The sequence below is a fragment of the Triticum dicoccoides genome, chromosome 4A (genome assembly GCF_002162155.2).
Source record: "Triticum dicoccoides isolate Atlit2015 ecotype Zavitan chromosome 4A, WEW_v2.0, whole genome shotgun sequence".
Classification (NCBI taxonomy): Eukaryota; Viridiplantae; Streptophyta; class Magnoliopsida; order Poales; family Poaceae; genus Triticum; species Triticum dicoccoides.
Window position 1 is genome coordinate 94,503,461 of NC_041386.1, and position 72,089 is coordinate 94,575,549.

Here is a 72,089-nt window from a genome sequence, read left to right on the forward strand (position 1 = left end):
TGAAAAATTTAGCGAAACAACAAAAAAGTAAAGCGGTGCACTTCGATATATGATGTGGTTCACTTGCCCTAGTCTCAGCGGGCCACTCTCATTCATAAAAAAAGTTAAAAAAAACAACAAAACTCCTATGAGAAAAATAACGCCCGACAAAAAAAAATATGCAGCTCGCTTGCCCGTCCGATGCAGTGCGGTTTTCATTCTGAAGCAGTGCGGTCGGACGTGTGATGTTGTTCATCCCGTAAGTGCAAAAAATTATTACGGACGCGGAAAAAAGTAATGCGGTTCACTTCTTGATAATGTTGTGGTTCATTTACACCCGATGTGAAGTGCACTCTACTTTCTCGTCCTTGAAAAAAATTATGTTTGAATAAAAGAAACCATGCACTTCTCTTACCCATCGGATGCAGTGCGGCTTTTCGTCCGATGCAGTGCGGTTTTCAGCCAGATGAAGTACCCACGTCGATTTGGGTGTCGCGAAAAACAGTGTCCGCATTTCGGTAAATTTAAAACTGCTCTCAAACCGTAAGGAATTAGAGAGAGTGTTCTACATGAAAAAGTTGTGTCTCGTCGATATCTTTCCAACAACATATCACTTGAATCATTTCGACAACCGGTTTGTAAAAATTTCCTGAAAAACGGCCGCTGCCACTCGTTGTCCGCCGCACGATTTTCAAAATTAACTTAAAACCGTAAGGAATCTCAAAACCATTTCAACATAACAAAGTTGCGCCTCGTCCATAGCTTTTCAACGGCGTATCATATGTCTCGTTTCGACAAACGGTTAGAAAACTGGAGCAAAAACAGTACCGAAAATTTCAAACATTTTGAAAAACAGAGTTCCGTGATTTAGTAAATTTGAAACTGCTCTTAAACCGTAATGAATTAGAGAAATATTTATATATGAAAAAGATGCGCCTCGATGATATCTATCCAACGGCGTATCATTTGCTTCATTCCAACAAGCGGTTTAGAAAAAAACACGAAAAAACACTCGCTGCCACTCGTCATCCGCCGCACTATTTTCAAAACTGCTCTTAAACCGTGTGGAATCTCGAAAATTGTTCAACATGTCAAAGTTGCGCATAATCCATAGCTTTTCAATGGTATATTACACGCCTCATTCCGATAAATGCTTAAAAAATTAGAGCGAAAACAGTACCGAAAAAATAACGCGTGCAGTTTTTTCCGACGAGAAGTTCAGTATATATATATATATATATATAAGAATAATGCAAAAAATAGATAAAAGCTATGCACTGTTTATTAAAGAGGGCTGCGATCAAAGCAGAACGATACAAATAATGCGATAAGCAAAAGGTTGGACTATGTAACATGTCTGTTCCAGGGGCAAGCTGCGGAATAGTATGCGAAACAGGTATACTGCTTGTGATAGAGACCACCTGGGAGTTCCGTAATGCGGCGTGGCTTGTCTGCTTCCCTGGTTCTTCCATCGTTTGTGCGGCAATTGAACTGCCGAACAGGCTTTCTGAAGAGTGGAGTCCTGAAATTAAAAAAAAAAGTTAAAAAATCGGCAACCCCTGGTGCGGTTTAAGCCGTGTTTCGGGCATGCCGTGATGGTGCCCCTCCCCCTGTACCCATGGTATTTCTAGAGCGTAGTTATGTACGCGAAGTACTGGTGTCACATTTTTATGAGGGCTGGGGTTGGGGCCGCATTGCTACGCCTGCTCGGATCGTGCCAGGCGGTCTTGTTGTAGGTTACTCCGGGCGCGCTTGATGGTGTCCGGTCGTTTAATGGCCGGACTGGAGAACTGCCTGGAGAGGCTGCTTTGTACTTCCACTGCAAGGGCCGCCGTGTGCTCCTCCGTTCGGAGGGAGCGTTCGGTGTTTCCATTGACCGTAATTACTCCTTGAGGTCCTAACATCTTGATCTTAAGGTATGCGTAGTGCGGTACCGCATTGAACTTGGCGAATGCGGTTCGCCCGAGCAGTGCGTGATAGCCACTGCGGAATGGGACTATGTCGAAGATTAACTCACTTCGGAAATTATCCGGAGATTCGAAGACCACTTCAAGTGTGACTGAGCCTGTACAGTTGGCCTCTACACCTGGTATTACACCTTTAAAGGTCGTTTTGGTGGGCTTAATCCTCGAGGGATCTATGCCCATTTTCCGCACTGTATCCTGGTAAAGCAGGTTCAGGCTGCTGCTGCCGTCCATAAGGACTCTAGTGAGATGAAATCCGTCAATAATTGGGTCTAGAACCAATGCGGCGAATCCGCCATGACGGATGCTAGTGGGATGGTCCCTTCGATCAAAGGTGATCGGGCAGGAGGACCATGGGTTGAACTTTGGGGCGACTAGCTCTCCCGCGTATACATCCCTTAACGCGCGCTTCCGCTCCCTTTTGGGGACGTGGGTTGCGTATATCATGTTCAACGTTCGCACTTGTGGGGGGAAACCCTTCTGTCCACTGTTGTTCGGCGGCTGGGGCTCCTCGTCGTCATCGCTATGCAGCCCCTTGTCTTCATTTTTAGCGTTTAACTTGCCTGCCTGCTTGAACACCCAACAATCCCTGTTGGTGTGATTGGCCGGCTTTTCGGGGGTGCCATGTATCTGGCACAAGTGGTCGAGTATTCGGTCCAAACTGGACGGGCCCCTAGGATTCCTTTTGAATGGCTTTTTCTGATGACCGGATTTAGAGCCTCTGAATTCGGCATTAACTGCCGTATCCTCAGCATTGTCGCCGTTAATGCGACGCTTCTGCTTGTTGCGACGCGACCTGCCACTACTGTCCCTGGTATCCGAATTACCAGGGTTCTTGGTCATATTGTTGCTACGAGCAAGCCATCTGTCTTCTCCCGCGCAAAAGCAGGTCATGAGTATCGTGAGTGCTACCATAGACTTCGGCTTTTCCTATCCAAGGTGCCGGGCAAGCCACTCGTCATGGATATTGTGCTTGAAGGCTGCTAGGGCCTCAGCGTCCGGACAATCGACTATTTGATTTTTCTTTGTTAGGAACCGTGTCCAGAATTTCCTGGCCGATTCCTCTGGCTGCTGAATTACGTGACTTAGGTCATCGGCATCTGGGGGTCGCACATAAGTGCCCTGGAAATTGTCCAGGAATGCGCCTTCCAGGTCCTCCCAACAACTGATTGATCCTATTGGCAAGCTGTTAAGCCAATGCCGAGTTGGTCCTTTAAGCTTGAGTGGGAGGTATTTGATGGCGTGGAAATCATCGCCGCGGGCCATGTGGATATGAAGGAGATAATCCTCGATCCATACCGCAGGATCTGTTGTGCCATCACATGATTCGATATTTACGGGTTTGAAACCCTCGGGGATTTGATGATCGATTATTTCGTCTGTGAAGCATAGTGGATGTGCGGCGCCTCTGTACTGGGCTATATCATGACATAGCTCCAATGAGCTTTGTCTACTGTGTTCGGCCCTGCCGAATTTGTGGCCGGCGTGACGGTTACCGTCTCGAGCCGTGGGGCGCCCACGCGATCCGTAGATCGATCTTGTTTGCCTTGCCTTGTCCTCCAACATATCTCGTAAGTCCGGCGCATATTCCCGTGCCTTGGTATGGGGTGCGGCTTGAGTGGAGGGCCGAGAGGCCTCTCTGTCGCGGCCACGAGGTGGCCGGTCGGCAGCATCAAGTGCTTCCTCCTCTAATCGGGGTAGCAACCTGTGCTTTGGGTAGCTCTTGGAGGGGCGTTCGAGTTTATACTCTTCGGCCGCAAGGACTTCAGTCCATCTGTCGACTAGCAAATCTTGATCAGCTCTAAGCTGTTGCTGTTTTTTCTTGAGGCTTCTTGCCGTCGCCATAAGCCTGCGTTGAAAATGCTCTTGCTCGACGGGATCCTCTGGCACGACGAATTCGTCGTCGTCGAGGCTTGCCTCGTCTTCGGAGGGAGGCATATAATTATCGTCCTCGACCTCTTTGTCTGCCGCTCTCTCATGAGGGCTGGTTTCTCCATCCTTCTGTGCTAAATCTTGCTGGAGGGGGTTTTCTTCGGCACTTTCCGGAGTATTATTATCTCCCGTGCTAGAATCACCGTATTTGTTTTGGCGGGATTTTGAGCGGCGCCGCTGACGCCGGCGTTTAGGCTGTTTCTTGGAGGGGTCATCCTCCACTGTTCCATCGTCATCTCCTTCTTTTGGGGTGTCCACCATGTATATGTCATATGACGAGGTGGCTTTCCAGGGCCTGATAGGCGCTGGTTCTTCATCGTCTCCTTCATCGGCGTCCATACCGTTGATGTCTTCGGAGTCGAAGTCGAGCATGTCGGTTAAGTCGTCGACAGTGGCTACAAAGTGGGTGGTGGGTGGGCTTTGAATTTCTTCATCATCCGAATGCCAACCTTGCTGACCGTAGTCCGGCCTGGGCTCTTCAGAATATCGCGAAAGGCGAGTGCTGAAAGATGTCCGCGGTAGTAAACTCCATAATCGGCGCCCAATCGGATTCGATTGGCAGGGGCGTGGAGGGTTCGGAGTCCGGAGAGGAGTCTGGCTCCTTGGAGTCAAGAGTCTCGTAGAGTGCGGGGCTGGTGTTCGGCTCGATCGCCGTTGGGATCGCAGCCCCCGAGGCGGCGTCCAACCACCCATCCTCGATCGGCGCAGTTGGCTCCGAATTAAGGGTGAAGCCGATGCGGGTGCGGCCTCCAGGGCACTGTTCGGCGGCAGAGCTAGATCATGCTCGTCGTGACAGTGCGGCGCGCTCGGCAGTGGCTCGAGTCCATCGAAGATCAAGTCCCCGCGGATGTCAGCCATGTAGTTTAAACTTCCAAATCTGACCTGACGGCCAGGGGCGTAGCTTTCGATCTGCTCCAGATGGCCAAGTGAATTGGCCCGCAGTGCGAAGCCGCCGAAGACGAAGATCTGTCCGGGGAGGAAGGTCTCACCCTGGACTGCATCACCATTGATGGTCGTAGGAGCCATCAAGCCTAACGGCGACGACACAGAGGAACTCTCAATGAAAACACCAATGTCGGTGTCAAAACCGGCGGATCTCGGGTAGGGGGTCCCGAACTGTGCGTCTAGGCCGGATGGTAACAGGAGGCAAGGGACACGAAGTTTTACCCAGGTTCGGGCCCTCTCGATGGAGGTAAAACCCTACGTCCTGCTTGATTAATATTGATGATATGGGTAGTACAAGAGTAGATCTACCACGAGATCGGAGAGGCTAAACCCTAGAAGCTAGCCTATGGTATGATTGTTGTTCTGTATCTTGTCCTACGGACTAAAACCCTCCGGTTTATATAGACACCGGAGAGGGTTAGGGTTACACAAAGTCGGTTACAATGGTAGGAGATCTGCATATCCGTATCGCCAAGCTTGCCTTCCACGCCAAGGAAAGTCCCTTCCGGACACGGGACGAAGTCTTCAATCTTGTATCTTCATAGTCCAGGAGTCCGGCTGAAGGTATAGTCTGGCTATCCGGACACCCCCTAATCCAGCACTCCCTCAACCTCAATACCCAAGAAAAAGTGCAGATCTCCCAAGTCCTTGAGAGAAAACTCAGAGCCTAAATCCTTAAGCAATGTTGTCACGGCTCCATCAGAAGAGCCAGTGACAATTATGTCATCAACATATATTAAAACAAATATGGATGTTTTGTGCTTGTTATAGATGAACAAGGATGTATCAGATTTTGATGGAACAAAGCCAAGTGACTGAAGTTTCATACTTAACCGTGAATACCATGCCCTGGGTGCCTGCTTCAAACCGTACAGGGCCTTATCAAGCTTGCAGACATAGGATGGTGCATCTTTATCTTCAAACCCAAGAGGTTGTTTCATGTACACTTCCTCTTCCAGAACACCATGAAGAAATGTGTTCTGGACATCTAGCTACCTCAGACTCCATCCCCTGGACACAACTATTGACAGCACAAGACGGATTGTTGCAGCTTTAACACCAGGACTAAATGTGTCCTCATAATCTATTCCATACCTTTGCTTGAAGCCCTTGGCTACAAGTCTTGCCTTGTATCTGTCTATGGTACCGTCGGACTTCTTCTTGATTGGGTAGACCCACTTACAATCAATTAGATTTCTGCCTGGTTGAGGAGGCACTAGGTGCCATGTTTTATTTTTACGCAACGCCATGATTTCATCTTCCATGGCCGCCTTCCACCTAGGATCACCAAGTGCTGTCATTAAACTATTAGGTTCACCAGTTGTGCAGGACATACCAACTTTGGAGAAATTTTTCTAATTTAAACGAGTAGTGACTCCCTTCTGTAGCCTTATGCGCGGCGCCACAGGAGAGGCCACAGGAGGCGAAGCCGCAGGGGATCCGTCAGCCGCATCAGCCTCAGGTGCTGGCGCCTCAGATCCTGAGGAGGATTTTGTCACGCCTGTGGGCGAACGCCTCCGAGGCGAGGTGGCGGGCCCGGTCGAGTCTGGTGCATGCAGCCCAGTCGGAGTGGCGGGCCCTGGTGAAGCCGACGCGGGCCAACCAGGCGAGCTGGGCTCAGGCGCACGGATATCTGTCTGCCACGCGTCGTCAGCAGGTTGGCGCGGAGCGAAGATGTCACTGTCCTGATCACACGCCCGCTCGAGGCGCTCAGGCCCCGATGCGCGACCAGGTGTTGTGCACCCGGATCCCGGAGGGGATGTTGGGTCCGGCTGTAGGGATCCCGAGGCAGATCCTCCTCGATTTGCGTCCGTGTCGCCGGTCAGGGGGCACATGAAATCACGTCTGTTTGGACTGCGATTTTCTTCTCCATCTGAATTTAAATCTGCAGCAGTAATCTCAGGCATAATATGATGATTAGAGGCAAGTTGGTCAGTACTATTATTCTCTCCCCCATGATCAATGACGGTTAAGGTGGAGGGCAAAAGAAGAATTTCTTTGCGAAGTAATGCATCGACATTTGGGTGGAGTTTGGCAAAGGGAAACACTGTTTCATCAAAGACGACATCTCTGGAGATATACACACGTCCCGTGGCTACATCAGGACACTTGACACCTTTATGCTGTGCACTATAGCCTATAAAGACACATTGTGTGGATCGAAACATAAGTTTTCTATTATTATAGGGACAAAGATTGGGCCAACATGCGCAACCAAACACACGAAGATGGGAGTATTCGGGTTTGATTAGTAGACGTTCAGTGGGTGTCTCGTGATTAATGACACGACTAGGTAAAATATTTATGAGGTGCACCGCGGTGAGGAATGCCTCATCCCAGAATTTTAGTGGCATGGATGCTCCGGCAAGGAGGGAAAGACCAACGTCAACAATGTGCCTATGCTTGCGCTCCGCTGAACCGTTTTGTTGGTGAGCGTGAGGGCGAGAAACATGATGAGAAATCCCTATCCGCTGGAAAAAGGAGTTAAGTTTCTCGTATTCCCCTCCCAATCCGACTGCATGGCAAGTATTTTGCAATCAAATTGTCGTTCGACAAGAGCTTGAAAGTTAAGAAAGACTTGGAAAACGTCAGAGCATTTCTTAAGAAGATATATCCAGGTATACTTGCTAAAATCATCAATGAAACTCACGTAATAGGTGTGCCGACCAACAGAGGAAGGGGGCGGTCCCCATACATCTCAAAACACAAGCTGCAAGGGTTTTGTTGAAACACTATTGGAAATAGGATATGGTAACTGGTGGCTTTTTGCTCTTTGGCAAGAGTCACAAATAGTTTCATGATCATGCTCGTCAACAAATGCGAGCTTATTTTTGCTAAGAATTTGATAAACAACGGAAAAAGATGGGTGGCCTAAACGATTATGCCATCGTTCTGAAGACACCTTGAAGACTCCGTAGGCTTGCTTATTGAACTTGGAAATTGTGAGAATCAACGGATAGAGGCCTTGCACACATCTACCGCGATAAAGCACCCTCCTCGTGACCTGATCCTTGATCAAAAAGAAGAAGGGATGAAACTCTATGAAAACACCATTGTCATGAGTAATACGATGAACTGACAGAAGATTTTTTTGATGCATTGGGAATGTGCAGAACGTCATCTACATGAATATCACGATGTGGGGTTTGAATAATAGACTTGCCAACATGACTTATCATCATACCTGGACCGTTTTCAGCGATGTGGACTTGATCTTGGCCTTGGTACTTCTCGTGCATGGTCATCTTCTCAAGTTCAGAGGTGATGTTCTCATTCGAGCCAGAGTCAAGATACCAGTTGGAGTCAACTCTGTATGAGGCATCTGCCGCAGCTGCAACACGCCTCTTTCGACAATTGTCCTCTGCATAACGCCACTTGCACTCTTTCGCAATATGGTTAGTTTTCTTACAGATTTGGCATTTGTTTTCATACTCCTCGTACCCCGTGAAGCGAACGCCTTAATTGTTGTTGTAGTAGTGGCGAGGGGGCCGTTGTTGCTGTAGTAGCCCCCGCCGCCGCCACGATGGCCACCACCTTGACCACCGTTGTTGCCGTGGTTGTTGTAGACGCTGCCACCATGGTTGTAGGCGCCGCCACCCGCACCAGGGTAGCTGCTGCTAGGGTTTTGACCGCCACCGCCAGGGTAGCCGCCGCCGTGACCGCCGTTCTTCTGGTTTCGGTAGCCGCCTTTGCCACCGCCCAAGCGACCTCTGGAGGCCGCGTTTGCCGATGACTTGAAGCCACCAGTGCCATTGAACATCTCAATGCGCTAATCAAAGTTTGCTACCATCGAGAAGAGCGCGTCGATGGTGATGGGCTCGGTGCGGACGTCGAGTGCAGAGATGATCGGTTGATATTCCATATCAAGCCCGGCTACGATGAAGGAGATGAGCTCTTCCTCCCCGAGTGGTTTGCCCACCGCCGCAAGCTCGTCAGAGAGGGCGCGCATCTGCCCGAAGTAGGTGGAGGTGGATTGAGATCCTTTCTGGCGTTGGTGAGGGCAGATCTGATGTTGTTCACGTGAGACAAGGAGACTGCAGAGAACATATTTGCTAATGCAGTCCAGATCGGATGTGATGATTCAAGCGAAGCCACTTGAACAAGCACCTCCTTGGACAGATTACGAAGGAGATATGCCATGATTTGCTAATCTTGAACTAACCAGGGATTATAGTCAGGATTGGGAACTACCTGCTCCTTACCATCTTTGTCTTTGCTAGTGATTGTTTTGGAAGGCTTCTCTATGGTTTGATCTATGTAGCCAAACAAGCCAGCGCCCAGAATCTGGGATCGCTCTTGGGCTCGCCAGAGAATGTAGTTCGTCCAGCTGAGGGGTTCTGATGTGTTGTAGTTGAGGCCGGAGCAGATGATTGCGGTGGAGGAGGACATGGCTGAGGGGTGATGGATTGAAGATGAAGAGGATGGAGAAAGATGAGCTAGATGCTATGGAAGAGGCCTGCTCTGTATACCATGTGGGAATTGTAGAAGCGTCTCAACTCCCATAATATGGGAGCCCGCATGATATATATTGATTCAGGGCGAGGCCGGCTCTCGCAGAGGCATACCATATGAGGTTGTTCAACAACTAGAGAGATACATGGAGATAGAGGAGAATAAACAGATAAAAGATAACTATGCTAACAACCAGAAAATACATCTCCTAACTACTCTACGGAGCCGAGTCGTGTCATATGTTTAATACTATTCAACAAAATTTTATGCACGCGAATAGTCCAAAATCAATACGAGGTTGCGGGTGATGATAATTTTAGTCACTAGTCCGTGCAACTGAAGTAGAGGAAGAAGAGTTGGTGTAGCGCGATGATTCCTGCGGCTAGGTTATACATACCATTCAGAAGAATTTCTTCAAATGATCCGTCGATCTAGAGTCGAAGTAGACAACTCCTCCAATGTATCCACGCGTCTCGGTATAGGGGTTCGGTAGCCCTTTTGGAGGGAGAAACAACCTAGCGACGTGCCTGTCTAGATAAAACTAGATGTGTGTGTGTGTGTGAGAGAGAGAGAGAGAGAGACGGGCACCTGGGCAATGGGGGACAACCTCCAAAGGTTTTGGTGTGTTCTAGGGGTTGCCACCTCCTGCATATACGTATGAGCGAAAGTCGGTGTGTGAAACTTGGGGAGAGGGTCTCCCCAAAGTTGGCCAAAGCCAAAAGGAGTAGTCCTCCTTTTACTCCACTTGCAATTCCCATAGCCGTGGTGTTTTCGAAAACATTAGAAGTCATTGCATTGCGGCTCCCCCCCCCAACCCCAAGGCAACCCTTGGTGCACCGACCTAACGTCTTGTGAGCCTTGCCACTTGCTCTACCAAGGCATCCACGCACCAGGGACCCTTTGAATTTATCCAAAAGTTTCTCGAACCTTCAAAGACATTCTCAGTATCACAGGGACACTCCCGGAACCTTTTGGAACACTTTCGATGCTCATTCTCTTTCATCTCCTACTTCTCCTATGAACCACTAGCCATAAAGTGTGTGGCCCTATAGGTTCTACTGTTGCGGAATGCAGTATTTCACTTTCCTACGATCACGGATGATCTATCTAGGAGATGCATAGCAACAAGAGGGGAGAGTGTGTCTACGTATCCTCATAGACCGAGAGCGGAAGCGTTTAGCAACGCGGTTGATGTAGTCGAATGTCTTCGTGATCCAACCGATCCTAGCACTGAACATACGGCATCTCCGTGTTCAGCACATGTTCAGAACGATGACGTCCCTCGTGCTCTTGATCCAGTTGAGGACGAGGGAGAGTTCCCTCAGCATGACAGCGTGTTGACGGTGATGATGAAGTTACCGGCGCAGGGCTTCGCCAAAGCACTACGACGACATGACCGAGGTGTGTAATGATACGTCTCCAACGTATCTATAATTTTTTATTGTTCCATGCTGTTATATTATCGATCTTGGATGTTTTATAATCATTTTATATCATTTTTTGGTACTAACCTATTGACATAGTGTCAAGTGTCAGTTCCTGTTTTTTCCGTGTTTTTTACATCGCAGAAAATCAATATCAGACGGAGTCCAAATGCCCCAAAACTTTAGGGAGAATTTTTATGGGCCAGAAGGAACACAACGGGCCCAGACTGCGCCTGGGGGGTGCCCCGAGGGGGGCACAACCCACCAGGGCGCGTCAGGAAGCCCAGGCGCGCCCTGGTGGGTTGTGCCCACCTCGGGTGCCCCCGGACTGCCTCTTTGCTCTATAAATACCCCAATATTTCTAGAACCCTAGGAGAGTCGACGAAATATTCATCCAGCCGCCGCAGAGTCCAGAACCACCAGATCCAATCTAGACACCATCTCAGATGGGGTTCACCACCTCCATTGGTGCCTCTCCGATGATGCGTGAGTAGTTCTTTGTAGACCTTCGGGTCCGTAGTTAGTAGCTAGATGGCTTCATCTCTCTCTCTCTCTCCTGATTCTCAATACAATGGTCTCTTGGATATCCATATGATGTAACTTTTTTTGTGGTGTGTTTGTTGGGATCTGATGAACTTTGAGTTTATGATCAGTCATATCTTTTTATATCCATGAAAATTATTTGAGTTTCTTTGATCTCTTATATGCATGATTGCTTATAGACTCATATTTCTTCTCTGATATTTGGGTTTTGTTTGGCCAACTTGATCTATTTGTCTTGCAATGGGAAGAGGTGCTTTGTAGTGGGTTCGATCTTACGGTGCTTGATCCCAGTGACAGAAAGGAAAATGACATGTATGTATCGTTGCTACTAAGGATAAAATGATGGAGTCTATCTCTACATAGATAGATCTTGTCTACATCATATCATCGTTCTTATTGCATTACTCCATTATCCATGAAATTAATACACTAGATGCATGCTAGATAGCGGTCGATGTGTGCAGTAATAGTAGTAGATGCAGGCAGGAGTCGGTCTACTAATATTGGACGTGATGCCTATATAATGATCATTGCCTGGATATCATCATGAGTATTTGAAGTTCTATCAATTGCCCAACAGTAATTTGTTTACACACCATTTGCTATTTTTCTCGAGAGAAGCCACTAGTGAAACCTACGACCCCTGGGTCTTCTTTCTCATATATTTGCCTTTGCGGTCTATTTTCCTTAGCTTTTATTTTCAGACCTACTAAACCAAAAACCCAAAAATACTTTGATGCACTTTATTTTATTTGCGATCATTTATCCAATCTATTACAACTTTTTCCTGTCACGCACCAATTTCTAGCACCGTTGCCCGAAAGGGATTGACAACCCCTTTAACACGTCGGGTTGCGAGGATTTGTTATCTATGTGCAGGGGTTGTTTACGTTGTGTTGCTTGGTTCTCCTACTGGTTCGATAACCTTGGTTTCATATCTGAGGGAAATACCTACCGCCGTTGTGCTGCATCATCCATTCCTCTTTGGGGAAATACCGACGTAGCTTCAAGCGACATCATGTAACTGTGGAGGAGGGCACCACACACAGCTAAGAGAAGACTTGGTATGCCTTTGGGGTGCCCCCTCCCACGTATATAAAGGAGGGGGAAGAGGAGGCCGGCCCAAGGGGGCACGTCAAAGGGGGGAGTCCTACTTGGACTCCGGTCCAAGTAGGATTCGCCCCCCCCCCTTTCCTATTCCAACTAGGAGAAGGAGGAAAGGAGCAAGAGGGGGGAAGGAAAGAGGGGGGCGCCGCCCCCTCCTAGTCCAATTCAGACCAGCCATGGCGGGGGGGGGGGGCACCCCTTGAGGCCCTTCTTTCCTTTCCCCTAAAGCCCATTAAGGCCCACAACTTCCCCGGGGGGTTCCGGTAACCTCCCGGTACTCCGGAAAATACCCAAAACACTTCGGAACCATTCCAGTATCCGAATATAACCTTCCAATATATCCATCTTTATCTCTCGACCATTTTGAGACTCACTGTCATGTCCGTGATCTCATCCGGGACTCCGAACAAACTTCGGTCATCAAATCACATAAATCATAATACAAATCGTCATTGAACTTTAAGCGTGTGGACCCTACGGGTTTGAGAACTATGTAGACAAGACCGAGACACATCTTCGGTCAATAACCAATAGCGGAACCTGGATGCCCGTATTGGCTCCTACATATTCTAGGAAGATCTTTATCGGTCAAACCGCATAACAACATACGTTGTTCCCTTTGTCATCGGTATGTTACTTGCCCGAGATTCGATCGTCGATATCATCATACCTAGTTCAATCTTGTCACCGGCAAGTCTCTTTACTCGTTACTTAATGCATCATCCCGTAACTAACTCATTAGTCACATTGCTTGCAAGGCTCATAGTGATGTGCATTACTGAGAGGGCCCAGAGATACCTCTCCGATACACGCAATGACAAATCCTAATCTCGATCTATGCCAACTCAACAAACACCATCGGAGACACTAGTAGATCATCTTTATGATCACCTAGTTACGTTGTGACGTTTGATAGCACACAAGGTGTTCCGCCGGTATTTGGGAGTTGCATAATCTCATAGTCAGAGGAACATGTATAACACATGAAGAAAGCAAGAGCAATAAAATTAAACGATCATTATGCTAAGCTAACCTGTGGGTCTTGTCCATCACATCATTCTCTAATGATGTGATCCCGTTCATCAAATGACAACACACGTCTATGGTCAGGAAACTTAACCATCTTTGATTAACGAGCTAGTTAAGTAGAGGCATACTAGGGACACTCTGTTTGTCTATGTATTCACACATGTACTAAGTTTCCGGATAATACAATTTTAACATGAATAATAAACATTTATAATGATATAAGGAAATATAAATAACAACTTTATTGTTGTCTCTAGGGCATATTTCCTTCAGCCTCCCACTTGCAGTAGTCAACAATCTAGTTCACATCAACATGTGATTTAACACCAATATTTCACATCACAATGTGACCAACACCCAAAGGGTTTTACTAGAGTCAATAATCTAGTTCACATCACCATGTGATTAACACCTACATAGTACTAAGGTGTGATCATGTTTTGCTTGTGAGAGAAGTTTAGTCAACGGGTCTGCCACATTCAGATCCGTATGTATTTTTCAAATTTTTATGTCTACAATGCTCTGCATGGAGCTACTCTAGCTGATTGCTCCCACTTTCAATATGTATCCAGATTGAGACTCAGAGTCATCCGGATCGGTGTAAAGGCTTGCATCGGCGTAACTCTTTACGATGAACTCTTTATTACCTCCATAACCGAGAAATATTTCCTTAGTCCTCTTAGGTAACTAAGGATAACTTTGACTGTTGTCTAGTGATCCACTCCTGGATCACTATCGTACCCCCTTTCCAAACTCATGGCAAGGTGCATAATAGGTCCGGTACACAACATAGCATACATTATAGAACCTATGGCTGAGGAATAGGAAATGGCTTTCATTCTCTTTTCTATTTTTGTTGTGGTCATGTTTTGAGTCTTACTCAACTTCACACCTTGCAATACAGGCAATAACTCCTTCTTTGACTGTTCCATTTTGAACTACTTCAAAATCTTGTCAAGGTATGTACTCATTGAAAAAACTTATCAAGCGTCTTGATCTATCTCTATAGATCTTGATGCCCAATATGTAACCAGCTTCACCGAGGTCTTTCTTTGAAAAAACTCCTTTCAAACACTCTTTTATGCTTTCCAGAAAATTCTACATCATTTCCAATCAACAATATGTCATTCACATATACTTATCAGAAAGGTTGTAGTGCTCCCACTCACTTTCTTGTAAATATAGGCTTCACAATAAGTCTGTATGAAACCATATGCTTTGATCACCTTATCAAAGCATATATTCCAACTCCGAGATACTTGCACGGTCCATAGATGGATCGCTGGAGCTTGCATACTTTGTTAGCACCTTTAGGATTGAGAAAACCTTCTGGTTGCATCATATACAACTCTTCTTTAATAAATCCATTAAGGAATACAGTTTTGACATCCATTTGCCAGATTTCATAAAATGCGGCAATTGCTAACATGATTCGGACAGACTTTTAAGCATCGATATGAGTGAGAAAATCTCATTGTAGTCAACACCTTGAACTTTGTCGAAAACCTTTTGCGAAAATTCGAGCTTTGTAGATAGTAACACTACTATCAGCGTCCGTCTTCCTCTTGAAGATCCATTTATTCTCAATGGCTCACCGATCGTCGGGCAAGTCAATCAAAGTCCATAATTTGTTCTCATACATGGATCCCATCTCAGATTTCATGGCCTTACGCCATTTCGTGGAATCTGGGCTCACCATCGCTTCCTCATAGTTCGTAGGTTCATCATGGTCTAGTAACATGACTTCCAGAACAGGATTACCGTACCACTCTGGTGCGGATCGTGCTCTGGTCGACCTACGAGGTTCGGTAGTAACTTGATCTGAAGTTTCATGAACATCATAATTAACTTCCTCACTAATTGGTGTAGGCATTACTGGAACTGATATCTGTGATGAACTACTTTCCAATTCGGGAGAAGGTACAATTACCTCATTAAGTTCTACTATCCTCCCACTCACTTCTTTCGAGAGAAACTCCTTCTCAAGAAAGGATCCATGAGGGAGTCCCGGATTAGGGGGTCTCCGGACAGCCGGACTATATCCTTTGGCCGGACTGTTGGACTATGAAGATACAAGATTGAAGACTTCGTCCCGTGTCCGGATGGGAATCTACTTGGCGTGGAAGGCAAGCTAAGCAATACGGATATGGATATCTTCTCCTTTGTAACCAACCTTGTGCAACCCTAGCCCCCTCCGGTGTCTATATAAACCGGAGGGTTTTAGTCTGTAGGACAATATACAATCATACCATAGGCTAGCTTCTAGGATTTAGCCTCTCTGATCTCATGGTAGATCAACTCTTGTAATACTCATATCATCAAGAACAATCAAGCAGGACGTGGGGTATTACCTCTATCAAGAGGGCCCGAACCTGGGTAAACATCGTGTCCCCTGCCTCCTGTTACCATCCGCCTTAGAAGCACAGTTCGGGACCCCCTACCCGAGATCCGCCGGTTTTGACACGGACATTGGTGCTTTCATTGAGAGTTCCTATGTGTCGTCACCATAAGGCTTGATGACTCCTTCGATCATCGCCAGCGATGCGGTCCAGGGTGAGGCTTTCCTCCTCGGACAGATCTTCATATTCAGCAGCTTTGCACTGTGGGCCAATTCGCTTGGCCATCTAGAGCAGATTGAGAGCTATGCCCGTGGCCATCAGGTCAGATTTGGAAACTTGAACTACACGGCCGATATCCGAAGAGACTTGATCTTCAACAGATTCGAGCCCATGCCGGACGCGCCGCGCAGTCACGGCGAGCAAGACGTAACTCTACCGTCGGACAGTGTTCGGGAGATGGCATCCGCAACTACTCCGTCCATCAATCCGGAGCAAGTCGCGCCATCCGAGAGCGGAGGGATGGACCCCGCCATGGAGGCCGCACTCTCAGTGGCGATAGAGCCAGATACTGACTTCACCCATTACGAGAGCCGTGTTGCCGAACCATTGGATTCATCCTCGGCCACGGACTCCGAGCCGCTCATATCCGTGCCCGTCGAGTCCGACTAGGCGCCGATCATGGAGTTCACCTTCGCGGATATCTTTCAGCACTCACCTTTTGGAGATGTGCTAAATTCATTAAGGTCTCTCTCCCTGTCACGAGAACCTTGGTCGAACTATGTCCGGCTAGAATGGGATGCGGACGACAAAGAAATTCGCTGCCCACCCACCACCCACTTAGTAGCCACTGTCGATGATTTAACCGACATGCTCGACTTCGACTCCGAAGACATCAACGGTATGGACGACGATACAGGAGACGAACCGGAACCACCGCCCGCAGGGCGCCGGACCGCTACTTCATCACATGACGTGTACATGGTGGACACCCCAACGAAGCCAATGGCGACGAGAAAGCGGAGGATGACCCCTCCAAGAAGCAACCCAATCGCCGACGTCAGCGGCGCCGCCCTAAGTCCTGCCATAGCAAAAACAACGATAATAATAGTCCACTCGACTCTAGAAAAGACGACAATTGCACCACCCCGGTGGCAGAAAATGATCAAGATGCAAATTGCAAACATAGTACGGATCCGACATCCGAACACGATGACGCCGAAGATAAGCCTCATCAATCCCTGTCTAGGGAAGACAACAGTCTGGACGAAGATGCACCCATCATCCCGGAAACACACTTGGAGCAAGAAAACCTCCGCAGTAGGCTTACTGCCATAGCGAGAAGCCTGAAAAAATAGAAGCAAGGGCTCAAGGTCGCACAAGATACGCTCAATAGCAAGTGGAACAAAGTAACAAAGTATGGTAGAAGCTACCACCCAAATAGCTATCCAAAGCGAAGCTATTACCAGAATTCGACGATGAGGCCTTAGAGCCCATACAGCCGATAAGTGATACGGCCAACTGGCCGGATCCACCACCCTGTGAACGTGATAGAGCGGCTAACAAAGTCACGCATAAGTCAACACACGTTCTACGTGAAAACTTGCATCAAAAATCCGGCGCGACCAAATCTATATGTGGATCTAGGAAGCGCGCTACGGTACACAACCAACACCGAATACTACAACCGTCCGAACACTATGGCACATCCCAATACAGGGGTGCTGCACACGCACTATGTTTCACTGATGAGGTGCTGGATCACGAATTCCCAGAAGGATTCAAACCGGTGAACATAGAGGCGTACGACGAAACCACAGACCCTGGAGTCTGGATAGAGGACTTCATCCTCCATATTCATATGGCTCGTGGAGATGATCTCCATGGCATTAAATACTTGCCCCTCAAGCTTAAAGGGCCAGCCAGGCACTGGCTGAAAAGCCTCCCCGAAAACTCAATTGGAAGTTGGGAGGAGCTCGAGGACGCTTTTCGGGCCAATTTTCAAGGGACTTATGTTCGTCCTCCAGATGCAGACGATTTATGTCATATAATCCAACAACCTGGAGAGTCCGCCCGAAAGCTTTGGAACAGGTTCCTCACCAAAAGGAACCAAATAGTCGACTGTCCGGACGCCGAAGCCTTAGCAGCTTTTAAACATAACGTCCGAGATGAATGGCTCGCCAGACACCTTGTTCAAGAAAAACCGAGAACAATGGCAGCCCTAACAAGCCTCATGACCCGCTTTTGTGCGGGCGAGGACAGCTGGTTGGCCTGTAGCAGCACCAGCGACCCAAGCACATCCGAAGTAAGGGATGGCAACGGTAAACCACGACGCAACAAAAACAAGCGTCGAAATAAAGAAGGTAGCCCAGATAATACGGCGATAAATGCCGGATTCAGGGGCTCCCGACCAGGTCAGCGGAAAAAGCCTTTCGAAGGCAGCAGAGAAGGACAATCTAGCCTAAACAAAATTCTTGACAAACTCTGTCAGATTCACGGCACCCTAGACAAACCTACAAATCATACCCATAGAGAATGTTGGGTCTTCAAGCAGGCAGGTAAGCTAAACGCCGAACACAAAGGGGAAGAGACACCAAGCGAAGACGAGGATGAACCTCGCCAGCAAAGCGCCGGAGGACAGAAAAAGTTCCCACTAGATGTTAAAACAGTAAACGTGATCCATGTGACAAGGAGGAGAACCAATCATGCACTCCGGTACACACGCGCCATAGAGCCCGTCACCCCTAGGTCCAACCCCTGGTTGGCCTGCCCGATCACTTTTGATCGTAGGGATCACAATACACATATCCAGCGTGAAGGACTGACGGCCTTGGTGTTAGACCCAATAATAAATGGGTACCATTTCACAAGGGACCTCATGGATGGCGGCAGTGATATCAATCTGATATATCAGGACACAGTCCGCAAAATGGGGATAGACCCGACACAAACAAGCCACAGTAATACTACCTTCAAGGGAGTAATACCAGGCCAAGAGGCCCACTGCACGGGCTCTTTACTACTAGAGGTGGTATTCGGTTCTCCCGATAACTTCCGAAGTGAAACGTTAACTTTCCACATCGCTCCATTCCGAAGTGATTTTCAAGCACTACTCGGAAGGGCGGCTTTCGCTCGTTTTAACGCAATACCGCATTATGCTTTTCTCAAGCTCAAGATGCCCGGTCCACGAGGCATCATTATAGTTAGCGGAAATACCAACCGTTCTTCACGTACGAAAGAGGACACGGCAGCTCTAACAGCCGCACACTAGGCGGCCTCACCAACCAGAAAAAATGGCAGGTCGTCAAGACCACGGACACGGTTAGACGAGTCTAGCGTTCCATCATACATGCATGAGATTGGTTCTCGAACCCTCATAAAACGATACCAGGGGCTTCCCGCGCGTAATTAGGGCCAGCTCGGCTCAACTTGGTTTCTCTGGAATTCTAATAACTCATTCTTCTTTTCGGCATGGCAACTTTCACCTAAGTTCTTTCCTTTTGTAGGTTACAATCATGCTACACCCGTCCAGGACACGGCACAACAGAGACACAGGCGCAGACGTGCAGCAGGGACCCGCCAAAAGGTTTCTTTTTAGATTAAGGCCCCGCATAAACCTTTTTTACTGTCTCTTGTTGCTCACATCCTCCGGATACTCCATATAACCGAGAAGGATGCCGGCGTTATTGGCATGTGGCCATGCCAGGATTTTGTACGTACCTGGACACATGGGGTTTCTTATAAAGGGCATTGTTTATCCCGGTATATGTTATAAAGACCAAACACCTTAGGGAGTGTTCGGCGTCGCAAGTTTGGCCCTATATGCATCAGCTCCGAATCATGTCTTTAGTCAAATGTTGGGTTTGCCCGGCTCCCACGTTTTGGTACCTTACGTTCCGTTATATCGGCTAAGGTAGCACTGGGAGAACTACTGCGATTATGCCCTGGTTCATCCGGATGAGCACCTCGGTAGAGAAAGCCGAAAAATGACTGTCATGATATAGCGAGAGACTGGTCAACCACTCAATGACTAATCGTAATCTTCGGGATTCCTCCGCATTAACGAAGGACCGTTTCTCGGTCATGTACGTACGTGCACCGTATTCGGATGAGCACAGAAGTACCAGGGGCTATATAGTAGCCCCACTGTCAAACTCCTATGGCTAAGTGAAAGTGTTAAAGCAATATAGTCCGATTGCCTCGTTCGCTACGCTATCACCTCCTTAACGGACCAAGAATTTGGATCAAGTGTGGATATGCATCTTTTGCGAACACCCCCGCATTATATGCGTGGGGGCGGAAGCCGACGACTACAAACTTTCAGGTTATATACGTATATACATAAACGGTCGCACAGGAGGCATCATAGTACTTTCGGGCAAAAGTATAAATACAACCTTGATTAATTCTGAAAAACATTGTTTGTGCAATGGGACTACATGTCACTGGAAAATAATATTCTTCGAGCACTGAGCCTCTATCAAACGAGTGCCTTCAAGGACTTCTTCAAAGTAGTGCTCGGCAGCCACTCGGTCTACGGCCGAACCCTGTGCCGCAACAGTGGTGGCCTCCATCTCCGCCCAGTATGTTTTGACATGGGCAAGGGCCATCCGTGCACCTTCTATGCATGCTGATCTCTTTACAACATCGATGCGTGGCACAGCCTCAAGGAATTGTTGCACTAAGCTAAAGTAGCTCCTCGACCGTGGCCCTCCCGGCCATAGGTGATCCACAACGGACCTCATGGCAAGTCCGGACAACCTATGGAGCTCGGCCCAACCGGTCAATCACTCATTTAGCAGCAGCGGACGGACTGGAGCGTGAAACTGTGACCAGAACAACTTCTCCACTTCGGAACCTTTCTGATCCTTGAAGTACTCGGCTGCATCAGCAGCACTTGCAGCCAAATCCATGTACTCGTCCGTAGAACTCCATAGCCGGTCCAGAGGAGCATACTTCGGATATCCGAACTTAATCCGCAACGAGAAGGGCTTCCCAGACATGATATCTGCAGCTTGATTCAGCTCCTCCTTTATCGCTCTAATTTTGGAGCAGGCTTCCTTGGCACCCACCCGGGCCTTCTCCAGGCCCGTCGCCTTCGCCTGGTCTTCTTCTTCAAGAAGCCGGTAATGGTCAGCAACATCTTTTAACTCTACAACCATCTTGGCTATTTTTTCCTTGCTCTCGCAATGCGCGGCCTGTTCGGCCCTTAACTCTTCGGCCGCCTTCAAAGCGGCCGCATTGCTACTCCTCGCTTGCTCCTTGGCTCGGGCAAGCTCCGCCCGAAGGGTCTCCATGGTGGCAGCTCCATCTGCAGTCACAACATATTAAAGATACTGGCATCATGCTTCTCTTACTATGTGACTATCACCAAGAAAAAAACACTCACCCTGTGCCTCGTCAAGCCGCTTGTTGACAAGCACAATGTCGGCATTTGCCGCATCCAGTTGCTGCTTTAGTTCGGCAAACCTATCAGTCCGGGTAGCCACCGGAGCTTCAACCACCTGCACATAAACGCGGTCTGGTAATTATCTGGGACTATGATCCTCTTTTTGCCGTCGTTCTCAACGACAACCAGAGTCTCAGGGGCTACTATCTGCATGGGCATACCTAACGTATGCGTTACTGTTAAAGGCATACATTGTGTCATGTACCTCGAAGCCTTTCAGTAGACTCATAAAAGCTTCGTGCAAACCGCTTTCAGCGGAGGAAATCCTCTCAATCACCGTACCCATTAGTGCATGGTGCGCTTCCGAGACAACAGCTTGCCCCAGAAGATCCCTCAGCGCGTTCGACCGCACACTGTATGGACCCTTGTTGTCACTCCCCCTCAGGAGCCGGATATTGGGGATGCCGGGCAGCCAAAGGGTTACACTCTAGCCCTATCGGATCCGGAGATACCCTTCGCGACGACGCTTCAAGGTCGCCCGCTTCTTGAGCTGGAGAGTCTGGGGGAGGCATTTCGCTCAACATCATCTCTGGAAGAAGATCCCCCAAAGATGAACTCTGTCGAGAAGGGCTGCGATCCGGACTACAATTTACAAGCATCGGTTATTTTCTTCGGAAGTAAGGTAGGATATATTTACTATTAAGTACTTTTTGATTACTTATAGCTCGGTAGAGGGCTGATCCCTGCACGGACATTGTGCAGCAAGAATACCCTCCGAGGCAGGACCCTCTGGCGGAGATTTCTTCTCCCGTTTGGAAACCTTAGTTTCCGGATCTTCAGAGGTACTCCTCTCCCTTCCCTGGGGAATGTCAGATTCTTCCCCTTGGTTATCCTCCCTCACGGAGGCGCTCATTCCCTCGATTGGAATAGGTAGCGATGGGGCCCCGCTTCCACCCTCTTTATTCCCCCCTTCATCTTCCTTTGAGGGCACCACACAAGGTGCTGGCTCGAGCATTTTTTCCAGCACCGGATTGTCGAAGCCTTCATGAAGGGGAGCCCTACACCGGATCATCTTTGCCTTTGTTATCCAGTCCTGGTCAAAGAGCAATTTTTCACAGTGATGTCATGATGTATAAAAGAACAGTGTGTTCGGTGATGGGATTACTTACTTGGGCAGCGGGGCGGTTGCAGCTCAGGCCCACGTCCTCGGTAGTGTCCGGACACTCTATTTGCGGTCCGAAGGACGATTTGTATGTCTCCTCGTGCGTCATGCCGAGGAAATGCTGAACAGTGCGCGGTCCTTACAGGTTGAATTCCCACATGCGGAGGGGCCGGCGTTTGCAAGGCTGGACTTGACGAACCAGCATAACTTGCATTACCATAACCAGACTGAAATCTCCCTCGAAGAGATCTCGGATACGGCTCTGCAGTATTGGCACGTCCTTGGCTGGACCCCAACTCAGCCCCCTGCTGATCCATGACATCAGTTGTGGTGGAGGGCCTGAGCGAAAGGTGGGGGCAGCTACCCATTTGGCACTTCGGGGAGCTGTGACGTAAAACCACTCCCGTTGCCACAATCCGGACACCTCTGGAAAGGAACCCTTTGGCCATGGAGCGTCAGCAATTTTGCTTATTAGAGCACCTCCGCACGCTGCTACTGCCCCTCGACCATCTTCGGCTTCACATCGAAGGTCTTGAGCCACAGGCCAAAGTGAGGGGTAATGCGGAGGAAGGCCTCACATACGACGATAAATGACGAGATGTGAAGAAGGAAATGCAGGGCCAGATCGTGAAAATCCAGCCCGTAATAGAACATAAGACCCCTAACAAAAGGATCCAGAGTGAGGCCTAGTCCTCAGAGGAAGTGGGAGATGAACACGACGCTCTCATTGGGTTCGGGAGTAGGGACAACCTGCCCTCGGGCGGGCAGCCTATGAGAAATTTCGGCGGTCAGATATCTGGCCTCCCTCAACTTCTTAATGTCCTCCTCCGTGACGGAGAAGGCATCCACCGGCCTTGAAGGCTGGATTCGGACATGATTGAAGGTCCGAAGCACTTGACCTGAGCTTTGGGTGTTAGAACTCGAGGCGGGGGAAGGATTCGATTGAGCACAGGAGGGAAAAACAAAAAGCCTTGTCCCTTTATAAAGGGGATGAATATCAGGCATCCTCCTCATGGCCATTCGAGACGTACCTAAGATTTAGGAGTCATACCAACAGGCACGGTTAGGTTACCCACGTTTGTATTGATGAGAATCCCGTGATAAGGGGAACACGATCTCTGCTTTGACAAGACGTGTTAAGAAACCACCTCGCGTTATGTGCGGGGCTGGTTAAAAAAACGGTTCAAATAATTACCGGGCCATGGCGTGATGTCATGCTGCCAAAACGTGTCAGCAGATTAGATTTGTGGAAATATTATTCTCTCTACGGTGGTATATGGAACTTATTTTGCAGGGTCAGACACTATCCTTGTATTCAAACTCTTCCATGGTGTATTCGGAGGAGGAACCTGCCTTGCAATGCGGAAGACAACACTGCGCGCCGGACTCGTCGTCATTGAAGCCTGGTTCAGGGGCTACTGAGGGAGTCCCGAATTAGGGGGTCTCCGGACAGACGGACTATATCCTTTGGTCGGACTGTTGGACTATGAAGATACAAGATTGAAGACTTTGTCCCGTGTCCGGATGGGACTCTACTTGGCGTGGAAGGCAAGCTAGTCAATATAGATATGGATATCTCCTCCTTTGTAACCGACCTTGTGTAACCCTAGCCCCCTCCGGTGTTTATATAAACCAGAGGGTTTTAGTCCGTAGGACAACATACAATCATACCATAGGCTAGCTTTTAGGGTTTAGCCTCTCTAATCTCATGGTAGATCAACTCTTGTAATACTCATATAATCAAGAACAATCAAGCAGGATGTAGGGTATTACCTCTATCAAGAGGGCCCGAACCTGGGTAAACATCGTGTCCCCCGCCTCCTGTTACCATCTGCCTTAGACGCACAGTTTGGGACCCCCTACCCGAGATCCGCCGGTTTTGACATCGACAATCCATTCTTAGCAACAAATATCTTACCTTCGGATCTGTGATAGAAGGTGTACCCAACATTTTCTTTTGGGTATCCTATGAAAACACACTTCTCCGATTTGGGTTCGAGCTTATCACTTTGAAACTTTTTCACATAAGCATCGCAACCCCAAACTTTAAGAAACGACAACTTTGGTTTCTTGCCAAACCATAGTTCATACGGTGTCGTCTCAACAGATTTGGATGGTGCCCTATTTAACGTGAATGCAGCTGTCTCTAATGCATAACCCCAAAACGATAGTGGTAAATCGGTAAGAGACATCATAGATCTCACCATATCTAATAAAGTGCGGTTATGACATTCGGACACACCATTACGCTGTGGTGTTCCAGGTGGCGTGAGTTGCGAAACTATTCCACATTGTTTCAAATAAAGACCAAACTCGTAACCCAAATATTCGCCTCTCCGATCAGATCGTAGAAACTTTATTTTCTTGTTATGATGATTTTCTACTTCACTCTGAAATTCTTTGAACTTTTCAAATGTGTCAGACTTATGTTTCATTAAGTAGATATACCCATATCTGCTCAAATCATTTGTGAAGGTCAGAAAATAATTATTCCCGCCGCGAGCCTTGATACGTCTCCAACGTATCTATAATTTTTGATTGCTCCATGCTATTATATTATCTGTTTTGGATGTTAATGGGCTTTATTTCACACCTTTATATCATTTTTGGGACTAACCTACTAACTGGAGGCCCAGCCCAAATTGATGTTTTTTGCCTATTTTAGAGTTTCGCCGAAAAGGAATATCAAACGGAGTCCAAACGGAATGAAACCTTCGGGAACATGATTTCTCAACAAACGTGATCCAGGAGACTTGGAGTGGGCGTCAAGAAACGATCGAGAAGGCCACGAGGCAGGGGGCACGCCAACCCCCCTGGGCGCGCCCTCCACCCTCGTGGGCCCCTCGTTGCTCCACCGACGTACTTCTTCCTCCTATATATATCCACGTACTACCCAAACATCCAGGAGAACCACAGAAACCTAATTCCACCGCCGCAACCTTCTGTACCCGAGAGTTCCCATCTTGGGGCCTTTTCCGGAGCTCCGCTGGAGGGGGCATTGATCACGGAGGGCCTCTACATCAACTCCATGGCCTCTCCGGTTATGTGTGAGTAGTTTACTTCATACCTTCGGGTCCATAGTTATTAGCTAGATGGCTTCTTCTCTCTCTTTGGATCTCAATACAAAGTTCTCCTCGATTTTCTTGGAGATCTATTCGATGTAATCTTCTTTTGTGGTGTGTTTGTCGAGATCCAATGAATTGTGGTTTTATGATCAAGTTTATCTATGAACAATATTTGAATCTCCTCTGAATTCTTTTATGTATGATTGGTTTATCTTTGCAAGTCTCTTCGAATTATCAGTTTGGTTTGGCCTACTAGATTGATCTTTCTTGCAATGGGAGAAGTGCTTAGCTTCGGGTTCAATCTTGCGGTGTCCTTTCCCAGTGACAGCAGGGGCAGCAAGGCACGTATTGTATTGTTGCCATCGAGGATAAAAAGATGGGGTTTATATCATATTGCACGAGTTTATCCTTCTACATCATGTCATCTTACTTAAAGCATTACCTTGTTCTTATGAACTTAATACTCTAGATGCATGCTGGATAGCGGTCAATGTGTGGAGTAATAGTAGTAGATGCAGAATCGTTTCGGTCTACTTGTCACGGACATGATGCCTCTATACATGATCATACCTAGATATTCTCATAACTATGCTCAATTTTATCAATTGCTCGACAGTAATTCGTTTACCCGTCGTAATACTAATGTTTTTGAGAGAAGCCACTAGTGAAACCTATGGCCCCCGGGTCTATCTTCCATCATATTAATCCTCCAACACTTAGTTATTTCTATTGCCGTTTATTTTACCTTGCATCTTTATTTCTCTTTATCATACAAATACCAAATATCTTATCTTATCATATCTATCAGATCTCACTCTCGTAAGTGAACGTGAAGGGATTGACAACCCCTTTATCGCGTTGGTTGCGAGGTTCTTATTTGTTTGTGTAGGTGCGTGGGACTCAAGCATGATCTCCTACTGGATTGATACCTTGGTTCTCAAAAACTGAGGGAAATACTTACGCTACTTTACTGCATCACCCTTTCCTCTTCAAGGGAAAACCAACGCAGTGCTCAAGAGGTAGCAAGCCTCAACACTCATCGAACCACATACATCAATATGTATTATTTCCAATAAGTCAGTTGCTTGCTCCATTGTTCCGGAGAATGGAGTCTTATTCATCTTTCCCATGAGGCATGGTTCTCAAGCATCAAGTGATTCATAATCAAGTGATGACAAAAGCCCATCAACATGGAGTTTCTTCATGCGCTTTACACCAATATGACCTAAACAGCAGTGCCACAAATATGTTGAACTATCCTTATCAACTTTGCATCTTTTTGGCATCAATATTATGAATATGTGTATCACTACGATCGAGATTCAATAAACCATTCATCTTGGGTGTATGACCACAGAAGGTTTTATTCATGTAAATAGAATAACAATTATTCTTTGACTTAAATGAATAACCGTATTGCAATAAACATGATCCAATCATATTATGCTCAATGCAAACACCAAATAACATTTATTTTAGGTTCAACACTAATCCTGAAGGTAAAGGGAGTGTGTGATGGTGATCTTATCAACCTTGGAATCACTTCCAACACACATCGTCACCTCGCTCTCAACTACTCTCTGTTCATTTTGTAACTCCTGTTTCGAGTTACTAATCATAGCAACTGAACCAGTATCAAATGCCCAGGGGTTACTATGAACACTAGTAAAGTACACGTCAATAACATGTATATCATATATACTTTTGTTCACTTTGCCATCCTTCTTATCCGCCAAGTATTTGGGGAAGTTCCGCTTCAAGTGACCATTTCCTTTGCAGTAGAAGCACTTAGTTTCAGGCTTGGGTCTAGCTTTTGGGCTTCTTCATGGGAGTGACAACTTGCTTGCCATTCTTCTTGAAGTCCCCTTTCTTTCCCTTGCCCTTTTACTTGAAACTAGTGGTCTTGTCAACCATCAACATTTGATGCTTTTCTTGATTTCTACCTTCGCCGATTTTAGCATCACGAAGAGCTCGGGAATCGTTTTTGTCATCCCTTGCATATTATAATTCATCACGAAGTTCCAGTAACTTGGAGACAGTGACTAGAGAACTCTGTCAATCACTATCTTATCTGGAAGATTAACTCCCACTTGATTCAAGCGATTGTAGTACTCAGACATTTTGAGCACATGCTCACTGGTTGAGTTATTCTCCTCCATCTTGTAGGCAAAGTACTTGTCAGAGGTCTCATACCTCTCGACACGGGCATGAGACTGAAGTACCAATTTCATATCTTGGAACATCTCATATGCTCCATGTTGTTCAAAACATTTTTGAAGTCCCGGTTCTAAGCCGTAAAGCATGGTGCACTAAACTATCAAGTAGTCCTCATACCATGCTTGCCAAACGTTCATAACATCTGCATCTGCTCCTGCAAAAGGCACCTAGCGATGCATCAAGGATATAATTCTTCTATGCAGCAATGAGGATAATCCTCAGATCACGGATCTAGTCCGCATCATTGCTACTATCATCTTTCAACCTATTTTTCTCTAGGAACATATCAAAAATAAACAGGGAGCTATAACGCGAGCTATTGATCTACAACATAATTTGCAAATACTATTGGGACTAAGTTCATGATAAATTAAAGGTCAATTAATCATATTACTTAAGAACTCCCACTTAGATAGACATCCCTCTAGTCATCTAAATGATCACGTGGTCCATATCAACTAAACCATGTCCGATCATCATGTGAGATGGAGTAGTTTTAAATGGTGAACATCTCTATGTTGATCATATCCACCATATGATTGACATCCAACCTTTCGGTCTTAGTGTTCCGAGGCCATATCTGCATATGCTAGGCTCGTCAAGTTTAACCTGAGTATTCCGCGTGTGCAAAACTGGCTTGCACCCATTGTTTGTGAACGTAGAGCTTATCACACTCGATCATCACGTGGTGTCTCGGCACGACGAACTGTAGCAATGGTGCATACTCAGGGAGAACACTTATACCTTGAAATTTAGTGAGGGGTCATCTTATGATGCTACTGCCGTACTAAGCAAAATAAGATGCATAAAAGATAAACATCACATTTAATCAAAATATGTGACATGATATCGCCATCATCATCTTGTGCCTTTGATCTCCATCTCCAAAGTACCGTCATGATATCCGTCATCACCGGCATGACACCATGATCTCCATCATCTTGATCTCTATCAACGTGTCATCACAGGGTCATCTCGCCAACTATTGCTTTTGCAACAATTGCTATCGCATAGCGATAAAGTAAAGAAATTATATAGCGCTTGCATCTTATGAAATAAAGAGACAACCATAAGGCCCCTGCCAGTTGCCGATAACTTTAACAAAATATGATCATCTCATACAACAAATTATATCACATCATGTCTTGACCATATCACATCACAACATGCCCTGCAAAAACAAGTTACACATCCTCTACTTTGTTGTTGCAAGTTTTACGTGGCTGCATAAGGGCTTATAGCAAGAACCGTTCTTACCTATGCATCAAAACCACAATGATTTTTCATCAAGTGTGTTGTTTTAACCTTCAACAAGGACCGGCCGTAGTCAAACTCTATTCAACTAAAGTTGGAGAAACAGACACCCGCCAGCCACCTGTGTGCGAAGCACGTCGGTAGAACCAGTCTCATGAGCGCGGTCATGTAATGTCTGTCCGGGCCGCTTCATCCAACAATACCACCGAATCAAAGTAAGACGTTGGTGGTAAGCAGTATGACTATTATCGCCCACAACTCTTTGTGTTCTACTCGTGCATATAACATCTACGCATAGACCTGGCTCGGATGCCACTGTTGGGGAACACGGTATTTCAAAAAAAATCCTACGATCATGCAAGATCTATCTAGGAGATGCATAGCAATGAGAGGGGAGAGTGTGTCTACGTACCCTCGTAGACCGAAAGTGGAAGCGTCTAGCAACGCGGTTGATGTAGTCGAACATCTTCGCGATCCAACCGATCCTAGCAGCAAACGTACGGCACCTCCGTGTTTAGCACACGTTCAGTATGATGACGTCCCTTGAGCTCTTGATCCAGTTGAGGATGAGGGAGAGTTCCATCAGCATGACGGCGTGTTGAAGGTGATGATGAAGTTGCCGGCGCTGGGCTTCGCCTAAGCACTACGACGATATGACCGAGGTGTGTAACTATGGAGGGGGCACCGCACACGTCTAAGAGAAGACATGGTATGCCTTTGGGTGCCCCCTCCCACGTATATAAAGGAGGAGGGAAGAGGAGGCCGGCCCAAGGGGGGCGTGCCAAAGGTGGGAGTCCTACTTGGACTTCCGGTCCAAGTAGGATTCGCCTGCCCCCTTTCCTATTCCAACTAGGAGAAGGAGAGGGAAGGAGGAAGAGGGGAGAAGGAAAGAGGGGGGCGCCACCCCCTCCTAGTCCAATTCGGACCAGCCAGGGGGCGTGGCCACCTCTTTAGGCCCTTCTCTCCTTTCCCCTAAAGCCCATTAATGCCCACTACTTCCCCGAGGGCTTCCAGTAACCTCCTGGTACTCCGGAAAATACCCCAAACACTTCAGAACCATTCCAGTGTCCGAATATAACCTTCCAATATATTGATATGTACCTCTTGACCATTTCGAGACTACTTGTCATGTCCGTATTCTCATCCGAGACACCGAACAAACTTCGGTCATTAAATCACATAACTCATAATACAAATCATCTTCGAACATTAAGCGTGCGGACCCTACGAGTTCGAGAACTATGTAGACATGGACGAGATACATCTTCGGTCAATAACCAATAGCGGAACCTGGATGCTCAAATTGGTTCCTACATATTCTACGAAGATCTTTATCGGTCAAACCGCATAAGAACATACGTTGTTCCCTTTGTCATCGGTATGTTACTTGCCTGAGATTCGATCGTCGGTATCATCATAACTAGTTCAATCTCATCACCGGAAAGTCTCTTTACTCGTTCCGTAATGCACCATCCCGTAACTAACTCATTAGTCACATTGCTTGCAAGGCTCATAGTGATGTTCATTACCGAGAGGGCCTAGAGATACCTCTCCGACACACGGAGTGACAAATCCTAATCTTGATCTATGCCAACTCAACAAAAACCATTGGAGACACCTGTAGAGCATCTCTATAATCACCCAGTTATGTTGTGACATTTGATAGCACACAAGGTGTTCCTCCGGTATTCGGGAGTTGCATAATCTCATAGTCAGAGGAACATGTATAAGTCATGAGGAAAGCAATAGCAATAAAACTAAACGATCATTATGCTAAACTAACGGATGGGTCTTGGCCATCACATCATTCTCTAATGATGTGATCCTGTTCATCAAATGAAAACACATTGATACGTCTCCAACGTATCTATAATTTTTGATTGCTCCATGCTATATTATCTATTGTTTTGGACATTATTGGGCTTTATTATCCACTTTTATATTATTTTTGGGACTAACCTATTAACTGGAGGCCCAGCCGAGAATGTTGTTTTTTTGCCTATTTTAGGGTTTCGAAGAAAAGGAATATCAAATGGAGTCCAAACGGAATGAAACCTTCGGGAACATGATTTTCTCAACGAACAAGACCCGGGAGACTTGGACCCTACGTCAAGAAAGTAAAGAGGAGGCCACGAGGTAGGGGGGCGTGCCTACCCCCCCCCCAGGCGCGCCCTCCACCCTCGTGGGCCCCCTGTTGCTCCACCGACGTACTCCTTCCTCCTACAAATACCTACGTATCCCCGAACGATCAGATACGGAGCCAAAACCCTAATTCCACCACCGTAACTTTCTGTATCCATGAGATCCCATCTTGGGGCCTGTTCCGGATCTCCACCGGAGGGGGCATCGATCACGGAGGGCCTACATCAACACCATAGCCTCTCCGATGAAGTGTGAGTAGTTTACCTCAGACCTACGGGTCCATAGTTAGTAGCTAGATGGCTTCTTCTCTCTTTTTGGATCTCAATACAATGTTCTCCCCCTCTCTTGTGGAGAACTATTCGATGTAATCTTCTTTTTGCGGTGTGTTTGTTGAGGCCGATGAATCATGGGTTTATGATCAAGTCTATCTATGAATAATATTTGAATCTTCTCTGAATTCTTTTATGTATGATTGGTTATCTTTGCAAGTCTCTTCGAATTATCAGTTTGGTTTGGCCTACTAGATTGATCTTTCTTGCAATGGGAGAAGTGCTTAGCTTTGGGTTCAATCTTGCGGTGTCCTTTCCCAGTGACAGTAGGGGCAGCAAGGCACGTATTTTATTGTTGCCATCGAGGATAACAAGATGGGGTTTTCTTCATATTGCATGAGTCAATCCCTCTTAATCAAGTCATCTTGCTTAAGGCGTTTCTCTGTTTTTAACTTAATACTCTAGATGCATGCTAGACAGTGGTCGATGAGTGGAGTAATAGTAGTAGATGCAGGCAGGAGTCGGTCTACTTGTCTCGAACATGATGCCTATATACATGATCATACCTAGATATTCTCATAACTATGCTCAATTCTGTCAATTTCTCAACAGTAATTTGTTCACCCACCGTAGAATACTTATGCTCTCGAGAGAAGCCACTAGTGAAACCTATGGCCCCGGGTCTATCTTTATCAGATTAATCTCCTATGACTTAGTTATTTCCTTTGCTATTTACTTTGCATCTTCATCATAAAAATACCAAAAATATTATCTTATCATATCTATCAGATCTCACTCTCATAAGTGGCCTTATAGGGATTGACAACCCCTATTTGCGTTGGTTGCGAGGATTTATTTCTTTTGTGCAGGTACGAGGGACTCGCGTGTAGCCTCCTACTGGATTGATACCTTGGTTCTAAAAAACTGAGGGAAATACTTACGCTACTTTGCTGCATCATCCCTTCCTCTTTGGGTAAAACCAACGCAGTGCTCAAGAGGTAAGAAGAAGGATTTCCGGCACCATTGCCGGGGAGGTCTACGCAAAAGTCAACATACCAAGTACCCATCACATAGCCTTATCTCCCACATTACATTAGTTGCCATTTGCCTCTCGTTTTCCTCTCCCCCACTTCACCCTTTCCATTTTATTCGCCCTCTCTCTCTATCCTCCCTCTCTTTCTCTATTTGCCTCTTTTTGCCCGCTTGCTTTTTGTTTGCTTGTGTGTTAGTTTGCTTGCTGGTCACGATGGCTCAAGATAATACTAAATTGTGTGACTTCACCAATACCAACAACAATGATTTTATTAGAACTCCGATTGCTCCTCTTACCGATGCTGAATCTTGTGAAATTAATGCTGCTTTGTTGAATCTTGTCATGAAAGATCCGTTTTCCGGCCTTCCTAGAGAAGATGTCGCTACCCATCTAAATAGCTTTGTTGATTTGTGTGACATGCAAAAGAAGAATGATGCGGATAATGATATTGTTCAATTGAAGCTATTTCCTTTTTCTCTTAGAGATCGTGCTAAAGCTAGGTTTTCGTCTTTGCCTAAAAATAGTATTGATTCATGGAACAAGTGCAAAGATGCTTTTATCTCTAAATATTTTCCTCCCGCTAAGATCATCTCTCTTAGAAACGATATTATGAACTTTAAGAAACTTGATCATGAACATGTTGCACAAGCTTTGGAGAGAATGAAATTAATGATATGTAATTGCCCTACTCATGGTTTAAATTTGTGGATGATTGTTCAGAATTTTTATGCCGGATTGAATTTTGCTTCTAGAAATCTTTTAGATTCGGCTGCGGGAGGCACTTTTATGGAAATCACTTTAGGAGAAGCTACTAAACTCCTAGATAATATTATGGTTAATTATTCTCAATGGCATACTGAAAGATCTACTAATAAAAAGGTGCATGCGATAGAAGAAATTAATGTTTTGAGTGGAAAGATGGATGAACTCATGAAATTATTTGCTAATAAGAGTGTTTCTTCTGATCCTAATGATATTCCCTTGTCTACTTTTATTTAGGATAATAATGATCTATGGATGTGAATTTTGTTGGTAGGAACAATTTTGGTAACAACGCGTATAGAGGAAATTTTAATCCTAGGCCTTATCCTAGTAATCCCTCTAATAATTATGGTAATTCCTACAACAATTCTTATGGAAATTATAATAAGATGCCCTCTGATTTTGAATCTAATATTAAAGAATTTATTACTTCGCAAAATAATTTTAATGATATGATTGAAGAAAAATTGCTTAAGATTGATGATTTGGCTAGGAATATTGATAGAATTTCTATTGATGTTGATTCTTTAAAACTTAGATCTATTCCACCTAAGCATGATATCAATGAGTCTCTCAAATCCATGAGAATTTCTATTGATGAGTGCAAAGAAAGAACCGCTAGGGTGCGTGCTAAGAAAGATGTGTGTTCTTCTAGTTCCTATGAAAATAATGATGAAGACCTAAAAGTTATTGATGTGTCCCCTATTAATTTTTTTTTTGCAATATGAATCTTGATAATGATGGGACTGAATATGATCCACCTTTACCTAGAAGGCGTTCCAAGAATTCGGAATTTGTTGATTTGATGCTAAATTTGATAAAAGTGGGATTGAAGAAATTAAAACCCTAGATGTTGCTAAACCCACTATTATGGATTTCAAGGAATTTAACTATGAAAATTTCTCTTTGATTGATTGTATTTCCTTGTTGCAATCTGTGCTAAATTCTCCTCACGCTTATAGTCAAAATAAAGCGTTTACTAAACATATCGTTGATGCCTTGATGCAATCTTATGAAGCAAAACTTGAATTGGAAGTTTCTATCCCTAGAAAACTTTATGATGAGTGGGAACCAACTATTAAAATTAAAATTAAAGATCATGAATGCAATGCTTTATGTGATTTGGGTGCTAGTGTTTCCACGATTCCAAAAACTTTGTGTGATTTGTTAGGTCTCCGTGATTTTGATGATTTCTCTCTAAACTTGCACCATGCGGATTCCACTATTAAGAAACCTATGGGAAGAATTGATGATGTTATTATTGTTGCAAATAGGAATTATGTGCCCGTAGATTTTATTGTTCTTGACATAGATTGAAATCCTTCATGTCCTATTATTCTTGGTAGACCTTTCCTTAGAATGATTGGTGCAATTATTGATATGAAGGAAGGAAATATTAGATTCCAATTTCCATTAAGGAAAGGCATGGAACACTTTCCTAGAAAGAATATTAAATTACCTTATGAATCTATTATGAGAGCCACTTATGGATTGCCTACCAAACATGGCAATAGCTAGATCTATTCTTGCTTGCTATGCCTAGCTAGGGGCGTTAAACGATAGCGCTTGTTGGGAGGTGTCGGTGTACTAGAATAGGGGTACTCTAGTACCCCGAACTTGTGCACGGGCAGTTGCAGCACCCCGCGGCAAGGCTTGCCGGGCGAACGCCAAGATCCTCCGTGGTTCCCTTGGAGCCATTCAAGAACAAAGTATTTAAGCTCAAGGCGATAAGGCCCCAGCAAGAGGAGCTTGCCGGGAAGGCCAACCAGGGCACTCCAAGGAACTTGCCGCGACGCGCCACGCGCTCCGGCAAGGCAACAAGGCCCCGGCAAGAGGAGCTTGCCGGGAAGACCAACCAAGGTACCTCGAGGCCCGGTGAGCGACAAGCTTCCGGACCCGACAAGATAACAGCAGCGGCAAGGCGCTTGCCACGGCAGGCGGCCACTCTGTGCCCACGCTCCAGCGCATCCACCAACGTGTCGCTCTGGGGGCCTCTCCAGGCGCGCGTGGCGGAAGGCTGTGCAGCCAGCGGTGCGCAGTGGCATGCGAAGCTGACAAGATCGCCATCATGGCGAACGGTGGTGCCCCTAACGGTCCTTTTCTGCACTGTTTCGGCGACTCAGACGGGCATTTAATGCCCTTGTCCCCTGCCGTCAGGGTTAGGTAGGGTGCACTGTACAAGTAACTGTACCAACCACCTCACTTTTTACATTTGTACCCTTCTCTGCGTTGCCACCTGTCGGTGACCCCTTTAGCGTATAAAAGGAGGCCCATGCGCAACGTAGAGGAGGTTCGGGAGGTTCGCGAGGTTCGACTGGTTGAGAACCCAGAAGAACATTACGCTCATCTCTGGAGCAAGAACACAAGATAATCAAACAAGCAGCAGTAGGAGTGTTATCTCTCCGGAGAGCTCCGAAGCTGGGTAAACTGCTCGTGTGCTTCGCCTCGATCTGCTCTTCGTGCGATCTCCGCCCCCCGCCGAACCGAAAGGGGCTCGGTCCGCCGGCCCCATAGGTGTTCGTGGATCAGTTTCCCCGACATCTTTGGCGCGCCAGGTAGGGGGCGTCGAGATTGTGTGAACCTGATCCGGCATTCACACGAGGTAGATCTTCATTCCCTTCATCAACATGCCACCAAAGAAGAAGACTTCGGCGGCAGCCGCTCCGTCCATGTCACTTCCGCCACCGTTGGAGCAAACGGGTGGTGGAATGGACGCCAGCGGAAGAATGGACGTCGACGAGGAAGCTTATGATGCTGCCAGGTCCAAGGACAAGGCTGCACAAACCTCGGCGACTGTACATGTTCTGCGCCACTCTCAGGAGGCGCAAGACCAACAGCGTCATAGCACTCGCAGTGCCATACGCATGATAGGCCAAGACCAAGCTGGTGGATCTCGGGGCGCTCAAGACCAGCATGCACGCCAACGTGCTGGCACGAGTGGGGCACGGTCGCCTGGACGGGATACTGCTCCTTCTAACATAGTTAGAAGTCCGAGCACGTCCCGCTCCTCGCGCCGTCCGCCACTGCCACCTACCACTCCAGCAGAAGCTTTGGCGCGAGCTCAACTGCTCCTAGATTACCCTCCGACGTCGGACAAGATCGACGAATGGAGGGCCGCCATTCAGAGTCTCATCGGCTATGCCAACGACGATACTCCACGGCGGCCGAGCGCGTCGCTGCCGCGACAGGGTTGCCGGTGGCGACGAAACGGGTGGAGGTGCAACTACCATGCAATCACCACCCCGAAGGCCAAGATCGCCGACTCGCCGGATCCACCTCGACATCGACTCCACCGCATCGTCGGATCCACGAGCTCATCGCGATCAGCACCAAGTTCTTCATGATCGACAACAAGAAGATGCTCGAACTCGCATCGAGCGCCAAAGAGAAGCGCGACGTCAATCCGACAAGCGCGATGGGCCCTCTGTTGACATGCATGCACCAGGGGAACCATGCGATCTGCCATACGCGGTAGGTTGCCCTGCGTTCACTCGTGAGCTGCGGCAAGTCCAGTGGCCCAGCACGAAGAACTTCAAGCCAGACGTACCGGAGAAGTACGACGGTAAGACGCATCCGTCGGAGTTCCTCAGCATCTACACCATTGCGGTGCAGGCTGCCGGGGGACGGGATGACAAGATCCTTGCCAACTACTTCCCGCTGGTGCTCAAGCCCAACGTCAGATCCTGGCTCATGCACTTGCGGGACAACTCCATATCCTCTTGGGCTGATCTATGCCATCAGTTTGTCGGCGCCTTCACAGGCGGACACAAGCCTCATGGCCAGGAGAGTGATCTTCATCTGCTCGCCCAGAAGGAAGGAGAGCCCCTGCGCAAGTACATTCAGAGATTCAGCAGTGTGCAGCACAACATCCCAGACGTCCACCCTGCTGCGGTGATCAGCGCATTCCATCAGAACGTGCGAAACCGCAGGATGCGGGAGGAAATGGCGATGTGCAAGATCAGGGACGTCAGTGAGTTATCTGCACTGGCCGACAAGTGTGCACGTGCTGAGGAAGGGAGGAGACTCCCCGAAGAGAATGTAGGAGCGGGAGGATCTGACAGTGAAGATGCTGCCCCGGCAAGGAAAAACCAGCGGCGGAACAACAGGAAGAGGAAAGGTAAAGAGGTGCTAGTTGTTGAGCAGTCCGGCAACGGTGGTGGAACCAACAAAGCCAAAGCTGGTGACTCCGGCAAGGAGGTTGCCGCGGAGGTGGCGGTCGCCGACAAGCAGGATGGCACCAACAAGCAGTATTGCAAGATCCACCGTACCAAGGGCCATGATCTCCAGAGCTGCAAAAAAGTCGAGCAGCTTGTTGAGCAATAGAAAGCTGAATACGAGCGGCGCGACAAGGAGAAGGCCCAGGAAGGTGCTGGGGGATCCGGCAAGAAACGTCCAGGCCGAGGAGGACGGCGCGGCAAGGCCAAGCAGCGGCAAGGAGACAGACCTCCTCGCGGCCGCGACAAGGATGAAGATGATGACGACGATGAAGACATGGATGATGAGGAGACTGATGAGCAGGAGTTCCAGAAAGCCACAGAGGTCCTGTGCGTTGACGGTGGTGCTTCTCTGCATACCTTGCACCGTCAGCTCAAGCAGTGGGTGCGGGAAGTTAATGCAACAGAACCACCCGTCGAGTCACGCAAGCCTCTGAAATGGTCCAGCATGCCTATCATCTTTGATATTGAGGACCACCCTGATCGCATAACTGCGGTCGGGTGCTTGCCGATGTTGGTGTCACCAACAATCCGCAACCTCAAGGTCGCTAAGATGCTAGTTGACGGCGGGGCCGGCTTGAACCTGATCTCCTCCATGGTGCTCCAGAAACTCTAGATCTCTGACAGCGAGCTCGAAGAGACCGGTACATTTCAAGGAATCAACCCGGAAAGGAGCAAGCCGAAGGGAAAGATCACGTTGCCGGTAACATTTGGCAGCGAGCTGAACTTCAGGACTGAGAGGGTCACGTTTGATGTTGCTGACTTTCCATTACCTTACAATGGAATCCTTGGCCGTCCGGCACTCGCCAAGTTCATGGCAGCCTCTCACTATGCGTACAACGTACTGAAAATGCCAGGCCCGATAAGTGTCATCTCTGTTCCTGGCGACAAGAAGGATGCTCTTATCTGTGCCGACAAGATCTACCGGGAAGCAGCAGCTGCAGCAGAACGCAAGACACTTGCTGCTGAAGCTCCCGGGGGGAAGAAGAAGACCAAGTCCGGCAAGAGCTCTGATGCCTACTCCGGCAAGCGCACCTCTTCGGAGTGCTGCGCTACCGTCGAGGACGCACCATCGAGCTCCACTGGCAAGTGTAAGAAGGCAATGACAGCTCCACTTGAGACCAAGAAGGTGTCCGCCAAGGAGGACGGCACTGGTGGTACCTTCACCATCAGCGCCACTCTTGACCCCAAATAGGAAAGCGCGCTCGTTGCTTTCCTGCGGGCGAATGTCGACGTGTTTGCGTGGCAACCGTCTGATATCCCCGGTGTTCCCAGGAAAGTAATTGAGCACCACCGTGCCGTCTGTCCTCATGCGCGGCTCGTCAAGCAGAAAGTCAGGAAACAGGCAGTGGAGCACCAAGAATTCATCGCAGAAGAAATCAAGAAGTTGGAAGCAGCAGGCCTTGTTAGAGGAGTGCTCCATCCCACGTGGTTGGCCAATCCTGTTGTCGTGCGCAAGGCTAACGGGAAATGGAGGCTTTGTATTGACTTCACTGATGTTAATAAAGCTTGTCCCAAAGACCCATTTCCCTTGCCGCGCATTGACCAAATTGTTGACTCCACAGCCGGATGTGATTTGCTTTCATTTCTTGATGCATACTCAGGATACCATCAGATCTTCATGGCAGAAGAGGATGAAGAGAAAACCGCATTTATCACCCCGTGTGGCACGTACTGCTTTGTACGGATGCCTTTCGGTTTGAAGAATGCTGGTTCAACATTCGCAAGGGTAGTCCACCACGCTTTTGAGCCGCAGATGCACAGAAATGTGGAAGCCTACATGGATGACATAGTGGTCAAGAGCAAGAACAGGGCGACCCTGATTCAAGATTTAGACGAGACATTTGCAAATCTGTGCAAGATCAACCTCAAGCTTAACCCCGAGAAGTGCGTGTTTGGAGTCCCTTCCGGCAAGCTTCTCGGGTTCTTCGTGTCTCAGCGGGGAATTGAAGCCAATCCCGACAAGATCAAGGCCATTGAGCAGATCGAAGCACCAAAGCGCGTCAAGGATGTACGAAGGCTTGCCGGTTGCGTGGCTGCTCTCAGCAGGTTTATCTCTAGATCTGCTGAGCGCGCCCTGCCATTTTTCAAAATTTTGAAAAAGGCAGGTCCTATAAAATGGACTTCGGAGGCGGAGGCTGCGCTGCAGGACTTGAAGAGATACCTGTCCTCCACTCCAACACTTGTCGCACCTAAGCCATAAGAGAAGTTGCTGCTGTATATAGCGGCAACCAATCAAGTGGTTAGTGCTGCGTTAGTGGCGGAAAGGGAGGCAGATGATGAGCCAGCAACCACGGCAGATGCATCCAGCGACAAGCAAGGGGCTTCACCGACAAGCTCTGGTCCCGATAGAGATGGATCCGCGCAGGAGCATGATAAGATGTAGAAGAGAATGGTGCAGCGTCCAGTTTACTTTGTCAGTTCCCTTCTACAGGGGGCTAGATCAAGGTACTCTGGTGTGCAGAAGTTGCTTTTCGGCCTCCTCATGGCCTCGAGAAAGCTGCGCCATTACTTCCAAGCACATGAGATCACAGTCGTCACTCGCTTTCCGCTGAAGAGGATACTGCAAAATCCAGAAGCGGCAGGTAGGATTGTCGAGTGGGCGCTGGAACTGTCAAGCTTTGGCCTCAAGTTTGAGAGCACTTCAACTATCCAAAGCAGAGCATTGGCAGAGTTCATAGCAGAATGGACGCCAACACTAGATGAAGAAATTCCAGAGACGAGCATCCCCGTCAAAGAGGCAAGCAAAGAGTGGCTGATGTACTTTGATGGTGCCTTCTCGCTGCAAGGCGCCGGTGCGGGCGTGCTGCTTATCGCGCCCACCGGAGAGCACCTCAAGTACGTAGTCCAGATGCACTTTCCCAAGGAGCAAGCAACCAACAATACTGCAGAGTATGAAGGATTGCTTGCCGGTCTCAGAATCGCAGCAGACCTTGGGATCAAGAAGCTCATTGTCAGGGGTGACTCACAGCTTGTCGTCCGCCAAGTGAACAAGAACTACCAGAGTCCATTGATGGAAGCATATGTCGATGAAGTGAGGAAGCTAGAAGAGCACTTTGACGGCCTACAGATGGAGCATATCCCAAGAGCTCAGAATGACATTGCTGATGGCCTGTCAAAGTGCGCCGCACTGAAGTTACCTGTGGAACCAGGGATCTTTGTGCTCAAGTTGACTCAATCATCCGTAACACCATCAACTGGACAAAGCAAGAAGAGGAAGTTGGTTTCTGGTGACTACTTTCCGGCAGAGCTCCCAGAAGCCGCCGCCAAGAAAGTCCCCAGGATCAACACCAAGGATGCTGAGGGGCAGTCTGCTCCGGCAAGCCTTATGGTTTGTTCCGTTGAAGCAGACGCTCCCGACAAGTTTTGCTCCGGCAAGCTTGACGGGGAACATCAAGCTCCGGCAGGGCCGCAAGTCCTTGCCGTAGAAGCGGATGTTCCCACAGCAGCAGATGTGCCTTTAGTCCTTGTTGTCGAGCCACAAGCTCCAGCATGGGCACAGCAGATTGTCCATTTCCTTCAGACAGGAGAACTTCCCGAAGAGCAAGAAGAAGCGGAAAAAGTAGCCCGGCAGTCAAGTATGTACCAGTTTGTCGATAGCATACTGTACAGAAGGAGACTCAACGGTGTGAAATTGATGTGTATTTGCCGGGAAGATGGACAAAAGCTGTTGGCAGAGATACATGGAGGCATATGTGGCCACCACATTGGCGCAAGAGCACTTGCCGGCAAAGCTTTCCGGCAAGGTTTCTTTTGGCCGACAGCCCTCCAGGATGCAACTACACAAGTAACCAAGTGTGAAGCGTGCCAGTTCCACTCCAAACAGATACACCAGCCAGCTCAAGCTCTCCAGACGATCCCTTTATCCTGGCCATTTTCGGTCTGGGGGCTCGATATCCTCGGCCCTTTCCCTCGAGATGTCGGGGGCTTTGAGTACTTGTACGTCGCAATCGACAAGTTCACAAAGTGGCTGGAAGTGCAGCCAGTGAGGAAGGTGACAGCACAGTCAGCAGTCAAGTTCTTCAGGTCAATTGTTTGCCGTTTCGGGATCCCTAACAGGATCATCACCGACAACAACACGCAATTCACGAGCCGCACCTTCATGCAGTACGTCCAAGACCTTGGCGCCAAGGTCTGCTTCGCTTCTGTTGCTCATCCGAGAAGCAACGGTCAAGCAGAGAGGGCAAATGCTGAAGTGCTGCGCGGGCTCAAGACTAGAACTTTCGACAAGCTGCGCAAGTGCGGAAGAAACTGGATCGAGGAGCTGCCGGTGGTTCTTTGGTCGATCAGAATGACGCCAAATCGAGCCACTGGCCAGACGCCTTTCGCTCTAGTCTATGGAGCAGAGGCAGTTCTCCCCACGGAACTCATATACGGATCGCCTCGAGTGCTCGCTTATGATGAGCTTGAGCAAGAACAGCTGCGACAAGACGACGCGCTGCTCCTTGAGGAAGATCGTCTTCAGGCTGCTGTACGAGCTGCTCGATACCAGCAAGCTTTGCGCCGCTACCATAGCCGCAAAGTTAAGGCCAGAAGCTTTGAGGAAGGCGACCTTGTTCTTCGGCGCGTTCAGTCCGCCAAGAATTCCAACAAGTTGACACCGAAGTGGGAAGGCCCTTATCGGGTGAAACGAGTCACAAGGCCCGGCGCTGTCCGCCTTGAGACCGAAGATGGCATTCCGGTGAGCAACTCCTGGAACATAGAACATCTTCGTAAGTTTTTCCCGTAGGGCGCGGTTGCCGGAACCCCGTTTCGGCAACCACCTTTTGTACAAGTCTTGCCGCTGTTGCATGTAATCCTTTGTACAAAGCCGGGCGCAGATCCTGTGCATAAGTAAAACCCCATGTGCTCCGCACAACTTGTCCATTTCATGCATTAGTTTCTTTCTTGCATGCGTTATCTGACACTTTGTGCAGCACCTACATCCGGTAAGCAATAACGAGCCGAAGGGCTCCATATCATTATTTTCTCTTCTTTCTTCTTTTCAACAAAGGAAAAGAAGGTTCCTTCGCACACAAGTTTGCCGGGGGGGAAGGAGAAGATTGTGGTATGGACCAGGCGTCGTTCAAGCAAAGTTTTGCCTTGTCAGGAAGCAAACGACAGAAAAGCTAAGTTGCCAAAGTTTGAGCAATCAGTTTTTAAATTTTTGAGTTATCTTCCTCGAACGACCCTGCTTTGTATGGAAAACCTGTGCGCGGAGGAACCAACTCGTGGCTAGTTGCGCCCTTACTTTGTTTCGAGTCCGCTCAACAACTTAAGTGTGCTGCATCTAGTCGCGACAAGGTTTCTTGTCGGAAGCAGCGCTGCCAGCAGGCTGCTGACGTTCCGCACTCAGCGCTCGCGGCTCAGGTGCCTGCGCCGACAAGTTCCCTAGAAGCGTAGGGTAAAAACATACAAAGGAAGGAATCTAGTAGAGGAAATAACATAGCAATTGATAACAGAAACAAAGTTATATTACAAGATAACTTGTCGCAGCTCTAACAGACTGTTTTCATGACATGATTAGCAGCGACAAGGGAAAAGAAGAAATGGGCGGCCTAGTCCACACGATCGCCCTCAACCCTCTTGATCTCGCTCACCTTGTCCACAATGGGTGCGACAAGGGCCTTGAGGGCGTCCCAATCGGCGTCTGGCGGCAAGGACTTGAGGATGTTGGTGAAGCTGAGGCCTGGGTTGCGGAAGGCCACCTTCATCAGCACCTTCTGGAGAACCCCGGTGCAGATTTTGCGCGACTCGTAGACCAGCTGCTTTGGGATCCTCTCCCGGAGCCTCTGGAGTGCCGTTGCCACACCCTTGAAGAACAGGCTGAGCTTGGCGCTGGGTTGGAGATTCTCGTCGGAGGGATACCCAAAGTCCTCCATCCCCAGCTGCGCCAGCTCCTCGTCGATGACTGCGGCAATATTCACCAGACCCTCGGTCCAGTGCTCCACAGTATCTCTGAATGAGTTCTGGGTAACTGCGATGCTCTCCAGCAGCGCCTTGTCAGCCTTGACCTTCTCAAACAAGGTCTTCTCCTGCTCCTTGGCGGCGTCCAGCGTCTGCGTCAGCGTGGCCAGCTTCAACTCCAGGTCTGCATTGGAATCCTTGGCGGCGCTGAGCTCCTTGCCCCTCTCAGCGAGAAGACCTTGCAGCTCACCGTGGGCGGCAGCATCCTTCTCACGTTCACGCTTGAGCGCGGCAAGCTCCTCGCTGCTCTTCCCGATGTTGGCCTCCAGCTGCGCCACCTTCTCCTCCAGCTCTTTCTTGGCGGCCTCTGCGATTGCGGCAGCGTCCTTTGCTTCCTTGAGCACCCCGCCAAGTGCTTGCTCGCGCTCGGCGAGCTCCTCCTCGTAGCTGTCGAGGTTGGCCTTCCGCTGCACCAATTCGCCTTCTCGCGCGGAGTACTTCTCGGCGGCCAGCCTTTGTTCCTCCTCAGCTTCGGCCTTCTCGAGAAGGAAGGCCGTGCGCTCCTCGGCGAGTCGCTCCCGCTCCTGTGCCAGGGACCGGAGAGCTTCTTGATTTTGGCCCCGGAGCTCCTCCGCGCGCTTCTCCATATCAACTCCCGCCTTCGCGACAAGCGCTTCCCGGGAAGCCAGTTTGGCTTGTCAGGCGCGGTAGAGTGACAGCAGCTTCCGCAACAGCTGCTCCTCCTCAGGCTCGCCACTACTGCTACTGGGCGCGTCAACCAACGACAGCCCGACGGAGGCGAGCAGCTCTTCATCGAAAGTTTCCCCCTCGACCGGTGTCCTGGAGCTCGATGCCCAGGGTAGCTTGATGAAGATATCGTCGCCGGCCTTCAAGTAGACGCCGGGCTGGGGCTCCCCGGAGCCCGGCTCCGCAGCAGTGGCAGAGGGATCGGCGGTCGGCGCAGCGCCTGGCGCTCCTGCGGCCTCAGGGTCGTCAGTGCGATCGCCCGACCCCTCGCCGGCTTCTGCAGCGGCAGCCTTGGCGGCCTCTTCGCCGGCGGGCTCATCAGCACCGGCCCCTCCTTCGTTGACGGCGGCGTCGTTGTTGCTGCCACGCGCGCCTTCCTCGCCGGCGTCCTCTGTCTCCATTGGCTCCACGGCAGATGGATCTGAAGAACGAAGAAGGAAGAAAAAGTCAAGCAAATATGCAAGAAGAAGATCAGAAGGAGAAGAACCCAAGGGAAGTTCTTAGACAAGTGGATTACCTGTACCAAGATCTGCAGTTGCGGTCTCAGCCGCCGTAGGGTCGTTGGTGTTGTCCCTTGCAGGAGAGCTGCCCCTTGCCGGAGAGTTCTCCCTTGCCGGAGAGCGCTCCCTTGCCGGGGACTCCTCCCATGGCGGTGTAGTCGAAGCAGATGGCACTTCGGGACCAGCTTTCGGGCGCTCCTGATGTGGCTGCTCTGCTCCTGCACAAATCAACAAGCAAGATATCAACAAAGGAAAAAGCACTCATGCGCGCCTGACAGCAGAAAGCTAACTATGAACTTACGCTGGGGGCTGCGCTGGGGGCTGCTTTGAGGAGTGGTTGCCGGGTCCGTCAAGGTGGTCTCGAACCCACCCCCTGCTGACACGGTGGGGTCATCTTCGATGACAATCACCGCAGCCTTGGCCCTCTTCGCCGCTCTCTGGGCCAGCGTCCTGAAAAGGAGTAGGTTCAGATCGAAGCAAGTCAGATACAAGATAAAAACAGCAAGATTGAAGAACTACAAGAGCACCAAAGAAACTTACTCTTCTTCCTCCTCATCGGAGCTGAGCGCGGAAAGATCGAAGTCCGGCTCCCTTCCGGTGCAGCGAGGCGGAGGAGTAGGATCCCTTGCCCACTTGGCGGGGGCGGTGACGGTGGCCCGGGAAGACCCCGCTCCAGTTGCCGCTGCTGCGTGAGGCGCTCCTGCGGTAACATTGCTTGCCGCGGTAGAGCGTGTCGCACGGCTCGGCGGATATTGACCCGGCTGCCGCCCCGCTACGTCCGCGGCCCTGCGAAGACGCCTTCTTGGCGGGGCCGGTGGCTCCGCCTGCGGCAAGCTTTCTGAAGGCTCGGGCTCTTCTTCGCCGGCCTCGCTCGGCTCAGCTTCAGAGCCGGCAAGACCTTCCTCGCCAATGAACTCCACGCGATCGGCAAGGTTTGCCGCCTCTGCCGCCTCCGCCTCCTCCATAGTGAACCCGAACGCGCCCGCGGTAGCTGCGGCTGCAGCCTCTTCCGCCCTAATGGCGATGCGCTGCAACTCCTCGTCGGTGGTGTCACGGGTGAGGCTCTTCTGCTCGTCAGTGCGGACCGGCACTTCTTCCAAGTTGTCGAAGAACGCTTGCACGACGTCATCCGCAGGCTCTTGCCAAGTTGGAACGATTCCGTGTGAATCGCACAACGACATCATGGCGCGGATCCGGTCAAGCGAAGAATTATTGCACAATGGAACTACGCCCCTCGGCAGCGTGAATGGATGCTGGGGATCGCATTTGAACAACTCCAGGAGCATTGCATCCAGCTCCAGGACGGTGAAGTTGTAGTTGAGGCCCGGCCGCAGCCTCATGATGTCCGCCGAGTTCTTGAATTCCCAGGCGGGCCTCCCCCTCTCCTGCAGGGGGGCAATGCGGCGGCGGAGGAAATCTGCGCCGACAGCACCTACAGTGAGCCCGGCAAGCCTGAGGCGAAGAATCCTAGTGATGGCAATCTTCAACCTCTCGTCTTCCGGGGCCACGTTGCTCCAGTCATTGCCGCACACTATTGGGGCTTGGCGCACGGCGGTGAAGGGCTGCAGATTCTCCTCGACGATCCAACACCACTCCGCTCTCCACTCCTCCCACTTGCTGCGGAGCTCACCCTCCAAGTACGCCTCCTTCTTGCCGACTCTCGAGATCCAGGCGATCCCTCTGGCAAGCGGCTCTCCTCTCTCTACCCGAGGTATGAAGAAGTGGCGGAAAAGGGCAACATTGGGGTGGACTCCGACTAAATTTTTCACAAATGTGCGAAAACTGCCATGGTCAGAATGGCGTTGGGGGTGAAATCAAGGAGGCGGAGGCCGTAGGTGTTCATGATATCGCAGAAGAACTCCGAGAAGGGCGGGCAGAGCCCGCAATAGAAGAACAGCGCGAAGAATGGGTACCCGTTTGGAGCCAGTTCCGAAGCAGCGGCCGGGAGTACCCTCATGCGCGGATGCGCACGCGTCTCCGTCGCCCAAAAGAGGTAGAAGTACTCCCTCAGCTCCTTCACGCCGAGCTGGGGGGAGAAGATCGCCCGCTCCTTCCGCAGCGCCGCGAGCCGCTGCGCCTCGGCCGACTTCACACCCTTTCCCTTGTCGGCTTTCGGAGCCATGGCGGAGGTGGTGGGGAGGTCGACGGTGTTGGTGATGCTGGTGGCGATGGGGGGCGAAGCGCTGCTCTCTCGGCTTCGAGAAGAAGGGGGGGAGCAGCGGAGGTTCGTGAAGATGGAGTAGTAGCAACCAACGAGGGGGAACGAACTGCCCCTGTTTCCTCTGCTTATAAAGAGGGACGGGGCGGACGTTTCGCCCTTCCGAATAAAGAACCACCCACGATCTCTCCCACGATGCTGCATTCGACGCGTGCCGTTAGGGGAGAGCGCGGTGGATACGGAGCAGGATTCGGCGTGGCCCAGGCCGCGTGTGCCCATGCCCTGTCTTGGGCCTGGCCCAATAGCGCTCAGCACCGTGTCTGGCCCAGGCCCAGGGGCTCCTGTCGGTGTACTAGAATAGGGGTACTCTAGTACCCCGAACTTGTGCACGGGCAGTTGCAGCACCCCGCGGCAAGGCTTGCCGGGCGAACGCCAAGATCCTCCGTGGTTCCCTTGGAGCCATTCAAGAACAAAGTATTTAAGCTCAAGGCGACAAGGCCCCGGCAAGAGGAGCTTGCCGGGAAGGCCAACCAGGGCACTCCAAGGAACTTGCCGCGACGCGCCACGCGCTCCGGCAAGGCAACAAGGCCCCGGCAAGAGGAGCTTGCCGGGAAGACCAACCAAGGTACCTCGAGGCCCGGTGAGCGACAAGCTTCCGGACCCGACAAGATAACAGCAGCGGCAAGGCGCTTGCCGCAGCAGGCGGCCACTCTGTGCCCACGCTCCAGCGCATCCACCAACGTGTCACTCTGGGGGCCTCTCCAGGCGCGCGTGGTGGAAGGCTGTGCAGCCAGCGGTGCACAGTGGCATGCGAAGCTGACAAGATCGCCATCGTGGCGAACGGTGGCGCCCCTAACGGTCCTTTTCTGCACTGTTTGGGCGACTCAGACGGGCATTTAATGCCCTTGTCCCCTGCCGTCAGGGTTAGGTAGGGTGCACTGTACAAGTAACTGTACCAACCACCTCACTTTTTACATTTGTACCCTTCTCTCCGTTGCCACCTGTCGGTGACCCCTTTAGCGTATAAAAGGAGGCCCATGCGCAACGTAGAGGAGGTTCGGGAGGTTCGCGAGGTTCGACTGGTTGAGAACCCAGAAGAATATTACGCTCACTCTCTGGAGCAAGAACACAAGATAATCAAACAAGCAGCAGTAGGAGTGTTATCTCTTTGGAGAGCTCCGAAGCTGGGTAAACTGCTCGTGTGCTTCGCCTCGATCTGCTCTTCATGTGACCTCCGCCCCCCGCCGAACCGAAAGGGACTCGGTCCGCCGGCCCCATAGGTGTTCGTGGATTAGTTTCCCCGACATCTAGGCCCCGGCAAGAGGAGCTTGCCGGGAAGACCAACCAAGGTACCTCGATGCCCGGTGAGTGATAAGCTTCCAGACCCGACAAGATAACAGCAGCAGCAAGGCACTTGCCGCAGCAGGCGGCCACTCTGTGCCCACGCTCCAGCGCATCCACCAACGTGTCGCTCTGGGGGCCTCTCCAGGCGCGCGTGGCGGAAGGCTGTGCAGCCAGCGGTGCGCAGTGGCATGCGAAGCTGACAAGATCGCCATCGTGGCAAACGGTGGTGCCCCTAACGGTCCTTTTCTGCACTGTTTGGGCGACTCAGACGGGCATTTAATGCCCCTGTCCCCTGCCGTCAGGGTTAGGTAGGGTGCACTGTACAAGTAACTGTACCAACCACCTCACTTTTTACATTTGTACCCTTCTCTGCGTTGCCACCTGTCGGTGACCCCATTAGCGTATGAAAGGAGGCCCATGCGCAACGTAGAGGAGGTTCGGGAGGTTCGCGAGGTTCGACTGGTTGAGAACCCAGAAGAACATTACACTCACTCTCTGGAGCAAGAACACAAGATAATCAAACAAGCAGCAGTAGGAGTGTTATCTCTCCGGAGAGCTCCGAAGCTGGGTAAACTGCTCGTGTGCTTCGCCTCGATCTGCTCTTCGTGCGATCTCCGCCCCCCGCCGAACCGAAAGGGGCTCGGTCCACCGGCCCCATAGGTGTTCGTGGATCAGTTTCCTCGACAGGAGGCAACCCAATTTTATTTTATTCCTTGCTTTTTGCTCCTGCTTAGTAATAAATAATTTATCTAGCCTCTGTTTTGGTTGTGTTTTTTCTGTTTAATTAGTGTTTGTGCCAAGTAGAACCGTTGGGAAGACTTGGGGAAAGTCTTGTTGAACTTGCTGTAAAAAACAGAAACTTTAGCGCTCACGAGAAATGCTGCCATTTTTATTTGGAAAGTACTATTTAGTTAATTCTTTTTGCAGATGATTAATAGATAAATTCCTCACGTCCGGCAATTTATTTTAGAATTTTTATGATTCCAGATCTTGCGCCAGCTACAGATTACTACAGACTGTTCTGTTTTTGACAGATTCTGTTTTCGTGTGTTGTTTGCTTATTTTGATGAATCTATGGCTAGTAAAATAGTTTATAAACCATAGAGAAGTTGGAATACAGTAGGTATAACACCAATATAAATAAAGAATGAGTTCATTACAGTACCTTGAAGTGGTCTTTTATTTTCTTTCACTAACGGAGCTCACGAGATTTTCTACTTTAAGTTTTGTGTTGTGAAGTTTTCAAGTTTTGGGTAAAGATTTGATGGATTATGGAACAAGGAGTGGAAAGAGCCTAAGCTTGGGGATGCCCAAGGCACCCCCAAGATAATCTAAGGACACCTAAAAGCCAAAGCTTGGGGATGCCCCGGAAGGCATCCCCTCTTTAGTCTACTTCTATCGGTAACTTTACTTGGAGCTATATTTTTATTCGCCACATGATATGTGTTTTGCTTGGAGCGTCTTGTATGATTTGAGTATTTGCTTGTTAGTTTACCACTATCATCCTTGCTGTACACACCTTTTGAGAGAGCCATACATGATTTGGAATTTGTTAGAATACTCTATTTGCTTCGCTTATATCTTTTGAGTTATATAATTTTGCTCTAGTGCTTCACTTATATCTTTTAGAGCACGGTGGTCGATTTGTTTTATAGAAACTATTGATCTCTCATGCTTCACCTATATTGTTTTGAGAGTATTAAATATCATGGTAATTTGCTTAAAATCCTAATATATTTGGTACACAAGATTAATAATAAAACTTTCTTATGAGTGTGTTGAATACTATGAGAAGTTTGATACTTGATAATTGTTTTGAGATATGGAGATGGTGATATTAAAGTCATGCTAGTTGAGTAGTTGTGAATTTGAGAAATACTTGTGTTGAAGCTTGTGATTCTCGTAGCATGCATGTATGGTGAACCGTTATGTGATGAAGTCGGAGCATGATTTATTTATTGATTGTCTTCCTTATGAGTGGCGGTCGGGGACGAGCGATTGTCTTTTCCTACCAATCTATCCCCCTAGGAGCATGCGCGTAATACTTTGCTTTGATAACTTGTAGATTTTTGCAATAAGTATATGAGTTCTTTATGACTAATGTTGAGTCCATGGATTATACGCACTCTCACCGTTCCACCTTTGCTAGCCTCTCTAATACTGCGCACCTTTCGCCGGCATCATATACCCACCATATACCTTCCTCAAAACAGCCACCATACCTACCTATTATGGCATCTCCATAGCCATTCCGAGATATATTGCCATGCAACTTTCCACCATTCCATTTATTATGACACACTCCATCATTGTCATATTGCTTAGCATGATCATGTAGTTGACATCGTATCTGTGGCAAATCCACCATTCATAATTCTTTCATACGTGTCACTCTTGATTCATTGCATATCTCGGTACACCACGGGAGGCATTCATATAGGGTCATATTTTGTTCTAAGTATCGAGTTGTAATTATTGAGTTGTAAGAAAAATAAAAGTGTGATGATCATCATTATTAGAGCATTGTCCCAGTGAGGAAAGGATGATGGAGACTATGATTCCCCCACAAGTCGGGATGAGACTCCGGACGAAAAAAAAGAAAAGAAAGAAATAAAAGAGGCCATAAAAAGAGAGAAAAGGCCAAAATAAAAAAATGAGAGAAAAAGAGAGAAGGGACAATGCTACTATCCTTTTACCACACTTGTGCTTCAAAGTAGCACTATGATCTTCATAGTAGAGAGTCTCTCATGTTATCACTTTCATATACTAGTGGGAATTTTTCATTATAGAACTTGGCTTGTATATTCCAATGATGGGCTTCCTCAAACTGCCCTAGGTATTGATGAGCAAGCAAGTTGGATGCACACGCACTTAGTTTCTTTTTGAGCTTTCATATACTTATAGCTCTAGTGCAGCCGTTGCATGGCAATCTCTACTCACTCACATTGATATCTATTGATGGGCATCTCCATAGCCTATTGATACGCCTAGTTGATGTGAGACTATCTTCTCCCTTTTTGTCTTCTCCACAACCACCACTCTATTCCACCTATAGTGCTATGTCCATGGCTCACGCTCATGTATTGCGTAAAAATTGAAAAAGTTTTGATAATGTCAAAAGTATGAAACAATTGCTTGGCTTGTCATCGGGGTTGTGCATGATTTAAATATTTTGTGTGGTGAAGATGGAGCATAGCCAGACTATATGATTTTGTAGGGATAACTTTCTTTAGCCATGTTATTTTGACAAGACATAATTGCTTAGTTAGTATGCTTGAAGTATTATTATTTTTATGTCAATATGAACTTTTGTATTGAATCTTTCGGATCTGAATATTCATACCACAATTAATAAGAATTACATTAAAATTATGCCAAGTAGCACTCCGCATCAAAAATTATGTTTTTATCATTTACCTACTCGAGGACGAGCAGGAATTAAGCTTGGGGATGCTTGATACGTCTCCAACGTATCTATAATTTTTGATTGCTCCATGCTATATTATCTACTGTTTTGGACATTATTGGGATTTATTATCCACTTTTATATTATTTTTGGGACTAACTTATTAACCGGAGGCCCAACCCAGAATTGCTGTTTTTGCCGATTTTAGGGTTTCGAAGAAAAGGAATATCAAACGGAGTCCAAACGGAATGAAACCTTCGAGAACGTGATTTTCTCAACGAACAAGACCTGGGACACTTGGACCCTACGTCAAGAAAGAAAAGAGGAGGCCACGAGGTAGGGGGCGCGCCTACCCCTCCCCCCCCCAGGCGCGCCCTCCACCCTCGTGGGCCCCCTATTGCTCCACCGACGTACTCCTTCCTCCTATATATACATACGTACCCCCAAACGATCAGATACGGATCCAAAACCCTAATTCCACCGCCGTAACTTTCTGTATCCACGAGATCCCATCTTGGGGCCTGTTCTGGAGCTCCGCCGGAGGGGGCATTGATCACGAAGGGCTTCTACATCAACACCATAGCCTCTCCGATGAAGTGTGAGTAGTTTACCTCAGACCTACGGGTCCATAGTTAGTAGCTAGATGGCTTCTTCTCTCTTTTTGGATCTCAATACAATGTTCTCCCCCTCTCTTGTGGAGAACTATTCGATGTAATCTTCTTTTTGCGGTGTGTTTGTTGAGACCGATGAATTGTGGGTTTATGATCAAGTCTATCTATGAATAATATTTGAATCTTCTCTGAATTCTTTTATGTATGATTGGTTATCTTTGCAAGTCTCTTCGAATTATCAGTTTGGTTTGGCCTACTAGATTGATCTTTCTTGCAATGGGAGAAGTGCTTAGCTTTAGGTTCAATCTTGCGGTGTCCTTTCCCAGTGACAGCAGGGGCAGCAAGGCACATATTGTATTTTTGCCATCGAGGATAACAAGATGGGGTTTTCTTCATATTTCACGAGTCTATCCCTCTACATCATGTCATCTTGCTTAAGGGGTTACTCTGTTTTAACTTAATACTCTAGATGCATGCTGGATAGCGGTCGATGAGTGGAGTAATAGTAGTAGATGCAGGCAGGAGTCGGTCTACTTGTCTTGGACGTGATGCCTATATACATGATCATACCTAGATATTCTCATAACTATGCTCAATTCTGTCAATTGCTCAATAGTAATTTGTTCACCCACCGTAGAATACTTATGCTCTCGAGAGAAGCCACTAGTGAAACCTATGGCCCCCGGGTCTATCTTTATCATATTAATCTCCTACTACTTAGTTATTTCCTTTGCTATTTACTTTGCCTTTATTTTACTTTGCATCTTTATCATAAAAATACCAAAAATATTATCTTATCATATCTATCAGATCTCACTCTCGTAAGTGGCCTTATAGGGATTGACAACCCCTATTTGCGTTGGTTGCGAGGATTTATTTGTTTTGTGCAGTTACGAGGGACCCGTGCGTAGCCTCCTACTGGATTGATACCTTGGTTCTCAAAAACTGAGGGAAATACTTACGCTACTTTGCCGCATCATCCCTTCCTCTTCGGGGAAAACCAACACAGTGCTCAAGATGTAGCACACATGTCTATGGTCAGGAAACTTAACCATCTTTGATTAACGAGCTAGTTAAGTAGAGGCATACTAGGGACACTCTGTTTGTTTATGTTTCACACATGTACTAAGTTTCCAGTTAATACAATTCTAGCATGAATAATAAACATTTATCATGATAAAAGGAAATATAAATAATAACTTTATTATTGTCTCTAGGGCATATTTCCTTGATCAACATATTTGGGCATAACCCGAAACACCTTTTAGTCAGTAACTTATAGCGGGATCTAAACACCCTTGATAATTCCAACGTATCCACAAAGATCTTTATTGATCGAACCTGTTGTTATCGCATAAAATTCCCTTTGCTCAGTGATACATTACAAACCCGAGGCGGGACTTTTATTGATATCCCCATCGACACTTTGATCACTATGCCCTATCATGCTCTACATCTCATATTTAAGAATCGCTACAATTATAGCACAAAAACATAAACTTAATTATGAACATGGAAATAGAACAATAATCACTTTATTATTGCCTCTAGGGCTTATTTATAACAAATTGAGTACCAATAATAATACATCGACACGTGATTTGCATATTGTCGGATTTCGGGTTCTGGCAGACCCTTGAGGTTCGAACACTGGGGTGCACGCGGAGATTTCGCCTTCTACCTACCTGCACCCCTCCGCCTCGCTAAGATCTAAGCTATGGAAAGAATAGCACAAGAGACACAGGGTTTATACTGGTTCGGGCCACCGTTGTGGTGTAATACCCTACTCCAGTGTGTGGTGTGGTGGATTGCCTCTTGGGTTGATGATGATGAGCAATACAAGGAAGAACAGCCTCGCGAGGGTCTATTCTTGGCTGGGGCGACGAACGGCTAGGAGGAGTTCAGTCACCCTTCTCTCTCTCTCTCTTCTCGATCCTCTCTCTGATTTTCCCTCCTCCTACCCTGGGGGTGGCTAGTCCTATTTATAGGCAAAGGCCCTGGGCCTCTTCCCAAATATTGAGCGGGAAGGGCGCCAACAATTGGCAATTTTAAAGGGGGACATCTGGTACACTTATCCTGACTAAAGTTGGTCCTCGCCTGCCAAAGGCTCTGGTGGTGACGATGGCTTGGGATGCACAATGACCTCCTCCCTGTCGTTGGGCTGGTCTTGGTCTCGTTGCACCGAAACGGGTGCCTTTGCTTGATGCCCTCACCTGCGCTTGCTCCCTTTGCACCAAAGAGGAAAGGAGGACACTGCGCGGGCTGACGCCCGCCTGGCACCCTTGGTCGTCATGGCTTGCATCACGGGCACGTCGTGAGGTGCCCCGCCTTGATCTCTTTGCCTCCTTGCGAGCCAGCCTGATGAGGCCGTGCCTGAGGAAGCTCTGTGTCATCCGCCCTGCGAGGCTTGATCCCTAGCGAGGGTCTTGGGTCTGTGTTGATGAAGATGGGCCGTGCGGGGCCCCTCCTCGAGCCACGCCGCAGGCCACAGGCAGGCAAGTCTGGGGACCCCCGTTCCCAGAACGCCGACAGTAGCCCCGGGCCCAAGGCGCGCCCGGACTTGGCCGTGCAGGGATGCGAAAGGGCAAGTGCGAAGCACCGCGGGCCCTAACAGCCTGCGGCCTTGGGCGCCACATGGCGGTTGATTGGACGTGGGCGTCTCCACATCCCCACGGCGCCTCGGCAACTGCACGGATTGGACAAGTCCCTGCATGCAAAGTGGGTCATGATTACCTGCGATCGTGGGGACCGACGGTTGGCCTCGCCGGTTATAAGTACGGATCAGCGCGCGCCCTTCCAGTTCATTCCCCCTTGCTTCTCCTTCTTCTTCATGGCCCCGTCGAGGAGGTTCTCGGCCGCAGAGAAGGGGAAGGCTCGCCAGGTTGAGCCTGCCTCTCCCCCGCCTAAGCACGGCCGAGGGCGCCCTCGCAAACATCCTGTGGCCACCACGGCAGCTCCCGCGGCCGTGGAGACAATTTCCAGCACGGCGACGGGCGGTCTGCTGCGGCCGGGGGGCGCGCTTCGGTCCGCGTCCCCCTAGGCTGCGCTTTCGCGCTGCAGAGGTGCTGCCGGAGTTTGTTGTGTGGTCGGCGGAGCCGACTAGCACCCGGCTTCAACTTCCTCGCTTCCTCCTCGGCGAGCTCCCGGCCGGCGCCCCGGGCGGCCTCAGGCTTCAGGCAAACGGCTGCTGCAGCCAGGCCTCATGGGCTTCACTGGAGGTCTCCGCAGCCGGGAGCCTGGCCTTGACCCGCGGTTGGCAAACGTTTGCCCGCGCGCGTGGCCTGAGCCCTCGGTGCACCCTGCATTTCAAGTTTGACGGCGATGCCGCCCTCTACGTGAGGGTGTTTGGGGGAGATGGTCGCCGCGCAAGGTGCTGTCCTGAGGACGACCGCAGCTAGGAACCCAGCCTCGGCGATGATGGAGAGGGCAGCGCTCGCGTGATTGGCGGTGCTCAGCATTCCCCAAGCTTCACCGGTTCTTCTTCAGGCGGCGACTCTTCTAGCGATGACCGTGGTCAGCCCCCACGCCGTCGTACCTGCTTGGGAGGTGGTAGCGTGTCTGCCCGCCGTCGCGTTTCGGTGAAGCACGAGAGGGAGTCTGCCTGAGCACTGGAGGCAGCTCGAGCCTTCCCTGCAGGCTGGTGTGAGGCGAGCTGCGCCTGATTTGTTCTTTCTTTTCCTTTTTCCTGCGTAAAAAGACAATAGTGTGGAGCCCCGCGAGGGCGTGTTTGGGTTATTGTTGTTAATCATCGCTTTGCTTCCGTTATCGTGCCTTCCGGCTACGTGCCCGCGCGTGGATAGTTCCCAGCCCCAGCCGTGGGGGGGGAGGGGCGACCGACCCAGGCCCTGTGTTCGTGTCGCGGTGCCCGTGGGGCACGGACTGGAGGGGTGCTCCTGTAATGGACCCAGGTCGCGAAACCTTTGAACGACTAGGACAGGAACACTCGCGAGGGCGCTCGGCTGCCCCCCTCGCGAGGCCTTGCATAAGATAAATCGAGGCAGGAGAGTGAAAAGTCGAAGAACCACGAGCCAAAGACGGCAACATCTTCAATAAAACTTCGAATGAGAATGAACAAGCCAACTGCGGAAAGCAAATGAAAAAGCCGCGTCCGACACCTAATCTAGTCTTCGACGTCTTCTCACCAGTGCGGAGCTAAGTGCTGCCACTGGGCGTGGGAGGGAGACCCAGGGCCTGAGGCCGGCGCTCCTGAGACTCCGGGGCGTGTATAGCCCCAACTCATTATTACGTGACAGTGTCACGGGCGACGAGCTTCACAGGCGTTGGCCTTCTTCACAGGCTTCGGGCCTTTCTTGGGGGAAGCAGGCTTCACGGGCATTTGCCCTCTTCACAGGCTCCAGGCCTTTTCCAAAACGGGACAGCTTCACAGGCATTTGCCTTCTTCACAGGCTCTGGGCCTTTTCCAAAACGCGACAGCTTCACAGGCATTCTCCTTCTTCACAGGCTCTGGGCCTTTTCCAAAATGTGACAGGTTCACAGGCATTCGCCTTCTTCACAGGCTCTGGGCCTTTTCCAAAACGCGACAGCTTCACAGGCATTCGCCTTCTTCACAGGCTCTGGGCCTTTTCCAAAACGCGACAGCTTCACACGCATTCACCTTCTTCACAGGCTCTAGGCCTTTTCCAAAACACGACAGCTTCACAGGCATTCGCCTTCTTCACAGGCTCTGGGCCTTTTCCAAAAAGGATAATCTTCACAGGCATTCGCCTTCTTCACAGGCTCTGGGCCTTTTTCGGGGTAGAACCTCCGGAGGTGCTGGATGTTCCATGTGTTCTGGACCGGCACCCCCTCCTGAGTCTCCAAGCGCGCGGAGCCGGGCCTGGAAACATGAACAACCTTGAACAGGCCCTCCCACATGGGAGAGAGCTTGTGCAGCCCCTCCCTGGAGAGAACCCGCCTGAGCACGAGGTCTCCTACCTCGAGAGTTCTGGGGTGGATGTTGCGGCAGCGATATCGTCGCAGTGCTTGTTGGTATCTCGCCGCTTGCAGCGTGCCTTCTCGGTGACGTTCCTCCCCCAGCACGAGGTCCATCCCCTGCATGGCGTCCTGCTGCGCCTCGTCAAACGCCAGGACCCGTGCAGAGCGACGTCTGACCTCGTGAGAGAGGACCGCATCGGCTCCGTAGACCAGGAAGAACGGGGTCTCTCCAGTCGGCTTGGTCGCGGTTGTGCGGATGGACCACAACACGGACTGAAGCTCGTCGTACCAACCTTTGCCGCATGCCTCCAGCTTCTTCCTGAACGTCCTGGTCTTGAGGCCCCTTAGGACCTCTGCGTTGGCTCGCTCGGCCTGGCCGTTGCTTCGGGGGTGCGCCACCGAAGCGTAGCATATCTGCGTTCCAAGGTTAGCACAGTATGTTTTGAAGAGGTTACTGGTGAACTGCAACCGTTGTCTGTGATGATGCGGTTCGGCACCCTGAACCGGCTCACGATGCCCCTGATGAACTTGACCGCGGAACCCGCGGGGATGGTGCGGACGGCCTCTACTTCAGCCTACTTGGCGACGTACAGGTAACGGTAGCCCCCTGGTGCCCAAGGAAACGAGCCCAGGATGTCCAACCCCCAGACTGCGAATGGCCACGAAAGGGGTATAGTCTGCAGGCCTCCTGCCGGCTGATGGATTTGCTTGGCGTGGAACTGGCAGGCCTCACAAGCTTTCACCAGTTCGACGGCGTCTTTGAGTGCGGTGGGCCAATAAAACCCACTGCGGAACGCCTTGCCGACGAGGGTCTGTGATGATGAATGATGTCCACAATCTGCGCCGTGTATATCTTCCAGCAGTTCCTTTCCTTGCTCCCTGGAGATGCAGCGCAGGGATACATCGTTTGGTCGCTTTCGGTAGAGCTCTCCATCCTTGATGCAGTATGCCGTGGCCTGCCGTGCCACACGCTCCGCTTCCTCCTCCTTCTCCGGCAGGGTCCCTTGTGTTAAGTAACTCCGGAGCTCCGTGATCCAGCACCCCTCCTGAATTTCCATCGTCAGGAGCAGGCGTGCTCCTGAGGCCGGGCCACAGACTGGGGCTCCTGAGGCAGGTGGCTGGGGGAGCTCCTCACGAGGCTGAGCCGTGTTTGACAATGACGGCAGGGCTGAGGGCTTGAAGAGCCGCTCCTCGAAGACGCCAGGCTCCCGAGGTAACCGCCTGGACGCCCGTTTGGCGATGTCGTCGGCCTCCTGATTGGTGCCACGGGGCACATGCTGCAACTCCAACCCCCAGAACTGCTTCTCCATCCTGCGGACCTTCGCAAGGTAGGCTTCCATGTGCTCATCTTTCGGCTCGTACACCTTGTTGGAGAAATTGACAAGGAGCTGCGAATCACCCTTGATGGTGAGGCGTTTCACCCCCAGGGCAGCTGCGGCCTTCAAGCCCGCTATTAAACCTTCATACTCCGCTATGTTGTTGGAGACCTTTTCACCTTGCTGGAAATAGAGCTGTACAGCGTAGTAGAGCTTGTCCTGACTGGGCGATATAAGCACCGCCCCAGCCCCAGCGCCATGCCTGGAGAACGCCCCATCGAAGTACATGACCCAGCCTTCTGGCGCCTTGCTTCCTGGGGAGAGGGACCGATCCTAATCGGCCTTGAGGCCAGGTGCCTCCGTCCATTCTGCCACAAAATCCGCTAATGCTGCTCCCTTGATGACTCTGGTCATGCTGAATTTGAGCTGAAACGCTTGCAGTTCTATGTTCCACTCAGTGACCCTTCCAACTGAGTTAGGGCTCCTGAGCACTCTCTCCAGGGGGTATGACGAGACGACCTTGATGGGGTGACCCTGAAAATAGTGCCGCAGCTTGCGCGAGGCCACCAGTAGCGCGAGGAGGAGCTTCTGAGGCATGGGGTACCGTGCCCTCACATCCCGCAACACCGTGCTGACGAAGTACACTGAATGCTCAACAAGGTCGGGTGCGTCAGTGCTGGTGGTGCCCTCCGGGGACCATGGTGCCTCCTGAGGCGATGAGGCCTCCTGAGGCTGGCCATCTGGGGGAGGGGCCTCTTCCGCCTCCGGTGCACTCCTCTGCGGTGGCTGATCCTCCTCAGCCATGGTGGCGGTTTCTGTGGGCCTTCCTTGTTCCTGTTTTGCCTTGTCCCGGGCTGCTGCTGTGGTTTTGATTCGACGCTCCTCCCTAACCGCCACCAGGGCTGCGGTGGTGGAGTAGGGAGTGGCGGCGAGGTAAAGCACTAGGGGCTCTTGAGGGCGCAGGGCCACCATGATCGGAGGGCTGGTCAAGTATCTCTTGAGATCCTGGAACGCCCTGTCAGCCTCTTCAGTCCATTCAAAGGGCCCCTTTTTCTTCATTAGCTGGAAGAAGGGCAGCGCTCGCTCCCCCAACTCGGAGATGAATCGCCCCAGCGCGGTCACGCGCCCAGTGAGCTTCTGCATTTCTCTGAGGGTCTTTGGCGGGCTCATGTCCTCGACCGCCTTAACCTTTTCCGGGTTAGCCTTGATGCCTCGGTGGGACACGAGGAAACCCAAGGGCTTGCCCGAGGGGACTCCGAACACACACTTCTTTGGGTTGAGCCGCAGGTTCACTGCGTTGAGGCTCGCGAAGGTTTCCTCTAGGTCTTGTATCAAGGTCCTGGCCTCCCGAGACTTCACCACAATGTCATCGACGTAAGCCTCAACATTCTTCCCGAGCTGCGGGCCCAAGATGATGTGCATCAGCCGCTGAAAGGTCGCCCCTGCGTTACGCAGCCCGAATAGCATGCATGTGTAGCAGTACACCCCACACGGGGTTAGGAAGGCTGTCTTTTCGACGTCTTCTACCGCCATCTTGATCTGGTGATACCCAGAGAAGGCATCCAAGAAGCATAGCAGGTTGCATTCTATGGTGGAATCGACGATCTGGTCGATGCGGGGGAGCAGGAACGGAGCTTGCGGGCATGCCTTGTTGAGGTTGGTGAAGTCGACACACATGCGCTCCTTCCCTCCCTTCTTTGGTACAACGACAGGGTTGGCCAACCAATCCGGCTATCGGACCTCGCGAATGACCCCAGCGGCTTCTAGTTTGCGGGTCTCTTGGACGATGAAGGCCTGCTTTTCTGTGGACTGCCGCCTTGCCTTCTGCTTCACAGGGCGCACGTTGGGGCACACGTTGAGGTGATGCTCGATTACGCTCCTAGGGATCCCCGCTAACTGGTCAGGCTCCCAAGCGAATACCTTCTTGTTTGCGCGCAGGAACCTGACCAGGGCCTCCTCATGCTCGAGCTCGAGGTTGGCTCCTATGGTGAAAGTGGCATGGGTGGACCCGTCCTCATCGACGGGTATCTGCTTGGTTTCTGCCTTGTCTTGGGTGAACAACTGTTTCTTCTTGGCGGGTGCAGCCCCCTTGGGTTCGGGAGTCTCCGAGTCGGCGGGTTGTGCCGACGCCGCCGTCTTGAAGGAGAGCTTGAGCACTCACAGTGCGTCTCCGGTGTCCCCGTGCACGGTGAGGACACCGCTGCTCCGGGCATCTTCATGAGGTTGTGCGCCGGGTGCGTCGCAGCCATGAACTGGGCCGGCGCTGGGTAGCCGAGGATGGCGTTGTAGGGGAGGCCGATGGGGGCGATGTTGAAGTCGACCAGCTCCGTGCGGAAGTTGTTGTAGGTGCCGAAGGTTACTGGGAGCCGGATCTGTCCCAAGGAGCTGGATGATCCGCCCCCAACGCCTGAGAAGGGCCGGCTGGGTTTCAGCCGTTCCAGGGGTATGCAGAGGAGGTTGAAGGCCTCAACCAAGAGCACACTGAGGCCCGCACCACCATCAATGAGAGTTCTGGTGATGGCCACCTGGCAGATGGTGGGGGTGCACAGCATGGGGAGCGCACTCGAGCAGGCCAAGTTGGAGGGGTGGTCCTCCGAGCTGAAGGTCAGGCCGGCCTTGGGAGCCGCCCGGTCCGGGAGAGCCCCCTGCCGCGTGGAAGCGGCGCTGACCCGACGGATGAACGGCTTGACGTGGTGACTTGTAGGCGGCGCCTGTGAGCCGTCCAAGAGGGTCGCGACGACCGGGGGTGTTGGTGTAGCGTGGTGGGCGGGGAAGAGGCTGCGGAGCTCTTCCCAAGAGGCCACGGAGGCTGCCGGCAGGTGGAGCAGCCATGCGCGCGGAGCGCCGGTGAGGGCCATGGGGAGCCAGTTGGCCATGACCCTATCGTCACCTCCAGCTTTGAGGATGGCCTCCTTGTACGCCAGCAAGAAGGCCAGCGGATCAGTCGCGCCGCTGTAGCACGGCGGCGTCGTTGGCTTGAACTTGTCCGGCCACCGTACCCGTTGCAGGGCTGGGGCCAGGGCTCGGAGCCCCCTGGCCCCCGTGCTGGCGCCGGCGGCCTGAGCGGGCAACGCGCTACTCATCGCGAGGCAGGTCGTGGCGGTGGCGGAAGGGAGAACACCGGTGCACCCCTACCTGGCGTGCCAAATGTCGGATTTCGGGTTCCGACAGACCCTTCAGGTTCGAACACTGGGGTGCGCGCGAAGATTTCGCCTTCTACCTACCTGCACCCCTCCGCCTCGCTAAGATCTAAGCTATGGAAAGAACAGCACAAGAGACACAGGGTTTTTACTGGTTCGGGCCACCGTTGTGGTGTAATACCCTACTCTAGTGTGTGGTGTGGTGGATTGCCTCTTGGGCTGATGATGATGAGCAATACAAGGAAGAACAGCCTCGCGAGGGTCTGTTCTTGGCTGGGGCGACGAACTGCTAGGAGGAGTTCAATCACCCTTCTCTCTCTCTCTTCTCGATCCTCTCTCTGATTTTCCCTCCTCCTACCCTGGGGGTGGCTAGTCCTATTTATAGGCAAAGGCCCTGGGCCTCTTCCCAAATATTGAGCGGGAAGGGCGCCAACAATTGGCCATTTTAAAGGGGGACATCTGGTACACTTATCCTGACTAAAGTTGGTCCTCGCCTGCCAAAGGCTCTGGTGGTGACGATGGCTTGGGCTCCACAATGACCTCCTCCCTGCCGTTGGGCTGGTCTTGGTCTCGTTGCACCGTAACATGTGCCTTTGCTTGATGCCCTCGCCTGCGCTTGCTCCCTTTGCACCAAAGAGGAAAGGAGGACAATGCGCGGGCTGACACCCGCCTGGCACCCTTGGTCGTCATGGCTTGCGTCACGGGCACGTCGTGAGGTGCCCCGCCTTGATCTCTCCGCCTCCTTGCGAGCTAGCCTGATGAGACCGTGCATGAGGAAGCTCTGTGTCATCCGCCCCACGAGGCTTGATCCCTCACGAGGGTCTTGGGTCTGTGTTGATGAAGATGGGCCGTGCTGGGGCCCTCCTCGAGCCACGCCGCAGGCAGGAAAGTCTGGGGACCCCCGTTCCCAGAACGCCGACACATATGTTTACGAAAACTTCTAGTTAATTCTCCCCCGGAAATTTCATGGGGTGGGCCCCTCCTCCTCTCCTTCCCCATAATCTCCAACCCAAAATTACAAAAACTGGCACCTAATTAGAATATGTAGAATCCGTAAAAAGACCAACTTTTGACACTTTGATTCGCAATGATGCTACAACTGCAAAAAGCTTCCACAAAAACCAACTTACACACTGATGTTAGCTTACTTGATTGGAAGTTAAGCGGAAGTGGGGGCCATCCTAAAATTTAGGGTGGGGAAAGGAGTCCTTAAGTTTAATATGTAGGTATTATCCGTAAGTTTTAGGTTTGATCTGTAGGCGTAAGTCTAGCATTTTTGTTGTGATCTTTATTGTTCTACAAATCTAAGTGACTCATGGAGTACTATCACGCTTGGGGGGGGGGTGCTATCCTCTATGATCCGGTCACTCGATGATTTTCTACCATCCAACACTAGGTCCCATGGTATGACCCTCCCTTGAGACTACTTAGTGTAAATATGCAGGAGAAACCGGGGTACATAATTTTTGCAAGTTTTATTTAAATTGTTATCTCTAGTCCTTGACCTCTTGACCAAAGTGAGAAATGCATATTGGTGAGCACTCAACATCCAATTAAACGAGGCCATTATTGTACCCCTATGATTTTGGCTCGTTAGATGCTAAACTAAGAGATACTAGTGTACCCCTACGATGATCGGCAAGCCATTGAGAATAAATGGATCTTCAAGAGGAAGACGGACGCTGATGGTAGTGTTACTATCTACAAAGCTCGAATTGTCGCAAAAAGTTTTTCGACAAGTTCAAGGTGTTGACTACGATGAGTTTTTCTCACTCGTATCGATGCTTAAGTCTGTCCGAATCATGTTAGCAATTGCCGCATTTTATGAAATGTGGCAAATGGATATCAAAATTACATTCCTTAGTGGATATATTAAAGAAGAGTTGTATATGACGCAACCAGAAGGTTTTGTCAATCCTAAAGGTGCTAACAAAGTGTGCAAGCTCCAGCTATCCATTTATGGACTGGTGCAAGCATCTCAGAGTTGGAATATACACTTTGATAGTGTGATCAAAGCATATGGTTTTATATAGACTTGCGGTGAAGCCTGTATTTACAAGAAAGTGGGTGGGAGCACTATAGCCTTTCTGATAAGTATATGTGAATGACATATTGTTGATCGAAAATGATGTAGAATTTTCTGGAAAGCATAACGGCGTGTTTGAAAGGAGTTTTTCAAAGAAAGACCTCAGTGAAGCTGCTTACATATTGGGCATCAAGATCTATAGAGATAGATCAAGACACTTGATAAGGTTTTTCAATGAGTACATACCTTGACAAGATTTTGAAGTAGTTCAAAATGGAACAGTCAAATAAGGAGTTCTTGCCTGTATTGCAAGGTGTAAAGTTGAGTAAGACTCAAAACCCGACCACGGCAGAAAATAGAAAGAGAATGAAAGTCATTCCCTATGCCTCAGCCATAGGTTCTATAAAGTATGCTATGTTGTGTACCAGACCTATTGTGTACCTTGCCATGAGTTTGGTAAGGGGGTGCGATAGTGATCCAGGAGTGGATCACTGGACAACAGTCAAAGTTATCCTTAGTTACCTAAGAGGACTAAGGAAATATTTCTCGGTTATGGAGGTGATAAAGAGTTCATCGTAAAGAGTTACGTCGATGCAAGATTTTACACCGATCCGGATAACTCTGAGTCTCAGTCTAGATACATATTGAAAGCGGGAGCAATTATCTAGAGTAGCTCCATGCAGAGCATTGTAGACATAATTTTTTTGCAAAATACATACGACTCTGAATGTGGCAGACCCGTTGACTAAACTTCTCTCATAAGCAAAACATGATCATGCCTTAGTAATCTTTGGGTGTTAATCACATAGCAATGTGAACTAGATTATTGACTCTAGTAAACTGAATTAAATCACATAAAGATGTAAACTATTGGTGTTAAATCACATGACGATGTGAACTAGATTATTGACTCTAGTGCAAGTGGGAGACTGAAGGGAATATGCCCTAGAGGCAATAATAAAGTTGTTATTTATATTTCCTTATATCATGATAAATGTTTATTATTAATGCTAGAATTGTATTAACCGGAAACTTGATACATGTGTGGACACATAGACGAAACATAGCGTCCCTAGTAAGCCTCTACTAGACTAGCTCGTTAATCAAAGATGGTTAAGTTTCCTGACCATAGACATGTGTTGTCATTTGATGAATGGGATCACATCATTAGGAGAATGATGTGATGGACAAGACCAATCCATTAGCTTAGCATAATGATCGTTAAGTTTTATTGCTATTGCTTTCTTCATGACTTGTACATATTCCTTTCACTATGACATTATGCAACTCCCGGATATCGAAGGAATGCCTTGTGTTCTATAAAACTTCACAACATAATTGGGTGATTATAAAGATGCTCTACAGGTATCTCCAAAGGTGTTTGTTGGGTTGGCATAGAACGAGATTAGGATTTGTCACTCCGAGTATCGGAGAGGTATCTCTGGGCCCTCTCGGTAATGCACATCATAATAAGCCTTGCAAGCAATGTGACTAATGAGTTAGTTGCGGTATGATGCATTACGAAATGAGTAAAGAGACTTTCCGGTAACGAGATTGAACTAGGTATGGAGATACCGACGATCGAATCTCGGGCAAGTAACATACCAATAACAAAGGGAATAACGTATGTTATCATAACGGTTTGACCGATAAAGATCTTCGTAGAATATGTGGGAGCCAATATGAGTATCCAGGTTCCAGTATTGGTTATTGACCGGAGAGGTGTCTCGGTCTTGTCTACATAGTTCTCGAACCCATAGGGTCCGCACACTTAATGTTCGATGATGATTTGTATTATATGAGTTATGTGATTTGGTGACCGGATGTTGTTCGGAGTCCCGGATGAGATCAAGAACATTATGAGGAGTCTGTAAATGGTCGAGAGGTAAAGATTCATATATAGGATGGTAGTATTTGGACACCCGAAGTGATCCGTGGTTACCGGGTACGTATCGGGTCACCGAAAGGGGTTCCTGGCAACCCTCAGCAAAGTATATGGGCCTAATAGGCCAAGAGAGGGACATACCAGCCCCTAAGGGGCTGGTGCCCCCCCCCCTCATATGGGCTGGCCAAATTGGAGTAGAATAGGGGGAGGAAAGGAAAAAGGGAATAGGATTCCCCCTTCCTCCTCTTGCCATCCTACTCCGAATAGGAATAGGAAAGGGGGGAGGCCGAATTGGGAGGACCCCAAGTAGGATTCCTCCTACTTGGGGCGCCCCCTTGGCTGCCTCCCCTCCCCTCCAACCTATATATATGAGGGGGCACCTCTAGAACACACAACAAACATTGTTAGCCGTGTGCGGCGCAGTTTACGCCTCCGGTCATATTCATGTAGTGCTTAGGCGAAACCCTGCATGGTTCACTTCGCCATCGCCATCACCATCACCACACCGTCGTGTTGACGGAACTCTCCCTCGACACTTTGTTGGATCAAGAGTTCGAGGGACGTCATCGAGCTGAACGTGTGCAGAACTCGGAGGTGTCGTACGTTAGGTACTTGATCGGTCGGAACGAGAAGAAGTTCGGCTACATCAACCACATTGTCAAACGCTTCCGCTTTCGGTCTACGAGGGTACGTGGACACACTCTCACCCTCTCGTTGCTATGCATCTCCTAGATAGATCTTGCGTGAGCGTAGGAAATTTTTGAAATTGCATGCTACATTCCCCAACACTATTTATGGAGTGGTGTTTGATAGACCCTAAGTAAGTTGTTCCACATCCCAAGTACTCCCTCCGTTCCGAATTACTTGTCGCAAGTATGGATGTATCTAGATGTATTTTAGTTCTAGATACATCCATTTCTGCGACGAGTAATTTGGAACGAAGGGAGTACATGTGAAGACATCAAGTCTAATACATGGCATATAAATTGTATTCGGGGCAAATAGATGACGATATCTCGTTGTTTCTCAAAATGGGAATGTTCAACTCAGTGATCCCCATCCTAAGTCTATACTATTTGGTTAGCATCTCTATATGTCCATGACTTGTGAAACATAGTTATCGGCTGATTCACAAACTAGTCAAAGGATATGTGTGCATAACCTTATTAACTAGGGACCATAAGAACAATCATCACAATATATACTCCGAGAAACAAGTCACATACTTGTTTATACATATCAGTGATGATGTTCAAAGACAATACAAATAACTCGGGAATACATAGGAAAACATTATCATCACATGGCGGCTTCCAGGGCATATTTCCAACACTCCCGTGGAGGTCATGCTGCAGGGTGGACCCCTTCTCCATGCTTCGGGTTGGGGCTCCAACGCGATGGGGGGTCATAGTTCATCTAAACTTGATGCTTGTCTGACGGTGGCTGGCAGGGCTTGCAAGATTTGAGAACAGTGTGTGTTAATGATTGTGGTAGGTGGTTGGTGACACCATGTAGCTTGCCTAGGGTAGCATGCTACCGGCGTTAGGCAATTCTGGTTTAGATCCGCCAACTCTGTTCTAGATCCAGGCATGGAGGGGATTTGCGCTATTCGGCGACGGTTCCTGTTGGTAAGGTGGCCACGGTTGTGAGATGCAGTTGGTCTATTCTATTTTTGTTGGTGTGAAGACAGTGAAGTCGTGTGGGCTGGTGAATGGAAAGTGCATAAGCAGTCTTGGGTGACTGCGATGCTAGTTGGGCTTGCAATATCCCCTCACTCGCATGCTCTCTCGGTAATGCCCTGCCTATCGACGTGGATCAAGCCTAGCCAAATTCCCTCCCGCCCTCCCTCTTTGGGAATTTATCAGATCTCGCAAGAAATAAAGTTTCATGCTATTGTTTTTGAAGGAAATATGCCCTAGAGGCAATAATAAAGTTGTTATTTATATTTCCTTATATCATGATAAATGTTTATTATTCATGCTAGAATTGTATTAACCGGAAGCTTGGTACATGTGTGAATACATAGACAAACAAAGTGTCCCTAGTATGCCTCTACTTGACTAGTTCATTAATCAAAGATGGTTAAGTTTCCTAACCATAGACATGTGTTGTCATTTGATGAATGGGATCACATCATTAGAGAATCATGTGATGGACAAGACACATACGTTAACTTAGCATAATGATCGTTAAGTTTTATTGCTATTGCTTTCTTCATGACTTATACATATTCCTCCGACTATGACATTATGCAACTCCCGAATAGCGGAGGAACACCTTGTGTGCTATCAAACGTCACAACGTAACTGGGTGATTATAAAGATGCTCTACAGGTGTCTTCGAAGGTGTTTGTTGAGTTGGCATAGATCAAGATTAGGATTTGTCACTCCCTGTATCGGAGAGGTATCTCTAGGCCCTCTCGGTAATGCACATCACTATAAGCCTTGCAAGTAATGTGACCAATGAGTTAGTTGCGGGATGATGCATTACGGAACGAGTAGAGAGACTTGCCGGTAACGAGATTCAACTAGGTATCAGGATACCGATGATCTAATCTCGGGCAAGTAACATACTGATGACAAAAGGGAATAACGTATGTTGTTATGCGGTTTGACCGATAAAGATCTTTGTATAATATGTAGGAACCAATATGAGCATCCAGGTACCGCTATTGGTTATTGACCGGAGATGTGTATCGGTCATGTGTACATAGTGCTCGAACCCGTAGGGTCCGCACGCTTAACGTTCGATGATGATTTGTATTATGAGTTATGTGATTTGATGACAGAAGCTTGTTCGGAGTCCCAGATGAGATCATGGACATGACGACGAGTCTCGAAATGGTCGAGAGGTAAAGATCGATATATTGGATGGTTACATTCGGACACCGGAATGGTTTCAGGAAGTTTCAGATAAGTTTCAGAGTGCTAGGGGTTACCGGAACCCCCCCCCCCACCCCCAGGAAGGTAATGGGCCAACATGGGCCTTACTGGAGGAGAGAGGGCCGGCCATAGGAGGTGGCACGTGCCCCCCTTGCCAATCTGAATTGGACAAGGGGTGGGAGCGGCGCCCCCCCTTTCCCCCTCGTACTCCTTCTCTCTTTCCCCCTTTGCTACTCCGAAAAAGGAAACAAGGGGAAGGGAATTGTCGGTGTCAAAACTGGCGGATCTCGGGTAGGGGGTCCCGAACTGTGCGTCTAGGCCGGATGGTAACAGGAGGCAGGGGACACGAAGTTTTACCCAGGTTCGGGCCCTCTTGATGGAGGTAAAACCCTACGTCATGTTTGATTAATATTGATGATATGGGTAGTACAAGAGTAGATCTACCGCGAGATCAGAGAGGCTAAACCCTAGAAGCTAGCCTATGGTATGATTGTATGTTTGTGATTGTTGTCCTACGGACTAAAACCCTTCGGTTTATATAGAAATCGGAGAGGGTTAGGGTTACACAAGGTCGGTTACAAAGGAGGAGATATCCATATACGTATTTCCTAGCTTGCCTTCCACGCCAAGTAGAGTCCCATCCGGACACGAGACAAAGTCTTCAATCTTGTATCTTCATAGTCTAACAGTCCGGCCAATGGAGATAGTCCAGCTGTCCGGAGACCCCCTAATCCAGGACTCCCTCAGTAGCCCCCGAACCAGGCTTCAATGACGACGAGTCCGGTGCGCAGTATTGTCTTCGGCATTGCAAGGCGGGTTCCTCTCCAAATTCTGTGTACCTGTCGAAATAATGTCCGGTTTCTTGTGAATGTTTGTACTCCTCGGCTTCCACGCCCAATAATGGCCACTTTCCACGTGTCGAGCGAATGTGAAGAGCCAGGGTGTTTTCACATTTACCCCCCTAGCTGTGTGAATGAGCCGCCTATTTAAAAAGATGAGGATTCAGATCCAAATCACACCATCCCCCTTGGCGAGCCTTCAGCGGAGCGCACCTGACAGAGATCCATTCCATCATGGCCGGTCGACGCAGCTCCTCCTCTTGCACCCCTAGCTCCAAGCCTGGAGATTGGGAGAGATGTTTCGTCCCGCACAGCAAATTGGTGATGCTTCAGTCCAAGGGATTTCTTCCCCCAGCGTACCTGGTCCCGGTTCGAGCCGGGCTTGCCACCTACAATGGCGGAGAGCAAGCGGAGAGCCGTCCCAATCCCTCCAAGGGAGAGCGGGTATGCCTTGTCCCTTATTTGGTAAGAGGGCTCGGATTCCCAATTCATCCGTTTCTCCGGGGGATTCTGGAGTTCTACGGCCTCAAGTTGCACAACCTTACGCCTGCCTCCCTGCTGCATATCATGGGATTTGTAGCCCTTTGCGAGTTGTTTTTGGGCTGTGAGGCTCATTTCGCTCTATGGAAGAAGTTGTTCTGCCTTGTGCCCTGTTCTCAGAAGGGGTCAATATATCAAGTGGGCGGAGCCGAAGTGTGGCATATTGCCGAGACCGGATACCTGTCTGGAACCCCAAAGAAGATGTCCGAAGACTGACCTTCAGAATGGTTTTATATAGAAGACGTCCCCCTCCCGGATCCTATTCGGATCAGCCTTCCTGAGTTCGACAACGCCCCTTTGAAGAAGCGCCGGAGCTGGCATCCACGGAGCCCCCTGGAGGAAGATGACAGGGACATTCTTTACTTGATGAGCCGGATAAGTTTTTTAGCTCGATCCGGATTGACCATGATCGAGGTTATGGCCATATGCATCATGCGGGGGGTGCAGCCGCTTCAGTATAGAGGCCATCCCATGTGGGATTTCAACGGGGAGGATGATGCCACCCGCCACGGCCGCAAAGGGCCGGGATCGGCTGATGATCTAATAAAGATCTTATCCACTTTGTACAAGGGAGAAGAGGAGGAATTCCTTCGTGTCAACCCACAGTGCGGTTTTTCTATGTACAACCCTCTGAGCTGGGTAAGCGGAGACTTTTTATCGTCCATCCATTTCGTATTCCCGTAGTTAAGTATTCATTCTAGCGATTTCATCGCAGGAGCTGCGCCAGGCTGTAAAGGAGATAAGCAGCCCTCCTCCACAACCCGAGGACCCCGGACGGTCCCTTGATCCGGCCTCCCAGGAGGATCCGGATGTATCTGTGGAGCTGATCGATGGGGTATTTTACCAATCGAGTAATGACAATGCTTTGGTGGCCATTACGGCCAATTACCCTGGGCTAGTTCCAGCCTCACAGGTGACTGAGACCGAAGTCACAACACTTTAAAAAGGGATCCGTCCTTGCGCTTTTTGATTGTCGCATAACAGCCGTGTTTCACAGGGGAGGTCCGCGGGGCACAAGGCCGAGCCTGTGGCAATTAGCCAACAAGGGGTCGCGAGGCCAGGCAGGCTGAAAAGATCCGCAGTCCGGATTGAGACATTATTCTCAGAGGCATTTTAATGCCCATGCCTTATTTTTAGGAAAAAGAGCGCTCGCCGGACTATACCCGGAGAGGCTACCAATCGCGCCTCCACAAGCCAGGCTCCAAGGCCGGATTCGGAGGCGGGAACGAATACAAGGCGTGCGACGGGTGCTCCTCTGACAGAGGATGCAGATAAACTGTCCGCCACCCATTCCGAGGTGGAAAGTGCCATGAACCACAAGCGTCGCCGGACTGTGCTTTGTGACGCTTGTTTCTCCCCAGAGGCATTGAATGCCTTCAATTCGGGAGACGCGCACCTCCGTGCCGCTCAAAATGGTCTAGCCAGAGCCACGGAGCAGTATGTAAAGGACATACGGGTGAGAAAATTTGATGATTATATATATATCAGTAGCCCTTGAGACTTGAAACAGTTAGGATAACTAATTTAAGGATCATTTGTTATGCAGGTTCTTACAGAAAAGAATACTCAACTGTCCCAGGAGTTGGAACAGTGCAAAGCCCAACTTCACGCCGCACTGGCCGCAGCAGGGGAGGCCAAAGAGGCCCCCCCTGGTAACATATCCTTCGAATGATAAGTATCATATGAGAATGCGGCGTATATGCACATTTGACGATAAAATTGCAGATGACGCTGGAGTGAATCCGGATAAGCAACAACTCATACGCCAGCTGAAGGCCGGTGAGAGCGTGCTTACACGGGTGAGGCAGGAGAAGAATGATCTCCTAGATGCCAACACCAAGCTGGGCGTGGAACTAAAAGATGTTCGGGCCCAACTGTCGGACTCTGTTAAGGAGAATCGGCGGCTTCGACGCGGCATATTTAGTAAGTGCTTGAATGAACTTTGAAAAAGAGTTCGGCGAGGAAGCTGGCTGACAGAGTTATGTCTGTAGGTATGCTAACAGGTCGTCCTGCCGAGGAGATGCCCGGTTCAACGGGTGATCTTCTTCCCGAGCTCTCACGGCTGCACGAACGAGTTCGGCAGGTGATGCAAGGCATCGCCCAGGCCTTGTGGCCATCCGTCTCCATACCCGAAGGCCTTGGAGAGCTTGCAGAAAAGCTGAAGGGAGCACGGCGGCGCTTCCGATTATGGAAGATAGCGGCCTGCCGTGAGGGCGCTAGGGAAGCCCGGGCGTTGGTGAAGACACGGTACACGAAGGCTGACCCGAACCACATGGCCAAAGTCGGACCAATGGGCCCTGATGGGAAGGAGATCCCTATGAGCTTAGTGTACGACCAGGTGGAATTGGCCGCAAAGTATTCCCAACAGGACTGTAGACTAGACAGCCTATTAGATGGTATTGAAGAGGAATTCAACCAGTCAAATTGACTATGTAAGTTTAAATTAACATGTATAATGCCTTCTAGTCGGATTGTAGATCATTTGTCATGGCGGACCTTTTCGCTTCAACCTCAGGACCCGATAGTCCGGAGTGTATCCGAATACCCTCTCGGTTATGTAAGAACCAAGGCATGCATGGAGACCAGGCGTAGGGGTCATTAGTGCTTTATCAGACAAGTTCCCAACTAGTTATGTTATATTACATGGGTAGTAAGA